Here is a 72,089-nt window from a genome sequence, read left to right as displayed (position 1 = left end):
AGTTAATTATAGACCTAGATGGTCCTGGTGGCATCAGAAACTGAAGATTAATTAAACTGGACCTGACATTTTTGCTGCCCTATCTAGTTTTGTGACTGATTCTGTGTTTCATTGAAAATAATGTGGACATGATTCTGTGTTTCTCAAGTCCATAACCCTATCACTAGGAATCCCCCAAATTCCCCCAAGAACCATGCAATCTGCTATCTAGTTCTGGCTTACCTGATCCAGAAAAGTCAGGAGACGATAATCTTGTAGTGGATCTTGGAGATGACGTCCTTGATGTCAGCACGATCTACAAGTGCTAGGAATGAGGAGATATGAATAGAAATCCTAGGCAAGATAGGAGAGGAGGTGCAGCCGTGCAGAGCTCACATGTGCCGAGGTGCAGAACTCACATGTGCCGAGGAGGATGACGAGGTAGCGGCAGGATTTTTTTACCGACCTTTTGATGGAACCGCCGCCCTCCGATTCCGGTAAACCGGACTGGTTTGACCGATTACCGGTAAAAATCGGACAAATTCAAATTAAAAAAAACGCCAGTTCAATCGGTTCCAACTGGGTAACTGGCGGGTTTGACTGGTAAACCGGACTGGTTTGAGGTGTAACCGGTCCGGTTTGAGTGGGAATCGGAGAGTTGGAAAAAAAACCAACGAAAAACCAGCTTTAGTTCAAAATTTGAATGTTTGTATAACATGTTTTAGCCTAAATGAACCCTTCAACCCTTTTTTTACTACATTTACATTAATACAATGTATAACATGTTTTACATTGTATTTGTATACTTTTGTATGCACGCTTTTTTTTATTTAACTTCAAATGTTCGCAAAGTATACTAAATGAACGAATATTTGAAAAAATTTGACACCATTAGATTCGTCGCAACTTGAAGTATTTTTAGGATTTTTTTGGGATTTTTTCATTTTTTTGAATTCAAATTTAAATTTTGAATTTGGGCCGGTTTGAAACCGGCCGGAACTGGAACCGGTCCGGACCGGTTTGACCAATTACCGCGGTAACCGAACCGGTTCCAGTCGGGAAAAAAATCCCTGGGTAGTGGCCGCAGATCGAGATCTCCGAGGGGGTGATGATGTTGCAGCCGTCGGGGAGGTGGAGCAACGCGAAGGAGGAGCAAGCGACGAGGATGGAGCGGCAGCGGAGGAGGGGCAGCGGCGCTTGGACGCGGAGGTGGAGCGAGCGGCGGCGCGGGGCTTCTCCTCTCGCACGCGATGCCGCTCGGGGATGCGGCGCCCGGACCCGAGAGGTGGGAGAGGGCTCGCCCCGAGGAAATCTGGTGGGTCGGGTTAGTCGCCCCATGCTGCGGGCTTCCAAATGACGGGAGAATTTAGCCCGTGGTAAATTTCCAATGGGGGCTTCCGCCCCCGGGAAAAGGCCGGGATCCCGGCGGGATTCTGGGCTTCCAAACTAGCCCTCAGTGTGCGTGGAAATCTAAACTCAGGTAGGGGAGATGCTTTGGTGGTGTGATGCAGGTGGGTCCCATGCCTGGTTGCATATACACTATTCCATTTCACGTATTTGTTCATCTTGATCCTGCTACCGCTAGCCACTAGGGGATGACTGATTAATTTGGCTGTCGTCTCAATGACGACGAGCGGTGACCTAGGTTAGTACTCCATCCGTTTTGTTGTTTTTATAAATCAAATAGTTTAAATTTTAACTAAAGTTATATAAAAATGATAATATTTATAATACAAAATAAGTAGCATTAGATTAGTTAGAATATATTTTCATAATAAATTTATTTAAAGATATAAACGCTAATATTATTTAGTATAAATTTTGTCAAACTTAAGCTAGTTTGACTAGCACAGATTTGGTAATTGCATTTTTTTTGTTGGAAGGAGAGAGTAGGTTACTGTTGGCGCGAGGCATATGCCTCGCTCTCTCCTCTGGGTTTGGATAAAGAAGTTCATGATGATGGTTCTGACCTCTGAGATGTCAGCACCGTTATACTGGACACCAGCAATGGTAGGATAAGAGTAGGAGCTTAGGCGGTGTTTAGTTTGCGAAAAAGTATGAATTTTTAGTACTGTAGCATATTTTATTATTATTTAATAATTAATGTCCAATCATAAATTAATTATGCTCAAAAGATTCATCTTGTATGAAACAGTTATACTGTATAATTAGTTATTTTTTCAACAAATTTAATGCTCTATCCATATGTCTAAAGATTCAATGTGATCAATACTATAGAATTTTTTTGAAAACTAAACATGACCTCTATCGGCAAGATACAAAGATACAAGTAAAGCAGATAGTAGTTGTTGCCGGTAGTAGCACTACTACCGGGTAAGAGGCAATATAAAAATTTCACTGTCCCTCTCGTATTGTCCTTGCTTTGCTATTGTCTGACGAAGCATCTTATTATTATATACATTGCTCTTACTTTTTCTCTATGCGGGACTCAGTTTATTGCCAGCGCATTGTGACTTCACTACTAGAAAACAGGTTAGAGGTCCGGGTCAGCAGCTGGTACCTTTGGCCTGGATTGGGCGCAAGGGAGAGAATTTGGTACCGGATCATGGCACGACCCGGTGCCAATAGTGGAGCACAGGCACCAGTGGTGCCTCCAACCGGTACCAAATGACCACGGCAGCAAAGGCACCGGTTTGTGGCATCACCCGGTGCCTATTGTGCAGGTAAAGGCACCGGGTGATGCCACGACCCGGTGCCAGCCGGTGCTCGGTCTTACGGCACCGGTTGGTAATATAACCCGGTGCCGATGCGTTAGATTTTGCACCGGGTCATTGGCATCAACCGGTGTCTTTGGTCCGTGTTTATAAATAGCCCCCCTCCCCCTCCAAGCTGTTGTGAACTCACTGTTCATGGCAGCCAAGCGAGGGGAGGGGAGGAAAATTTTTGCAATTTTTTTTGAAAGGTTAGTATTTTTTCTCCATGATTTAGTAATTAATTTTTAAGATGTAGTTAACACTTTATTTTGTTTATACATGTGATCAATATTGTTAGATGTAGTTATTTAGTTTATAATTGTTATATTAATTATCCTTTCAATTAGTTTATAGTTATATTTAGATGTAGTTATTTAGATTATAGTTGTTGTATTAATTATTCTTTCATTTAGTTTGTAGCTATTATTTTATAGATGTGTTATTTTTTATATGTAGTTAGCAAGAGATTTAATTAATTAGATTACTATAATGAAATGTACAATTATAATAAGTTAGTGATTTATTAAAGGAAAAAATATGATGTTTCCTCGTTTTGATTATAAGAAGAAATCGGCAATATTTCCATTCTTTCTCTCTCTCATTCGTGAGAGACAAATACATAAACACATATATAGAGAGACACACAGCGAAAGTGATAATATGAACATTGCCGATTCTTTTTTAGAACAAAGTTGAAGGATACGACAGGAAATGTAAATAAGTAAAAAATTTGAAGAGAGTGACAAGAATAATTGTGAGATAGCGTATTTAATTTTAGGTAAAATTGTGTATTATGAATGAATTATTGTGACAATCAATGATGTATATAAATGAATTTGAACCCAGATGAGTCGGTAATGGATGTACATGGCCGACCGGCGTTCAAAGGAGTTCATGGATGGCGTGCATGAATTCATAGAAGCGGCCGAGAAACACAAGTACATCGGTTTTGTTTGTTGTCCATGCAAATTCTGTAAGAATGAGAGGGATTACTCATCGTTAAGAACCATCCCACTTGTTCAATTATGGTTTCATGCCGAACCACTATGTTTGGACCAAGCATGGAGAAAGAGGAATTATGTTGGATAATAATGAAGAAGAAGAGGACGGGATTCCTGACTTTGCAGCCAAATACGGTGCCTTTTTTGATGACACTACAATGGGTGAGCTTGAAGAAGATACTGAAGGACACGTTGTAGAAGATGATCTGGGTCAGATGCTGCGTGAAGCTGAGGAAGTTTGCGAAACAGAAATGGAATCGAGAGATCTGAAGCGTATGATGGAGTACTACAGAATATTATTGTACCCAGATTGCAAACAAGGCCACAAAAAGTTGGGTACCACACTAGAATTGTTGTAATGGAAGGCATCAAATGGTTTGTCTGACAAGGGATTTGAGGAGTTGCTGAAATTTATAAAGAGCTTACTCCCTGAGGGTAACACCTTGCCTAAAACAACATACGAGGCAAAAAAAGTTGTTTGTCCTTTAGGATTAGAAGCACAGAAGATACATGCTTGTCCTAATGACTGCATCCTATATCGTGGTGAATATGAAAATTTGGATTCGTGCCCTATATGCAATGCGTGTCGGTATAAGATCCCTCATGATGATCCAGGCGACGTTGAGAGGATACGTATCAAGAAGAGGGTGCCTGCCAAGGTGATGTGGTATTTCCCTCTAATACCACATCTGAAACATTTGTTCATGAACAAAATAAATGCTAAATTGATGCGATGGCACAAAGAAGAACGTAAGCAAGAAAATATGTTGAGACACTCCGCTGATGGGTCGCAGTGGAGAAAGGTGGACAAAATATTCCCAACATTTGTAAATGATGCGAGGAATATAAGATTTGGCTTAAGTACGGATGGCATGAATCCTTTCGGTGAGCAGAGCAGTGGCCATAGCACCTAGTCTGTGACACTCTGTATATACAACCTTCTTCCTTGGTTGTGTATGAAGTGGAAGTTCATTATGATGCCGGTGCTTAACCCCGGCCCGAAGCAACCTGGTAACGATATTGATGTGTATATGAAACCACTGACTGATGATCTTCTATTGTTGTGGAAAGAGGAGGGTGTTGCTATGTGGGATGCGCACGCAGAGGAACATTTTAACCTACGTGCATTGCTTTTCATAACAACCAACAATTGGCCCGCACTAAGCCATATGTCCGGACAGTCCAATAAGGGTTATAGGACATGCACCCATTGTTTAGAAGAAACCGACAACATGTATCTGAAGCACTATAGAAAGATAATGTATATGTGTCATCGTCAATTTCTTCCGATCAAGCACCCATTAAGGAGGAGGTATGATCACTACGGTGGAAAGACAGATCATCGTACTAAACCTAGGCACCATTGTCGGAAAATGGTGTTTGAAATGGTGAAAGATGTAAAAGTAGTATTCGAAAAAGGACATGGCAGCAGATCAGTGCAGAGTGATGACGGACGCGCACCTATGTGGAAAAAGAAGAGTATTTTTGGGATTTACCTTATTATGAAGTCTTAGAGGTGCACCACGCAATTGATGTGATGCACTTAATAAAGAATCTTTGTGTGAACCTTTTAGGCTTTCTTGGTGTCTACGGTAAGCCTAAGGATACACTCGAAATGGGGCAAGATCTTCAATGTATGAAACAACGGGCCGCCTTTCATCCAGAAAAAAGGGATAAATAGCGTCATTACCTAGGTCCTGCGTGCTACACTCTTAGCAAGTAAGAGAAGCAAAGTATGTTCGATTGTTTGAACAGTATCAAAGTTCCATCAGGCTACTCTTCGAACATAAAGAGGCTACTAAACCTGAAAGAGAAGAAATTCACACATGTAAACTCCCATGACTGTTACGTGTTGATGACGCAATTAATTCCAGTTGCACTAAGAGATATTCTACTAGCTAATGTTCGAGCAACAATCATAAAGCTATGCGCATTTCTCAATGCAATTTCTCAGAAGGCAATCGATCCATCGAGTCTAATCAGGCTACAAGAGGATATTGTCCAAAGTTTAATTAGTCTTGAGATGATATTTCCTCCATCATTCTTCAATATTATGACACATCTTCTAGTTCACCTAGTCAAGGAGATTGGTATTCTCGGTCCTGTTTTCCATCATAAGGGTTATGTCACAGAGGAGGCCATTGAGTTTTGTGTTGACTATGTGGATGAACTCTGCCCAATTGGGGTTCCAGTATCACAGCATGAGGGGCGACTGATTGGAAAGGGCACACTTGGAAGAAAATCAGTAAATGCCACCGATCATGCCACGTTGAGCAAAGCACATCTCACAGTTCTGCAACAATCAGCCTTGGTGGTTCCGTACATGGAGGAGCACTTGCAAATGGTCCCAAGCATGTACCTTTCGAAGTCTGAGACATGAATTACAAACCATCATAACGATACGTTCGCCACCTGGTTGCAGAAGGAAGTCATGGCCAACAATGAAATTCATGAGCAGCTAGTTTGGCTGGCCAGGGGTCCGGCACATTCAATCTTGATGTACCAAGGATATGAAATTAATGGATACACATTTTACACAAGAGCCCAAGATAACAAGAGCACCAATCAAAATAGTGGTGTCCGTATAGATGCCACAGACTCTAGTGGCCAAACAAACTCATATTTTGGTTACATTGAGGAGATCTGGGAACTCGACTATGGGCCGCTGAATATCCCTCTATTTCGTTGCCAATGGGTTAAGCTGACAGGAAAAGATGTTGATATCGATGAGTACGGAATGACAACAGTTGATCTAAAAGCGCTTGGCTATCGAGACGAACCATTCGTCCTAGCTAAGGATGTCACCCAAGTTTTCTATGTGCAGGACATGTCTAGCAAACCAAAAAAGGATAAGTCTAGAAATAAATATAGTTTTATAGGTGTGGGAGATGAGCCAAAGCACCACATAGTTCTGGCAGGAAAAAGAAAATTATGGGAGTCAACGATGTCACAGATGAAGAGAAAATACAACAAGGTCGAATACATGACTCCGTTTTCTGTGGAGGTTGACACAAGTATTCTTTTAGCCCAGGTGGAGGCTCCCTACGCACATCATGATCACAATGAAGGGACGATTATAAAACGAACCATCGTTAATATTCCATTAGTTGAATGATTATCTATTGTAATATTCTCCGTGAACATATTCAGATTTATTAGGCAACTAAATGATTTACTAGGCATGTTCCAGATTTATTATTCAATTAACTAATATATTAGACGATTAAATGATTTACTAGGCAATTAACAGATTTATTATTCAATTAACTAATTTATTAGACGATTAAATGATTTATTAGGCAATTAATATATTTATTGGACAAATAAATGATTTACTAGGCATGTTTCAGATTTATTATACAATTAACTAATTTATTAGATGATTAAATGATTTACTAGGCAATTATCAGATTTATTATTCAATTAACTAATTTATTAGACAATTAAATGATTTACTACATAATTATCAGATTTATTACTCAATTAACTAATTTATTAGACGATTAAATGATTTACTACATAATTATCAGATTTATTATACAATTAACTAATTTATTAGATGATTAAATGATTTATTACGCAATTAATATATTTATTGGGCAACTAAATGATTTTCTAGGCATTTAACTAATTTATTAGTGAACTATTAAGAAAAAGGAGAATAAAAAAGGAGGCATATGGTACCGGTTGAAATCTTCACCCGGTACCAAAGGTACCTTTTTGCAAAAAAAGGTTGCGCGGCAGGACTCCTGGCCGCGGCTTGCAAAGTGTGTAGTTTTACCATTAAGCTACTCTGTGAATTCGAAGCAATAGGCGGCAAAATGTCTAAAGAAAACAGAATTGACAGCCTTAGGTACCGGTTGGTAGTCCTCAACGGGTACCTTAGGCCATTTTAGTTTCCCACCCATTGGGGACCTAAGGTACTGGGTGTAAACCCAACCGGTACCTTTGCGGTGCCTAAGGTACCGGTTGGGTTTACAACCAGTGCCTTAGGCAGTCTTAGGTACCGGGTGATGTTTTCACCCGGTACCAAAGAAGTAGGGTATATATCCCTGTTTCTTCCTCCTCCCACTCTTCTTCCTCTCCAGTGGCCCGATCGTCGTCCTCCGCCGCCCCCTCCGCGCCCGATCTTCCGCCGCCCCCTCTGTGCCCGGTCGTCCACTGCCGCACCACCTCGACGCCGCTGCCCTCGACAACGGCCGCCCTCGACGCCCTCGCCCTCGACGCCGGGCCCGCCTCGACGCCCCCGCGCCCGCGGCATCAGCCTCCACGCCGCGCCGACCTCGAGCACGCCCCCGGTGTGCCGCCGCCCTTCCCCCGCGCCACCACCTGCCTCGACGCCGCCGCCTCCTCCCCTGCGCGCCGCCGCGCCACGCCACCTCCTCCTCGACATACATGCGCCGTCTCTCCTTCTCCGCGCGCCGCCGGGCCACCGCCTCCGCCTCAACGCCGCCGCCCCGTGGTGCGTTGCCGCCGCCCGCCCACTGCTCGGCCACCGGCGTACCCCGGCCCTTTTCGTTTTGTTTTGTTACAATTCTTTTTTAAATAGTGAATAGTGAATTTACTTAGTCAATTCTTTTTAGTTAGTTTTTGATATATTATCTAGAATTTAGTTTATTTACTTTTTTAGATTTTTAGATATATTATGTAGAATTTAGTTTATTTACTTTTTAAGTTTTTTAAATATATTACAATTCTTTAGGGTTTAGTAAATTTAATATAATTTTTAGTTAAACTAGAATATAAATTACCATTTTTAGATATTTAAACTAGATATTTAGTTTGTTTTTTCTGGTTGAGTTAATTATTCCTAAGCACATTATCATTTTGTAAGTGTATTTTAATTGTCCTCAAGAATTACATGTACAAATACTTTGTACTATTAAATTTCATATAATTTTAAATTTTCAATTGAGTTGGTAACACACACGCGCGCGCACACTAACACACACACACACACACACTAACACACACTAACACACACACACACAAACACTAACACACACACACACACTAACACTAACACTAACATTAACTGTATCACTAATGGTTTCAATTAAGAATGGATCCCTATGATGAGGAGGCCGCCGCAAGGTACATGATGGATGCTATAAACGAAGATACTATGGTCAACGCCGTTGAACAATTCGGTCTCGAAGAGGCCCGCACAGCCGATTCGTTCCTTAATATTTCTGGAGATAGCAGTGACGGGGATGATGACTTTACCCCGACGCCCGCTCAGCAGCCCGTTCCAGTACGTATCTTAATTATGCATGTTGACTTAACTATATTAGATTTGCGATTAATATATTTTTTTGTTACATTTAGTCGTGCTCTGCAACGAGGTCGAGCTAGTCGAAAGGGAGACGCCGTCCGACCAAAAAATTTGAGGGAAGACAGGTCGTCACAGAAGTGGACGCAGAGGGCTGTCGATGTGCTCCAGAGGCTGCTAGCACCAAGTTTGTCGCACAATGTGGGGTTGTTGTTCGGGCAAGAATTCCGATCACCACAAGACTCTGGAAATCGAGCAATCCAGAAGAACAACAACACGTTGTGCCTCCACACCAGAAGGAAATGCTATGGACAGAACTGAAGGATATGTTCACATTTTCGGAAGGAGTAAATGAAGAACTTGTGAAGCAATGTGCCTCGAAGAAGATGGCCCTTGCATTTGCAACATTAAAAAAAAGTTGTTCTCCAATTACATCAAGAAGGATAAGGAACCGGACTGGAATGATCTTCCTCAAGTTAAACCTTACTGGGTAGAGTTCAAACAGTACAAACTATCTAAGGAAGCACAAGTAAAATCTGAACAGGCCAAAAGGAATGCGGGAAACAAAAAGTACAGCCACCACCTTGGGGCAGGTGGGTATAAGAAGGTAGTAAAGAAATGGCAGAAGACAGAGTAAGACCATATGGATAGAGGCATCCAGCCGGCGACTTGGGATGGCTGGATAGATCGAAGTGGTGGTTATTTGCTAACGGTGTGACACTCAACCAAACGGATGGAACTTTGGTCATGTCTGGGAATATGGAAGAAGTGGCCTGCGATCTAGACACAGCAATAGATGAGGCAAAACAAGGAAAATTCCAGCCTCAAAGGGAGAACGATGAGCTGACCAGGGCGGTAAAGAATCCCGAACACCCTGGACGAGCCCGCGGCATCGGTGTGGTCCCATGGAAAGTTGCTTGGGCCGGAGATGGCTCATATAAGACTCATCGAAGGAGCAAGGCCGAACAGGATGAGAAAATCTGTGCTATACAAGAAGAGATGAATAAAAAAGTTGTGTCGCTGAAATCTCATATGGACGCAAGGGTCAATGAGGCAGTGCAGCATGCTCTGAGCCAAAGGACCGTTGCTGTCCCGCAGGCGCAGGATGTTGTGATAAGCCCGGCCGATCAGCGACGCAGCAGTTGTGCATCCACGACGGCGCCCGATGTACAAGCTGAGCAACCCCAGATTGAGGCACCAACAGTGGAGCAGCAGAGGTACCCAGTGGATGATATCACCATTCCAACAACATGCGAGCTCCATGTGCGAGTAAAAAATATATCCGTTCATGTAGCAAACGGGTCTGCCCTCCCGTTGAATCCTGCTAGTACAGTTCATGGAATGCCGATACCCCCTGGCTACGCCTCCATCACAGTCGAGCAGATAGTTGAACCGACCCATATTAATGAGAATCTCGAGCTCGATGTTGTTGGAGGTGATGGAGAGAAGACGTTGGGAGACGCACTACACGGGATTGTTCTATGGCGCAAGGCCGACATCAAACTGATTATGAACAACGAGGCTCCCGTGGATCCCCCTCGCTCAGCACCATCTCCGCTCGACTATGGTAATGCTGATCGCGATCCAACTCCCTCAGCACTGTCTCCGCCTGAGCAGAGGCCCGGTAGTACTCGAACTCTTCTGGCACCGGAAGAAAAAGGAAAGAAAAAGACATCATCCCTCCCACTGCCTGGACCCACAAACAAGAAGCAGAAAAGAGTCGAAAAGAAGATAGGCCCTAAGAAGAAATTAGCTTATGAGCTGACCCAAGAGGAACTTGATGAGGAAGTGGATCGCGAGGTGAAAGAATATTTCAAACCTAAAGTCCCAGAGAAGAGGGTACCGGTAGATCGACAAATAGCAGTCAAGGTCTACTCATGCTTGAACAACACACCAGGACCACAAAACTACCCTCGAACTTTGATCGCACGCTGATAAAGGCACAGCAGCAGAGAAAAAAATAAGAAATGTGGAAAGACTGTTCCTCAGCTAGTCTTACTACAGAAGCAACTCGAGCCCCTCGTGGTGGAGAGGCAACCAAATGAACAAGTGGCGGAATTTCTTCGCGAAACAGGATTCACGCTTGATCAGGCAGCGGGGACGATAGATATCCCAATTGCTACAGTTGTTGCTCATCCATTCAAGCTTGGAAAACCTCTTGTCACTGAGGAGGAGGAGATCAAACTAGGCACACAGATGTTCAATTTACATAGATGGTACATGCCCATGTTGAACGAAGAAATGGATATGTTTGGAGTTAAGTATCGCGACCACGATTTCTATCGTGGGGAGGATGACTTCTGGGTCTACTTCGAACTTCTACCTGACATATATCATCGACAAGCCCTAGAAGTCTCTATCATCACCATTTGGGTTCTGTAAGTATAAAAAAATTTAGATTGTCATCAACATAAATAACTCTGTGCACTTCATAATTTGTATTTTATCATTCAGTATGGAGCTTCAAAGATGCCGGAAAGGAGGATGGCATCATCAGGTGGGCTTCATGATGCCGTTGTTAATCAACGAGAAAACTCTTAACGATAACTACAAGGAGACGTGTCAAAACATGTACCATGCCCTGATGCGCCAACATTACAAATCTTATATAATGATACCCTACAACTTTGGATAAGTCTTGGTCGAGTAAAACCTCTTTTATATTCCTAAATAAATGCTAAATCTAATATGGTTGTGTATATATCTACAGTTATCATTGGGTTTTGCTCATAATTTGCATGGAGAGCGGCAATCTTACATTGTTCGACTCCATGAGGCGACCACAGGCTGCAATCCAACACTTCATAGACCCATTGAACAGGTAAGTACAATGTGCACATATCGAATCCTTTTCAATTTTACATCAATTATTCAACATACAAGTAAATTTTCTGCACGGGGTGTGGAAACAATTTGTAAAGAAGAACAAATGAGTCGGTGGAGGGAAGTCACAATTGGATGTTAGAATGGATTTTTTGGTATGTTGGGTCGCGACCAATTCTCTAAGTAATATCAATTGTTCTGCATAGGCGTACACAAATATAGAATAACTAATTTATTTTTTTACAGTGTGCAAGACAACAAAAATGAACTGATTGGTGTGGGTACTATGTATGCGACTGCATATATGGTCTAGTAGAATGCGGGAAAGAAACTTCGGAGGAAGCCAGAGTATGTCCATACCGTTCTCAATTACGTTCAATTAATTATACTAACGTGGTGAATTAATATATATCCATCTTTTCAACAATGATAGATGTCGCAAATCTACATGGCTTCTTTCGATGTTGATCGGATTAACGCCGTGTGCGAGCAGCTCGCAGGATTCATTGTGAAGGAGATCCTGGATCCTAGAGTCGAGTTCTACCATGACGGACACATCAATAGAGTGTCCTCTTCAAACTCTTGAGCGATTAGTAACTGCAGTACAAACATGACTTGTATATTTGTAAATATTTTTAAACGTGATGTCGTGTTGTTTGTATATTTGTATATATAATGTAATTGCTAGCTAACTTAATTAAATGTTTGACTTTGACTTTTAGTTAATTTCGAATATTCTTTGAACTCTAACACGATCGATGGACGTATATGTATAGTATATGTATAGTACTGTATAGCTCGATCGGGTGCGCATAGCAATTCTCAAAGAATAAACAAAACAAATAAAAAAGAAATTTGGGATAAACGGGCAAACTCTTTGCACGCTTGCGTCAGCGTGACAGCCTCAAAGGCACCGGTTGATTTTTCCAACCGATACATATGACTGCCAAAGGCACCAGCTGGATTACCCGGTATTCTAGACCCGAGCCAATGTCTCAGTTTGCGGGTGCCGGTTGGTATGGGTTTCTTCAACCGGTGTGTCTCATTCTCGTTTTCCAATAGTGCTTGTATGAGATGATTACTGCTAGTGACGTCTGGTGTTTACCGAGTGAGGCAAGATACATTGCTAGCACATTGCTGGTGCTCCATAAAGACGACTTGTTGTGTCAGTCAGTCAAGGGCTCCTCTTCCTATGGGTCCGTTGTTTGCATGTTGGTCCGTTTGGGTCAAGACAGGAAGCTGAGAGCAGATGAATTTGTCTAACACAAGCATTACACACCTATATATATCACAGATATACTTCATTATTTTGCTGAAATTGTTGGGTATTCCCATGCATACTCATGCACCAATGTAGCTACGCCCCTAACCGTCTGTTATTTGATAAGTCCTTTGGGAGCTTTCTTCAGACTGGATCGCTGTAATTCGCTACCTCCAATGAATCTTGTGTTCATACGGAAAAAAAAAAGGTGGCACGCTAGAAACGGGAATCTTTGCTCTCACGCCGACAGGAGAGGCATCGTTTTTGTATAAAAACTTTTATGTGAATGCATATACTCCACTTTACTCAATGTTCACGCGTCGTTTGGATGGCAAGGCGACCACTTTATGCCGCCGTTCGTTGCACTGCCATTGTGTTCTCTATCTAATATAACGGCAACTTGGTACAAACCAGTCAAGAAACGATCATTGTGTTCCTCTTTCCCCTCTCTTCTGCTACAGTACAGAGCACGGCGGAAAGGCGAAATCTTGGTCCGCCATCGATTTTTGCCGGTTCCTCGCCTCCGACGGCCGCTCCGGCGCCGGTGGAGGTGGGGATCCGGCGAATCGACGCGTGGATCCACTTGTATAGTTAGTATCTAGGTCTAGGTGCTTAGTTTTCTGATCCACGGCGTCTCCATGGCGCCGGGTGGTGCTTTTGGCCCTTGGCTTCGGTTCCGGCGAGCTCGCCGTTGTCGGCGTGTTGGACGGGGCTGCGAAGCTGAGGAGTCAGGTTGTGCTTCCCTTCCTTTACTCTGGTGAAGGAGCAGTGGCTGTCTTCTCCGGCGTTGGATGGGTGAGCTTCTTTTCCCCCCAAATAATTTCCGGCGTGTGTGGGTTCGTCGGAGTTGGATCGGTGGGGTCTTTCTGCTTTGTCTCTGCGAAGGGATGTGAGCTTCCAGTTTGGGGCTTCCGAGGGTTCGGTTCGCCTCTCCTGTCTTCATCTTCTCCGATCTGGATGCTTTGGTGCTGGATCTCCTTGACGGCGATGCTGGTGATGCGTTTCGAGGCGTTTGGGTGCCGTTCGGCGAGTGGATGGACCAAAGCGATGATTCCGATAGCTGTGTTCTCTTCCCGAGAGGAGCTTCGTCTCCATGTCCGGAGGTGGAAGATGACCTCTAGGGTTCTGGTTGTAATTCTTTACTTTCTCAGGGTCCTTTATGTAAAAGATGGATGTACTCTACTGACTTTGTCTTAATATAAGCTACATCCCTTCTCGCAAAAAAATAATAATAATGGCAAATTGTTGAAGGTCCCGGCCTTGTTCATTCGGCTAACTTTTCTATTGTCCCTGCCTCGGAACTATATATCACCGTACCTTTCTTTCTTTCTTTTTTTGTTTCTTCCATTGACTTGACTAGCCTGTAGATAGAGTCGTTCTCGATCCGTAGGTGGCGGTGAGACATGTTACTTCGTTTGGTACTTTAATTTGATTTCTTGCGCAAAAGCCTCTGCATGCCAGCAATAATATAACATTTGAACATTATTGTATTTTTTTAAATTGAAGCCAGGAGCAATGACATGTCATATAAGAAGAAGGTGCCTCATATTAAGGGAAACGAGGCCAAATCATACAATGATCGGTTAATTAGGGAAAACCGAGCGAAAACCAACACGACCCCACACCACCACACCCTAGGAGAGGAACCTACAAGAAACCACTGAAGCAAGCGCCGTCATTCAACGCTGTTCCACGCCAAAGCTGGCGCAGCCCGCTGCAAGCCTGGATAGAAACCACAGCTCCTCCATCATGGCACTGTCCTCCTCATGCCGCACATACATAGTCGTCGATCTCCCAGCCGCCACCGCGAAGAAAAGCCAAATCTTGACCCTCGATGACACCACAACCACGTGGGGGCCTCGCCACACCCACCGCCTCACAACAAAGAAGCAAAACCACCTTAAAGCGACACTCCGCCGCTGGACACTGCTTCGCCAAGACTTGCTAAGCCGCCATGGTTTAAAGATTAACCTTGCCACCACCGGGATCACCACCGCACCACAGACGTCAACCCAAAGCTAACAGCAACCATGATCCCTCAGCAGCTCCAAACACAGCCACGAACGAGCGACCACCACCCAACGGGCCACTCCCACCCGAGGCCGCCTTCCCCCACCATTGGCAACACAACACCGCCGCAAGCCAAACCCGATCTCAAGAAGCGACGCCTCCAAGGAGGACGCGACGCCAATGGCGCCGCCGACGCTCATCCACGAGTGGACAGAGTTTTCACCCAGAGACCTCTCATGCAATAGGTTGAGCGACTCCACAATGGCGCCCCCAACGGGGAGAACGACGCCCGAGGGTGCCGTCGCCAAAGCTTTCGCCCGGAGCAACCCCCAACCTGTTGCACAAACACAGCCCACCCCGCGCCGACGAGCAGCGGCAGCGAGCCAGCGGGCGACACTTGCGACAGATAGACCTTCTCCAAAGCCACCACGAAAGCTACGCCGGAGTGGTGGCCCGGCACGCCCCGCAGCACCTCCTTGATGCCCCGCAGCGTAGTCCAGACCACCCCTGGCCCCACCACCATAGTGAAACCACAAGCTCCAGCCGAAGATAGGAAGAGGAAAGTGGGAAGCATCACCGGCCTCCCCCACCACCACCTCCGCATTCACCGCCGTCCGCCGCACCGCCGCCGCGCACAGGGAGCCGCTAGCCACCGTCGCAGCCACGAAGCCCGGCGGCACCACCAAGCATCAGATCCCATCGTCGCCGCCGCCGGGGGAAGGCCGCCGCCGAACTCCTGCCCCCACCACCTCCTCGGCTCCCCGTCCACAGCCCCGCCGTGCCTCGCCGCGCCACACCGCGACGACACCGCCATGGCCGGCCGAGCTCCCTTCCCGTGCGAATACCGGGAGCCCGCGACCCTCCTAGCGAAAGGCCTCGCCGCCGCTAACCTTGGGGGCGCACGACGCGCTGCTCGCCTCGTATGCCGCCACCCACCGGCCACCGGGCCCCCGGCCATGCCCGCAGCCGCCATCCTCCCGCCGAGACACCCAGATCCGGTGGCCTCGGAGGAAGCCGCACATGCAGCGCCTCGTGGGACGCCACCACGCCTCCCTGCCGGCCCGCCCCGACCCGCGGCAAGGCACAGGCGGCGCTGGCCGCCACCCGCGGAGCCCCGCCAGATCCGCGCGCGGGCGACCCCAGAAGCCGGAGAGCGCCCCGCCGCCACCATCCCAGGGCCCGCACGGGCTTCCGGCGGCGGCGAGGAGAGGTAGAGGGAAGGGGGGAGGTGGCGGCGGCTAGGGTTTGGGCCGCCGCCCGAGTCGCCCGAGCGGGAGGGCGACGCGGGGGCGACGCGGTGTTTCTTGACCAGCCACATTATTGTAGTATAGTGGCGTATGCAGTAGGTAGGAGCCCGAGAGTACAGCTCGCGATTTCGTCTCGTTTTATGAGCAAAAGCCTGCATGCCAGAAACAATGTAATTGAGGAATACATAAATACACTAGTGCATCATTCTATTATTTTCCCCATTCACTCTCGCGAAGAAAGTTAACTACCTACTCGCCCTCCATGCTCGAAAGAAAGTTATTTTAGACAGTGACACAATCTCCAAAATTTAACTTTGACTTTTTATTATTACTCAGTACCAATATTCAGTACCCCGAGCCCACCACCAGCGCCGCCCGTCCCCAGGCGCTCGCCGCTCGGCAATGCGGTTTTTTTTTTCCACGTGCCTGCCTGGTTTTGCACGGATGCCGGTTTTCTGGTGATTTTCTATTCTTTTATGGGTTTAGTGGTTTTTCTGGGGAGTGAGGAATCTGGTGAAGCTCGGTCAAACAAAGTCATGTTCAGAACGGACAGTGCTGCAATCCCATCAAAGCAATCATACTGCACGGGTCCCTTAAAAATATGATTTTGTAAATTTTGTGATCTCAATGGCTTTCTTACGTGACGTAAGCCACGTCTTCTTTATTTCATACTTTAATCTGACACATTGGTATTTTGACTAATTGCAATCGAAATTTTTACAGTAACACACATCTGCCTAATGGCAAAAAAAGACTAGATTTTTGCCGTTTGAAGACAATGATGGCACAGAAGAAAAAATGTGCTGAATACATTCCCGCCTAGATGCTCTTGACTGGACTTGGCAAATCAATTTCCCAAAACTCAGCCACCGGAATTCTTATCGGCAAAAGAGAAAGACTCTTTGCCAAAAAAAATCTTATAATTCATGATTTGACTCAATGTCCTTGTGTTGCCTCAATGCCACAAAGCAGAAGCACCTATGTTAGACGTAGAATTTGATATGCTATTGGGTGTGTCCATTTCTTGAGCAAGCCTTCACTCCTAGATAGTCACCTGCGAGATATCCAATATCAATCAGCAAAAGAAAAAAGGTCTTTATAAAGAAATCGACCAAAAGAATATAGTTAGGCCAAAAGTAGTATTACGAACCACACTTTTTTCAAGTCCAGCTTCAGAACATTTATAATGATTAGCAAATTATATTGATCCAAATATATTAATACGCATCAGGCAATCAAACCAAACCATATCTGCACCTAGCCACCTAATACCAAATTTGGATAGGCAAATCTAAGCAGCATCCCTCGGGTGAACAAATACCAAAGTGGGAAGAAGCAATGGAACTAGCTCTGATTAGGATACCATGGTAATATAATATTTCAGCAGGTTTATTGTCAGCAGAATTCATCAGTAGTAATGCAGTGTGCATTGCCTACAACTAGTTTCATGTTTATTGTCAACCAATTTGATCGGTAGTATCCGACAACTTAATTTTTATTTCTTATCATCTGATTTGATCAATGACAGTTCTGTGTGCAAATCATAGAACATAAAGTAATGTCCTATTTATGTATGCAGTGCGTAAAACTAAATTTCCTTTACAGAGTTTATGAGCACTGTTTGGGCATACGCTGGAACCCTTCATATACAAGAGAGCATGGCATAGTGGCTCTGAAATTCTTCAGTATGTGATTCAATAGATCCATAGATTTCAAAAAAAGGAAATAAGAATGAGATTTTGAGCTAACGTAATTAGAGAGATGGTTGAGGTACTGAGTACTGACCGAGGTTGAATTCAAAGTAAGCGCCGGCGGCTTGCTAACCCAGTCATTCGAAGGACAAAAACAGTTTAACACCAACAAATGATAGCAAATAATTCAGAGCATGTAGATGATTCGGAGCACATAGAAGAATTACTAGAATATAGTTACAGTCCTAGCTGGAGAAATCCTCCTTCACTAGCCAACGCATGCCAAAAATACTTCATAGTGCTCACGTAACCAAATTTGGGGAACAAAGCTGAATTGATTGCTATTTCACCCAGTCGTCACTAAATTTGGGGCTGCTAGTAGACTGAAAGAAGGTCCACCCACTACTGAATTTAATTATTCAATCAACCTCCGAACATTATCACAAATTGTGGCCACCTACGCCCGGCAATCAAAAGCAGACAAGGGGAATCGAATACTGATTAGCCGAAAACACCAGCAGGTGCGCCTCCTACTCGATTTAATTATTCAACCTATCCTCTATCACAAATCGTCGCCACAGACGTCGGCATTCAAGCAACAGCATGGGGATAGAATGAAGGTGAGAACAGAGGAGCACCTGACTCGCTGCGCTGGAGGACATCAGTGATGACGAGTCATCCGAGAAATCTGCCTTTCCCGTTCTAGAGAAGGATGGTTTCAGTTAGCATGGCAATGTGATCGACAAACTAACCCAATATTAACTGCCTGACTTGAAGTAGTATTCAATCAAAAAAATTAAAGGTGGAGACAATCTAATCCAACCTTAACTACAGGAAGCAGTTGGAGTAGAAGGTGTAGAGAATCAGTGCCTTGCTGCAGCAGGTCCAACACCGATCAACCGGAGATGGATCGGGAGTGGGAGCTGGATGCCACGATCCGCCGCTTCCTGGGGAGCGGAAGGCAGGGGGAGTTCCGGCGGGTCAGGTCCGCCACATCCTGCCGAGTAGAAGGCAGGCGAGGGGTTCCGGCGCGTCAGGTCGCAGGATTCTGGCGGGCGACGGCAAGGACTGACCTGAGCGACGGCGATGGGAGGGCCTCGTGGAGCAACGGCGACGGGGCCTCGCGGAGCAACGGCGACGGGAGAACCGATAAGCATCTCCAACAGAGTCTCTAAAATGACTAGCCAAATTCTGATTTAACTATTCATTTAATTAACATTCGCTCTCTATATTGTGGTAGAGTCCAACAGACTAGCTATCTATTTATTCAACTCTCCCCTTCCACACTCACTGACACATAGGTCCCGCAATATCTTTTCTTCCCCACCGTGCCTGCTCTGCTATGTGCTCCCTCCTCAACTCTTCTGCGCCTCCCGCCGCCGGTGAGGCCCACGCCTACGACGCCGCCGGTGAGGCCCACGCCTACGACGTGCAGTCCTCCGCTCGTCGCGCCCGCCTCGCCCTCAGCGCCCGACTGGGCTCGCCACGCCCGCCCCGCCCTCGGCGCCGGACTGGGCTCGCCGCGCCCGCCCCGTCCTCCTCTGTGCCGGCCTCGGCTCACCGTGCCCGCCCCGCCCTCGGCTTGCCGCGCCCGCCTCGACTTGCCCCACAGGACCATGGGAGGACGCCGGCGTCGTGAGACGGGCTCAGTCTCGAGGGCAGCACGGCGGGGGTGGCATGGCCGGAGCGCAAGGGCGGGAGGCCGTAGGAGGATGGGGCCCGCACGCTTCGAGGGAGATGGCGAGCGGAGTCCGTCGGATTTTTTGTCGAGCGAGCAGCCCGGGATATCGAGCGTGATTGCGAGCGGAGGTAGATGCCGAGACTGTTGGAACGGGATTTTATCGCTCTTTTGCTCTTTTTAGCGATCTCATCTGGGATAGCGTGGCTGTTGGAGATGCCCTAATCCTGATCCTGAGCTGGGCGGCGACTTCAGTGTGGTGGGGTGTGGGAGTGGGTGGTGCGGTTTGGGAACCGTCGCGGGGAAAAACCGCAGGAAGAAAACCGGGTCGCGGTCGGGTGGCCGGAGGGGAAAGGTCGGGTACTCAATAATTATTCAGTAGCAAGGATACCATATAGTACTACTATATTTTTATAAAAATATTTTTCAAGACAAATCTATTCATATAATTTTTATATTTTGAAATTTAAGGACTTAAAAATTATTCATGATAATGTTTGATTCAAAGTTTGTCTAAAACAACTCTCATATACTATATGTATCAAGGAGAGCGGTCGACAATACTACCGGGCCACCACTAATAAAGTTTCGATATTTTGCCTTCCTTTCTTTATTCTAGCATATTCTAGGAGTGTATGATAAGAGTAGGTATTACGGTCGACTGTAAGAAGACTGGATCTCACGTGAAGGAGAGAAGAGAGGAGAGAGAAGAAACCCGACGCTCCACTCACCGCCGGCTCAATCCGGCGTTCTCTTCTCTGCTCGTGGGCCTGTAGGCACTAAACGCCAGCAAGCAGCTTGCAGCGGAGGCGGAAGCCGGCGCATGCCTGCGCACGCAGCCAGCCGGCGGGCTGAGTTATAAAACATGCTCTAAGAGTCGCACTGGCTGGCTGTAACTAGTACTAATAATAATTGCTGTGGTGCTGCTATTGAATTTTTCTACAGTATCCATCACATCGAATGTCCGGACATATGCATGGAGCATTAAATGTAGTTGAAAAAACAACTAATTACATAGTCTAACAGATTATTATGAGACAAATCTTTTAAACCTAATTAATTTATAATTAAACATTAATTACTAAATAATAACGAAAATGGTGCACTATCAAAACCCAAACATTTTCGCGAACTAAACCGGGCAAGCATCGGAACGGAGCTACCAAACCCCCAGAGCACCAGTACTCCAGTAGTCACTAAACCGGGCAAGCATCGGAACGGAGCTACCAAACCCCCAGAGCACCAGTACTCCAGTAGTCACTCTGCCTTCTAGCTGCAGCGCGCACCTCAGATCTGCGGCTGTGCGCCATCACTACGACGATCTTCAAAAGCATTTGGGTACGGAGTCGAAGGAAAGCGGCTAGTCGGAAACTCGAGGTACTTGCTCTTCCTGATCCAAGGCTGCTGAACCGCTTCCTCTCTTTCTGATCCGCCGGTTAACTTTGAGTTTACTTCTGACTCCGTTCAGTGCGCTCGGCGCATACTGATCAAACCCTTCTTCAGCTGGCAATCGTTCTCAAGTTCCAGACCGCGCCGTTAAATTAGCTGCTACTATAATCCACTTCTGAGAGCGAGGTATGCTAGTTAGTCTTCCATTCTTTTAAACCGCGCCATCAATTCAGTACATCTCTTTTGCTGCATCCTGTCAAGTACATGCTCTTTGTGATTCAAAATTGTCTGGTATGGATTGGTGGAGTTTGGTACTTGGTCTACAGACCACAAGAGACAACACCGCAATTTATAGTTCTTTCTTCTTTTCCAGTACGTGTTGGATATCAAGAATGGTTCCCCTGAAAATAGTTATGGATCTACATTTATCTAATAAGATCGATGGAATGTACAAAAGATAGCATCTACTAGACCGCCCATGTTAGTTCACACTTCACAGTTTATATATGGTCATTAATCGTCCACTATTTTAATATGGAGTAGAAATATATGTTGCAACATTATTAGTGTTGCCAGCGAATTAATTTTTACTTGTAAAACTCAATATATATAAATGTCCATTTTGCAATAATTTATCAAAAGACTAGGATTTGGCTCAGTGAATCTTTGAAACATGAGTATAGTGGAGGCTGCTTTAAGTTTTGCATCAGGGTTTGTTGCTTCAGTGACAAAGTCGAACCTTACTCTCTCAGTCTTCTCAGTTAGTGCGGATGCTACTCCGCTTTTTGGTGGCGTAATGTATTGCTACAACAATTATTAATCATGAGTTGGTTCTCCGTAATCACCATCGTACCAGTAGTTCTATTTCCCAGAATATTCTCATATATATATGCTTGCATTGACTTCTAATATATGATATGAAATCTCCAGGCAGCACAAGTTAATTAGTTTCACTTGTTTTTGTTCATAGAATTTTATTCCTGAGTAGATGATGCATCAGCGCTGACAGCATCAGATTAGTATTAACTTTTTAATACTCAGTGTAGTAATTTGCTCCTCTTGTAATTTCATTCACAGGGGCTAGTCCGAAAGAGAACTTTTGAAGTATGGCTGGAATGGAGGCTGCTTTAGCTTCAGGAGTGTTGAAAAGCGCAGGTGGCAAGCTAGTTTCACTGATAGCCAGTGAGTTTGCTTCCATAGCTGGTGTGAAGAAAGATCTCTGTGAGCTCCAGAGTATACATTATGATATTACAGGATTGCTTCGTGACAGAGCAATAGAGGGTGGCACACCGGGGCCATGGGTGAACAAATTGAGAAACAATGCGTATGATATTGATGATTTACTCTATGAAGTCCAGCTACAAGATGAGAAGCACAAGATGGAAAGCGATGTTAAAAAGCAACCAATACCTGGCTGCGGCTTCCTTGTGAAACCCAAATCATTTGATTTCCGATGCAAGGTGGCCCATAAGATGAAGGCAATCAAGGTGGAATTTGCTGCAATTGTGAAGCAAAGAAGTGATGCCAATACTATAAGAAATCATTTACTAGCGGATCATCCTATTGGGAGCAGAAACAGCACAACTGGCGAGCTCTCCATGTTGGGTAACGTTGAAGACTCAAAAATACCAAAAAGAGATGAGGAGAAGGGTAAAATTATATGCAAGATTTTAGAAGCTAATAATGAAGGAGTGGATGGCCCAGCGATAGTTTCTATCGTTGGACTTGGCGGGTCTGGAAAAACTACTTTGGCCAAACATGTCTGCCATGACAGCAAAATAAAGGAGCACTTCAACGATAAGGTATTCTGGGTCCATGTGTCTGAAGAATTCGATGTGAAGAAGCTTATCGGCAAGCTATTTCAAGCTATCACTAAGCAAAATTCGGATCTTCATGCCTCAGAACACATGCTCCATGAAATTTCAAACAAGTTAGGTGGCAAGAAGTTTCTTCTTGTCCTAGATGATGCATGGCATCAGGACAAGCTTGACTGGGAACAATTCATGGTGCACCTAAAGAATGGTGCACCAGGAAGCAAAATGTTGCTAACTACTCGTGATAAGAAGGTTGCAGAACTTGTGAATTCAAGGCATATCCTTGAGTTGGAGTTATTGTCGGAATCTGAGAGCTGGGGATTGTTCCTTAAGTGTTCTGGGTGGAAGGAAGAAGATTTAGGCTCGGAGTACATAAAGGTTGGAAAAGAGACCCTGAACAGATGTAGTGGCGTGCCTCTAGCAATCAGGACTGTTGGAGGTATCCTCTGTGAAAAGAAGGAAATAAGTTTTTGGAAAGCCATTAGAGATAGTGATTTATGGAAAGAGGAGAGCATAAAAGGCAGAGTGTTTGCTTCCTTGAAATTGAGCTTCATTCACTTGTCAGATGTATTGAAGCAGTGTTTTTTGTTTTGCTCCATATTCCCGAAGGGCTATAAAATCTACAAAGATGGCTTGATTGCACAATGGGTAGCCCATGGATTCATCAATTCAATGGATGGAGTGCAACCAGAAGATACCGGACGTGACTACTTTGATTCTCTTGTAAAAATAGGCTTTCTTCAGGATCCTTCTAGTCACTGGTATACTAAGCAACTAGTATGCAAGATGCATGATTTGATACATGATCTCACTCGACAAATACTGTCGAATGAAGTGAGGAATAGCCTGCCGAAAAATACTGAGAGGTGCAGATACCTATCATTGACTTCATGCGCAGAGAAAACTGACAAGGGCTCATTTTACAAGGTCCATGCTCTGTTTGTATCTGAGGATAATCCAAGATTTGATAAAGCAGTTAAGAAGAGTTCCTATATGCGCAGTGTTGTTCTGGACTACACAAACAACACTAACTTTCCTCAATTCATCTTGAAGTTTAAGTATCTTGCATATCTTGAAATTCATAATCTTAGTTGCCAAAGAATTCCAGAAGCTATCTCATGCTGTTGGAACTTGAAGTCACTTCATTTTATCAGATGCAAAGATCTTGTTATGTTACCAGAGTCCATTGGCAATCTTAAGAAGCTACGAACTCTAGAGCTGAATTACGCTACGGAGCTTGAGAGTTTACCTCTGTCAATTGGTGATTGTCGAGACCTTCAATCCTTGAATCTGCACTATTGTGTAAAAGTTAAGATACCAAGCACCACCTGCAAAATTAGAAACCTAAGGGCCCTTCATGTATCTGGGTGTTCATTTCTGAAACAGTTGCCGTCAGAACTCACCGGGGAGTTCAACAACTTACAAAGAATCAACTTAGCTCATTGTAGACAGTTAGAGGACCTGGCAAGCACACTGTCCTGTCCTATGCTTCGTACTCTTGATCTTTCTGGAACCAAAGTTACTGTGCTACCTCCATGGGTTACTAGGGCTAGTACTTTGGAATGTATAAACATTGAACATTGCACGGAGCTAGTGGAGTTGCCTCAAGATATAGGAGAGCTAAAATGTCTTGAAGTTTTGAACATAGCGGGCTGCACCAAACTGCTCTGCTTGCCATCAGGTATTGGGCAGCTGACCCGTTTAAGACGGGCTTGTTTGTTGTCGGGTGTGGTGGAGATGATGCGAGAATATCTGAGCTTGAAAATCTTGATATGCTAAGTGGTAAAATGGTCATTACAAACCTTAAGTATGTGAAGGATCCATGTGACGCTGAGAAGGCTTGCTTGAAGCGTAAGAAGAACATGCAGAATCTGAAGTTGGACTGGTCTCTGAGTGATACAGATGAAGAGTTAGCACCAAATGTGGAACAAGAGCAGGGTGTGCTAAGCGCACTTGAACCACCAACGCGAATTAAGGAGTTGGAAATCAAAGGTTACAGAGGTACTTGTTTGCCATGGTGGATGATGAAGCACAATGATTCTTCTTATTGTGAGGACACACCATCCAAGCAAACCAGTCCCAGTCAGTTCGTGTCTCTAATTCGACTGAATCTAAGTTATTTACCTAACTTGAAGCACGTGCGAGGACTTTCAGAGTTTCCTTCGCTGAAGTTCCTCACGCTGTGGAGTATGCCCAACCTAGAGGAGCTGGGGACTACAACAGGTGGTTTGGAAACTGGGGAGGATGCATTAAAAGCACAGTGTTGTTTCCCTGCCCTGTGCGCACTATATATATTATGGTGTCCAAAGTTATTGAGTGTGAAGCCATAATTTCCACCATCTCTGGAGCAGCTGACTTTAAGTGGGTACGACAGCTTGCAGCTGTTAGCCCCAGGTAACGTCTTCCATCCGCATCCGCTTCGTTCAACAGATGTATCCTCGTCGTCCTGTGGCATGCGCTCGGCGGTCAAGCACCTCCGAGAGTTGAACCTAACAGGAATGAGGGCAGCAGCATCTGGCTGGGAATTCCTGCAGCACCACACAGAACTGGAGACCCTGATGATTCAACACAGCGATGGCCTGACACAATTGCCCGAGAGCATCCGAAGCCTCACCTCTCTCTGGCGGCTGCGGGTCCTTTTCTGCCCAGACCTTGCCGCCCTGCCCGAGTGGTTGGGAGAATTGCGGTCTTTAAAAGAACTGCATGTCTGCTTGGAAACAAGGATTGCTGGCCTCCCTCAATCAACGAAGCACCTTACGTCCCTGGTGGAGCTTGCCATTGGTTGTGGTAACAATCTGGACCAGCTGCCTGATGTGATTCAGCACCTGACCGCCCTTGAAGTGCTCACCTTGGAAGATTGTACTGCAACGACCGTGCTGCCGGAGTGGATTGGACAACTCTCCAAACTCCGTTGTCTTGCTATCTATGGCTGCCCTGGCCTTCAATGCCTGCCCCAATCCATACGAGGCCTTACTGCTCTCAAAGAACTGTGCATTACCGGCTGTGGTCCTGATTTTGCAAGGCGTTACGAGGAAGGAACGGGGACAGACTGGCACCCTGTATCTGGCATTATTTCTGTTGATATAAGTAATTAGGGGGCCCAGAACATGCAGATGTGACATCATCCAACCCTTGGTACGTATCTCTCTGATACTCAATTACTCCCTCCCTTCTACATTATAGTTCTTTTTTTTTGGGCAATTCTAAATTATAGTTCATTATAGTTTTCCCCTAAATTCATTGCTTTTGTATGCACTTAGATATATAAATATTTCTAGATACATAGCAAAAGCTATGCATCTAGAGAAGTTAAAACAAACTACAATTTAGAACATAGGGAGTACTATTTACTATACATGTAATTTACTAAAATAAATTCATTCTTTGGTAGCTGTGTGCGCCAGTGTGAGTGCTCACTGATTTGTTTTCTATTTTCAAAACCTATCCCTACTTATAATTTCCTTCCCTCCGATAATTATTCCCTCGCACAAATAAAGTTCAGCCATGCACGTAGGCTCAATAACATTTGGACCAAGTCCTCGTACAGTATATGTGTACCGGCATTAGTGGCACTGGCACCTGACTAACCACTCTTCATATTGTTACAGAGGCTTCAGTAACCCTACTTCCACAATAGTGAGGATGGATCGGGCCGGGCTGCGGGCTGAACACATTTTTATGTATTTTCAGAGCTCATTTGCTTTGCATTCAAGGAATGCGTGGTTCTTTCGTACCATATATCCCTTGGTCATCTTAACTTGTAATTGCACCACTCATCAGACTCCTGTGGTGTACTTCATTCATGTTTGGTTTACTTGATCACTTGGACAGTTGAACTAATTGGACGACAAAGCCCTGCATGCAATTTTACCCATGTGTTTCATGTTTGGCTTACATTGCTGCTTCAAGCTAGCCACAGTATGCTTGCATTCTGGGCCTATTTGTTTTTATGACCTGGTCTTAGAATCTTGGAGCTAGCTCCCTAATTTTCAAATGATGAGAACTAATATTATTTAAGAACTATCATCGAATTCGGGTGAGCGTATTACTGGTCAGCTAACTTTTTTGTGCAGAAATGGCAAAGTCCTGTAATGCTGCCTATCGAAGTCGATGGTAGTTTTCTGTTCCCAGCATCAGCGGCCAACGGTGAATGGAACGCTGCGGTGTTCCTAGCTAGTTCCTCCCCACCTCACGCGACCTCCGGAACGAAGGCCCAACTCCGTCCTTGAAATTCTCATTACCAACGTCGACGGATGAAAAAATTGCCGAATTCTCAACATCACTAACGAGCACGGACATCAGCATTCCACAGGGGCTTCTCACTGTAACAGTTTGCTTCACCGAGTAATAGTTTGCGTTCATGCCAATTGTACCGGCAAAATCATTTCGCGGTTGAACATCAGTAGATGATACTACCTCCGTATCAAAATATTTGTCACTGTTGACTTTTGGTCACGATATTTGACCATTTGTCATATTCAAAAATTATGTTAGTATCATTTGTTTTGTTCGCCACTTTCTTTATCACCAAAATTATTTTAAGCGTGACTTATCTTTTCATATATTTTCAATAAATTATTGAATAAGACGAATTGTCAAATATTACATGAAAAAATCAACAGCGAGAAATATTTTGATACAGAGGGAGTATCACAAATGGGAGCCATCGCATGTCGTTTGTCGGCCCAGCTCAGTAGGTTGGCTGCTTCGCTCTCTTCTAATTTAGAATCTAGGTTCAAACTCTAGGTCCCTGACTTCTGCTGCCCTCGCACCACCCTCGGGGAGATCGATCTCCGCCGGGGACAGCGCCTCGTAGGATGTGCGGTGGATCCCTCTAATCCACCCTCTAATCCACCGCGCCGTAGTGGTCCACAAGCAGCACAGGGGATTACCTCTCCCCGTCGCCGATTGGATCCATGGCTGCACCACCCGTCATCCTCATCAGGCACCGCGTCGCCACGGGCTCGCTGCCGGGCCGCAGTTCCAAGGGTTATCCGCCCCTCCCACCCTCCCTCACCAGCTCTCTCCTCTGCATCATCGGGTCGGATGGCCCCTTCCTCCCCCGATGCCGCCTCTGCTGCTGCCTTGAGTGCGCGGATGCGGCTGCGGGGGCGGCTCTTGGGGCTGCTGGCTGCGACAACACTGAAGAGGAGGCGCTACTCGAGACGCACTCTGCCTCGCCAAGCTCCCCTGCTGGGTAGGACTTGCTCCTTCACTTCCTCTATGTTCTTTCCCGATGTGAAGATATGAGGATATAGGTGGGGGGCATCTAGCTAGGTGCACCCGTTGTACCAGCGGGCCTATTGCTGTTGTGTTTTTTTCCCTGATCAGAGATCGGGTTTGTGTCGCCCTGCCGTTTGTTGCTGATCCATCGTCGACACTCCCAAGGGTGAGGCTGTCACTGCGCCTTCCGAGGCTGTAGCGCGGACACTCGTGGTCAAGCCATCATCTTCGCTCAGGCGGCTGTGCCATCCGTTGCCAGTCCTCGTTAAGCTGGCACTCGATCCGAGTCTATGCCTACTATCGTTTTTGCGCAGATACCACCACCGATGTTGCTGAAAGAAGATGCCTGAGCACTTTTCAGCTGCCTTGTCTACCATCGTCATCTGCCGCTCACTGTCCTGCTGCTGTCATCGGCAAGAAGGTGCTGATTTTGTGTATTCGGGCACCTTCACTGACGTTTTGGACCCGCACCATCCTCCACGGCTTCTACCACATCCATCTCAACCTCGTCTACTTTAGCACTAAGGGGCTACCATCTGCTTGACAAGCCTCTTCGGCTCCCATTCCATCCACAATACCTGTGGCGCATTGACGATTGCGACTGCCGGGGGGATGTCGTCTGCTTGGCTTATTCTACAGTCTTATCATCTGGGCGCTCCCGTTGTGATTGTGGGGAGGGATGTTAGAGTATATTAGGGAAAGTATATTGCTACACGTCAGCGGTCTCATGTTTGTCTCATGCAATGCCACGAAGGATTTTTGGTGATGTGGATGAGAGAGAGCAAGGTGAGAGAAAGATGTCGTTATTTCGCGAGACAACCGCCTCATAGGCTAAATTTTAGGATTACGAGACAACTAGACTATCATTGTATGAGTTTTAATTGTCATGCAACATACAACATTTTTTTATTTACACAAATTAAGAAGTTAAAGAGTTTCTATGAGACAACCTATAAGACAACCTCTTGTATAAGTTGTCTAATAAGTCGTCTCAAAATTACGTGTCATGTATGAGACTACCTATTAGACGACACCAATGTACTTGCCCTTAGGCAACCCCAGATATAGTTAGTTTATGATTGATTGTAAATTTGTAATTCCAGGATAACCTTCGTTATCTCTAGGAGAGGCTACTTGCCCTCCAAGCCATGTACTCTTATAAATCAGCCCAAGAGGCTCAAACAATACAATCCATGCAATTATACATAATCTTACACTTGAAGTAGAACAAACGAATATAATTGCAACTGACTCATGTTATCTTACTTAATTAAGACTTGTGCTATTGTAGGACAATCTATTGTAAGAGTACAATAGTTCGGGCATCTGACCATCTATTAGACAGCACTAAGGCCAGTCTCAGTGGAAATTTCATGAGCACAGTTAAAACTAGACTGAGAACTAAGTAACCATGCCAGATGAGTTTCATGGTAATGAAACTCTTCTCACATTCTATGAAACTTCATCTTAGTTATAGGCCAACTAGCCTAATGTAATTGCACTTAGGCTAGTTATAGGCTGACTAGCCGAGGTTACCTAGTTTTCATTCTCTTTGATTATTATGACAAAAAAAAGCGCATGGCATGTAAGGGTTTGTCATGACAAAAGCTTCCGAATCAAGTAGCTGAAAATTTACATGGCAACAAACGGGCAGTATCAAATGGACAAGCTAGCAGCATTCCATATCCCTACGCGAGAATCACTCAAAATGCTTTGCAAATGATAAAGGTAGCCTTGTTAAATTCGGAGCACAAATTCTTCATCATTGCAGACAAAGCATATTTCTCATGCTTCATATACCGTGGGCCAATGGTCCTTGTGGTTCTCTTGTTAGCTTAAGTCGCACGAAACCCAGCTTACCGGCGCACACCCATACATGTACATTGCTCTGATATATTCTCCCGCCCAACCACTTCTCCAAGTACTTCTCCCAGCTAGTAGCTACTTCACTACAATCGCTCTAGGGTCCGGACCAACACCAGCTAGTTGAGCAACCTTCAGCAGCCCAATCGCTACATCGGCGTCGGCGATGTGTTTGCCGTTCAGCTGCGGTGGCGGTGGCCGCGGGGATCACGGGTCACCCGCCCATCCTAGCTGCGCCCAGCAACCTCCTGGGCCACTGCCGTCGCCGCCTCCACCTCCCCCTCCACAGCGGGTTTATGTTCCATCAGATCAAGAGGACTACGGCCAAGCTTACAAGTCCCCTTTGAAAGAAGCGCAAGCTCCTCATCAGCGCAAGGGTGTCTCCGCTAGTCCTCCGCTCCATGGGCCGGTGGTGGCACCACCGTCGCATCCGAAGGAGGCCGCTGATGAGATGAGGGCGCCTCCAGTGGCGCAAATGGCCCGCCGTCGTGGCGGTGAAGACGACTACCCTGCTGCAGCTGCTGCCACCACCACCACCACACCGACGCCGGCGGCGAACAACTTCTATGGCGGTCGGGATCACGGCGGCGATCGTCATGCGTATGGCGGCGACAAACATGACCGCAGGCCGCAAGGCAACTCCTGGTGGTGAATTGAAGGTTGGGACGTCCCTAGATCCAAGTAATATAACCAACAACGACGGCGATCTCGCTCTCCATCATCGCATGCGATGCAGTGAGGAGTACAGGAAGCGTTCTTCCTACCGTTCTCCATCGTTGTAAATTGAATTTAGTGATGTCACTTCTGTTCAAATTGGGATGGCGCGGCGTTGAGAAGGCCCTAATGCTTGGATGGTTAGTAAATTGATGAGATGGCTTCATTTGTGTCTCACTAGAATTGACGGATGACCTTATTAGTATCTCATCATATTTATCTGAAACTACTGGTAGCATATTTAATTTAGGGATAAGTCTATTTTACAACCTCGAACTGATCAAGAAGTCTGTTTTTCAACCTCCTACTACGAAACCGGGTAACTTAGGCCCTCGAACTGTCAAAACCGTCCGAATCACCCCTCGAGCACTGTAGCAAGCTGTTTTGAAGGTGGTTTTGCACACGTGGCACGCGGGGCCCACAAGTCAGTCCACGTCAGCACCTCCCTCATTTCTTCCCTCTCAATGACAGTGGGTCCCACTGCCACCTCCTCCCTCCCTCCCTTCCTCAGCCAATGGCGCCACCAGGCCCGCGCCGGCCCCCGCCAATGGCGCCACCAGGCCCGCGCCGCCTTTCAAGAAGCCAGCTCTCGCGCTGCCACCGCAGCCGCAGGTGCTCTCGCTCAAGCCCCCGCTGGCACGCAGTACCTGCACCACCAGCACCTGCCGCCCCCCGCCGGCACGCAGAAGCTGGCGCGGTACCGCCAGCAGCAGCACCGCCGCGGCGGCGGGTGCTCGTGCCGCCGCGCGTGCTGCCTCACCGTGGGGTTCGCCCTCCTCGCGCTCTGCCTGGCCCTCGCCGCGGCGTGCCTCGCGTACCTCTACTACCGCCCGCGCCCGCCGTCGTTCCATCTGCAGCCGCTGGCCCCCGTGCGGCTCCGCCTCGGCAACTCCTCGGCGGCGCCCGCCCTGGACGCCACCGTGGGCACCCGCGCCGTGTCGTGGAACCCCAATGAGCGCGTCGCGTTCCAATACGGCGGCGGCGAGGGCCGCGCCGCGCTGGCCGACGCCGACGGGGACGTCGCGCTCGGGTGGGCGCCCGTCGCCGGGTTCGACCTCGCGCCGCGGGGCGTCGCCGCCGTTTCGTTCGTGGCCACCGCCAGGGGCGTGGTCGTCGACGAGGCCGTCGCGGCGCGCGTGCGCGACCGGTACTGGGGGCGGCAGCAGGCGTTCAGGGTGGTGGTGGACACCCACGTCGGCGTTCGCGTTGGGGCGCTGCGCACTGGCATGGTGCCGGTCCGGTTGGTGGGGCACAAGAGGGAAGGGCGGCGGCGGCGGAGCAAGAGAGGAAGGTGAGGGAGGACCGGAGGAGTGATGGCAGAGCAGGAGAGGGAGGGTGGCAGTGGAGCGGGAGAGGGAGGGGCGGAGGCGGCGGAGCAGGAGAGGGAGGGGCGGCGGCGGCGGAGCAGGAGAGGAAGGAGGTAGGGGCGACGGGGGTGGCAGAGCAAGACAGGGAGGCCGGCGGAAGCGGCGGCACACGTGTGCAAAACCACCCTCAAAACAGTTTGCTACAGTGCTCGAGGGGGTGATTCAGACGGTTTTGCCAGTTCGAGGGCCTAGGTTACCCGGTTTCGTAGTAGGAGGTTGAAAAACGGACTTCTTGGTTGTAAAATAGACTTATCCCTTTAATTTAAGAGTGCTGTACTACTATATTCGAATGGCACTGTTTCTGGGTGCTCTTTTCTATCTTTTTTTGATGGCACTAAAATACAAATCGTCTATCTGAAAACTGATGTCTCCACCTTTATGTTATCTACAATTACTGCAACCGATAAGACCCATATGGACGTTACTTGGCTTCTGTATTTTATTATTAGCAATTAACAATTCATATATACCTTTTTAAAGAAACCCAAAATACTATAAAATATTGAATCTATTATTATCCATAGAGTATGTAGTTCCTTCCTAGGAATGCAAGTGGATATCAATGATATTTTTTTAGATCAGCTGATTAACTACGATAATATGCAAACTTGATTCTCCATGCACAACTGCACATCACTTTGCATTGGTAGGCCATGATGCAAACTTACATTGATTCCTATCCAAGCAACCACCTGCACCACTCCAGCTGGCAGCCAGTGGTGGCGCGAATGTTTCCATCCGCAAGCCGTCTCTTGCCTCTAGCGATGTAAACGGATCGGATACGAACAGATATTGTGGATATTGTATTTGTTTTCACATTTTCTATCGGATTTGGATTCGAACACAGATAGTCTCGGATACAAATATAGATTCGGATTGCTTCGGTTACAAATACGAACAGATGTGTATCGAATACGGAGTGAACCGGATGCGGATCATGTCAGGCACAGATGTTTATTCGGATACCAAGTAAAGGCAACATTTATTCAAAATAGAATGTTGAATTATTATTAAAGTTTGACTTTAGTTCTTAAACTACACTAATAATAAATAAGATTCAATTTCTATAGAGAGGCAATATGTACATTATATTTTCAGTAAAATTTTGGTGCTAATTTTATATTTTTCTGATTTGAAATGAATTAGTTCTAAATATTTTGAGACAAATTAAAGTTTTATTAATGTATATATTTCGTACTGTAAAACTAAAGTAGTGGCGGTAGGTAGATTATATTTTTATAAAATTTTTGGTACTAACTTTGTATTTTTCATATTTCAAATGAATTAGTTATAATTTTTTAGAGTTTAAATTAGATTTTCATTAGTATATATATATTATAAAACTATCCGAATTTAATATCCGGATTATCTGATCGTATTTGACGGGTTTTTGTACATCTACACGATCAGCTCCTCGTGATTAACCCAATAACATGAAGCTAGCATGCAAAGTGTTATGTACAAGCACCTGCTACCGGTGCTATGAAATTTGTACACGTTCAAGCTTCTTTGCATTTTGAATTGCAGAGATGATCAAGTTGCCCGACACGTATATACTTAACCGGATTCATGTGCTCCTACTCCAGGCCGGCGCAGGTGTATACGGCCGCGTATCCGGCACTCCCCATGGGAGCACTGTACCTCCGTGCACCCATCCAAATATGAATACTAGTGGTCATGTGAAAGGGTATAAAATAATGGTGCATGGCTAGCCTGTACGTAGGTGACGAATATGTGCCTAAACCAGCGTACGTGTAATTGCATAAAAATACTTGCCATATGAGTGGCCGAGAAATAGAGAGAAGGGCCCGCATGTCAGCCAGAGCTCTCGTTTGAGCCTGCCACCAACCGCCTCCTAGCAAATGGAAAGTATTTGTAATTTGTATTGGCTTCTTCTTGTATGGAAACAAACAATTCCTGTCCGGCAAAAGATAGAAAGTCCTCACCCCGTGATTGTTGGTCTCCACCTGACAAAGGAAAGCTAGCATGGATACGTTGCAAGGAAAGCCAATCCACGGAGATTTTGCCACCAGCTCACACCGTTAGCCGGGAGCGTCCTTCATCAGCGCTAATCAGAGCCACCAACCGCCTTGTCTTTGTGTAACGAATATGACATCATTTATAATATTTCGAGTGATTTTGGTGATCGCATGACAACACAATCAATATGACTAATCATTTTGTTGAGTGAACTTTTCTAAATCCCAGGGATGAAGTAAAAAGTCCATACAAAGCAAAACACGAAAAAAAATTCAAAGAAATGCTGAATTGGATGAGTTCTACTGAAATCAGTAGCACCGGTTTAACCGATGCCTGAGCATCGGTGCATCCGATGGTTGTCGGAAGATCCGACGCCCTGGCATTTGGTGCAAGTCTGAGCGCCTCTGGAGATCAAGTGAAGAAAGAGTGTAGCACCGGTTGAACCGACGGTGTCAAGTCAAGCATCGGTGCATTCAACATACTATGTTCCAGAGATGATGTCAAGCGTGAAGCAGCCAGGCCTTCAGCACCGGAAGAACCGATGCCCACCGGAGTATAGCATCGGAGCAATGACGCCAGCAAGGGCAACAACTACAAGATGATCAAGAGTCACCGGTTAAACTGACACTAAGGCATCGGTTTAACCGATGAGTGCCAACCCATGAGGGCACGGAGGATGTTGCTAATGTAAGATATCATGTTCTCATTGATAAGCTTAGTAGCTTTAAGCAACTTGATGATGAGAATGTTGAATCTATGTACTCACAATTGAATACTCTTGTGAATGAGATCAATTCTCTAGGTGTGAAGCAAATTGAAGATACGGAGCTCATTCGCAAGATCCTTCACTCACTCCGAAGGCCGGACTATGATTTGGTGACCAAAATTCTATATGAGAAAAATCTCACCACTTTGACACCAAATCAAGTCCTAAACAAGGTGATCGCCCATGAGCTACACAATGACATCAAGACAAATGCGTCATCCTCTTCACTAACGCATAGCGCACTTGCTTGCAAACAACTCAAGAAGTTGAAGAAGATGGCCATCAAAAGTAGCTCAAGTGATGAGGAAGAAGTAGATACAAGAACCTCCTCAAATGATGAAAAAGAACCAATGCACCCCAACCTCTACAAGCAAGTGAAAAAGATGAACAAATGCTTGAAGGAAATCAACTCAATGGTGTATATGGTCTTCCTCAAAGATGGGCATCACCATCAACTCATGAAGGTTGAGAAGAAGTTCAAAAAGAACAAGAAAAAGAAGGAGAAGAAGCCCAGCACGAATCATTTACTATATTTGGTGAATCGGTAAACGGTGGTGAAGAATCAAGTGCAAGTTCAAGTGATGAATCGAACAAGAAATTCACCACCCGCATGGAATCATCATCCAACACTTGCTTCATGGCCAAAGGTATGGATAGCGATGTAAGTGATGATGACTCCGACTCTCCTTCAATTGATAAACTTCTTGACCTTGTTCATGAGGACCAAAAAGTCAATAAGAGGCAATCAAAGGAAATAAAAAATCTTAATGCTCTCAATGATCTAAATGCTTCTCTTGCTACAAATTTTGAAGATTTAATATGCAAATTCAAATTGCTTAGCAAGGAGCATGAAGAGCTCAAATTAAAATTTGAGAGCATTAATGATACTAATGACCTTTTGGAAATAAAGCAAACTATCCCATGTGCAATTTCAATATCTAGGATAGATGCTTCAACTTCTTGCATTGATTTAATTGATGAATCTTGCTCTAACCCTTGCAATGAGAAATGCTATGAGAATATTATTGTAGAATCATGTGATGATCTCGTTGCCAAGGAGAATGGTGAGCTCAAGTAAGAAGTGGAAAGACTCATGAAGGACTTGTATAGATTGAAGGGCAAAGACATAGAGAGCAATGTCCAACCTTTTCAAGATAACCGTGAAGACATGGTGAAGAAGCTTGAGAAGGGGTCCACTGTAACTTGCTCCAAGTGCCACAAAGAAGGCCACAAGTCCAACAAGTGTCCTCAACCAAGGAAGAAGCTTTCGGATGAGAAGAACAAGAAGAAACTAACAATCAAGAGTTCTCTCATCTACACCAAGCTCAACCGGAGGAACAAAAGCAATAGCACCTCCTATGTGATAAAAAAGAAGACCAATGACAAAGTGGTTGCTCACAAGGTTGGGAAGAAGGAAAGGAGTTGGAATCACTCCATTTGGGTACCCAAGGACATCAATATGAAGGGGCCTCAAATGGTGTGGGTTCCAAAGGAGACTTGAAGTCCAAGAATGGTTTTGGGAGATTTGGAGGCTTAGCTTACAAATTGAAGTGAAGGTTCAAGCCAAAGAAGCTAAACTCACGACTTGAACATTTGTTGCCCAAGTCCCTCATAAGGTAATGTTAGCTATATTTCAATTCAAGCATCATGTAGCTCCATTGCTTTTGCTAGGTTGTTTGCATACATTGCATCTCCTAGTGTTATATATGCTAGGTTGCTTGTGTAATGATTCTAACCCATGAGCAACCTACACGGTTTGATAAGTGTGTAGAAAGCTACACAAGGTTACCCTTTATGGTACATAGACTTCATGAGGTATGTGTTTCATTTATGTACCATGAACACAAACTATATGGTAAACTTTCCATTGTTGTCAAAAATATTGTGCATATTTTTGCTTAGTGATTCAAACACTAAATGCATACATTTAGGGGGAGTTCACTCTATAGTTTGTAATTTTGAGACTAACATGCTTGCAAGTTTATCTTTTGTAGTCTCACGATGGAATTAACACTCTAAGAGAATGTTATTCACGATTAATGTGAACAAACAACTCTATAATAGTGTTTAGATAAATTGTGCTTCCATACATATTGAGTCATGCTCTATTGAACTTAAATGCTCATATCTAAGTTCATAGGCTATGTGCTCATACATTTGCTTAACCTTGATGTACCAAGTACTCATCTTTTAAAGACTTCAATTGATGCAAGTCACTTTCAATTGGTACATGCAAGGTAAACAAAGGTCCCCCAGAGGTATGAAAGGTTCTAAATTCATTCAATTGATATCATTGTCAATTTCTTGTTATTTTAGAGCTACCTCCGTGGATGATAAGGTCTAAGCTTCCTTGTTTAAACATCAAGTTGTGCACTTGATTTGCACATTATTATGTTGTGCACACACTTTGCAGGAAGTTTAGCTTATGTCATGTTAGTTTTGTAATTTTGTGATCCACCGTAGTAAAGTTTGAATTGGTATCTTCATTGGTATCATACAAATGGATCATGAATCATGGAACTAACTCTCTAGGCTACTAATCTTCTCTTGAACTATATTATTTTGCAAGAGTCTTTTTAGGTGATTTGATTCCAAAGGGGGAGAGATATGGATCAATGTAAGGTATTATCCTAAGAAGGAGAGATATATTCCAAAAGGGGAGAAATGCCAAGTGGATCATGAGGGAGGAGTATAAAATAGGGGGAGGAACAAAAGGGGAATCATGGTTTTAATGGGAGGCCAAGTCGACATTGGATGATGGTAAGCATCCAAGCAAGTGTAAGTTATTCAATTTATCAATTTTTGCAAAATTTATGGTTGCTTTGATTGTGTTGTCATTAATCACCAAAAAGACGGAGATCGTAACGAACATGGCACCATTTATGCCATTTCGAGTGATTTTGGTGATCATATGACAACGCAATCAATGAGACTAATGGTTTTGTTGAGTGAACCTTTCTAGATCCTAGAGATGAAGTAAAAATGTCATACAAAGCAAAACACGAAAAAAGAACTCAAAGAAACGCTGAATTGGACGAGTTTTATTGAAATCAGTAGCGCCGGTTTAACCGATGCCTGAGCATCGGTGCATCCGATGGTTGTAGGAAGATCCGACGCCCTGGCATTTTGGTGCAAGTCTGAGCACTTTTGGAGATCAAGTGAAGAAAGAGTGTAGCACCGGTTGAACTGATGGTGTCAAGTCAAGCATCGGTGCATTCAACGTACTATGTTCCAGAGACTATGTCAAGCGTGAAGCAGTCAGGCCTTCAGCACCGGAAGAACCGATGCCCACCGGAGTATAGCATCGGAGCAATGATGTCAGTAAGGACAACGGCTACAAGACGATCAAGAGTCACCGGTTAAACCGACACTAAGGCATCGGTTTAACCGATGGGTGCCAACTCAGCTGCTGATGCGTCAGAGAAGCCAACGGCTAGTTTCAGCCTGCGAGTGACCGGTTGAACCGACGCTACCCCATGCAGAGGCATCGGTTCAACCGATGGTTTGCTGATTTCTATTGACTGTTGGAGCAACGGCTCCAAGACTTGGTGGCCTATATATAGGCCTCACCCTAGCCATTTTGAAATGGCTGGAGTTGCTGGACATACCACACACCCAAGAACATCTCCAAGCCATCCGTGAATGTAGGGGCACTTTGTGAGTGCTTCAACAACGTGAATGTAGGGGCACTTTTGTGGCAATCCGAACCACGGGATAAATTCTCGCGTCAAGAGTTTGCTTTCTCTCATCCCTCTCTTTAAACTTCCGTATTTCATATTGCAATTTGTGTGACTTTACTTTCATAAAGTATTATCTTGATAGGATTGGCTATAGGTTGCTAAACTCTTTTGGGATGAGAGTTTCACACTAAGTTGAACCATAGTTGCACAACTAGATAGCTTATTTTAATTTAAGTTTTGTGAAAACTAGTTGGAGTCATAGGTTAAGGTTTTTCAGTTGCCTAATTCACCCCCTCTCTTTTTTTAGGCTAGAGCACCCGATCGTTTTCACTTTGGCCTATAAAAGGAGGGCTGGTCATTCACACGAGACACACACAGACAGAGTGGACAGACCGAGAGGCTGAGAGAGAAAGGCAGGGAGAGGCTCGTCTCGTCGCCGGCACCACCCCTACTGCCAGCAGAAACCATCCGCCAACCCACCACGTACAAGCAAAGAAGAGAGAAGCCGTCAACACCTCGGAGCTGTGCACGGCGACGCCGGGAAGAGTACCGGAGGCAGGCAGTCGCTGCCGCACAGAGGAGTTGATGAGCATGGCCGGCACAGGTGGTTAAAACACTAATCATTTTCTCTCTCTCTCTCAGTTTCATGCTTGCATGGCCAGATAGGAGGAGCTTAAGGGGAAATCGTCTCGTGCAACCTGTGAGCCGGAGATGCCATCATGGAGTACGACCCCCGCCGTGGCCCGAGTCGCCGCCGAGTCGTGTCATCGTCAATTGCACCGGCGTGTGTCTAGGCCGGTTCAAGACCTCGTGGCGTCTGGCTCTGCCTTCTATCCGGCCCCGAGCCCGCGAAGATCGGCCAGCTCGATGACATCGACGCGGACGCCGGTCGGCCGCGGCATAGCTGCCGGAGCTTCGCCATCCTTATTAGCATCTTCGGAGCGGTGCCGGAGCCCATCACGTCCAAGGAGGGTCACGCCTGCACCGACAGCATGGAAGCCGGCAACATCGGCCGTGGCCGAGTCGCCGGAGCTTCTCCATTCCTAGCATCTTCAGAAGGGCCGCGCCGGCAGCGACGGCGCCGAAGCCGGCAACATCGGCCATGGCCGAGTCGCCGGAGCTTCTCCATTCCTAGCATCTTCAGAAGGGCCGCGTCGGCAGCAACGGCGCCGAAGCCGGCACCAACGCGGCGTTCGTCCGCCCTCAGCACAACTCTTGGTTGAAGCCATTGCTCGACGTCCGTGGCGGTCGCCGAGTTCGCTGCGCTCCGTGGAGTCGACGGGAGAGCCAAACACAGCACCTCCGAACTACAACAGTAGGAGTGATCGATCGCTGAAGCTCTAATCGTCCAGAGTTACCTCACGTCATCGCACTACTACAAAACAGGCATTTGTTCCTAGCCATTTGTCCCGGCAGCCTTTGGGCCCGGGACAATAGGTGGCTTTTGTCCCGGGTCCAACGGCTAGCCGGGCCAGCGGGGGGGACGGGGGCCTTTTGTCCCGGTTTGAGACACCAACCGGGACAAAATGGGAGCCTTTTGTCCCGGTTGGTGGTTCCAACCGGGACAAAAGGCCCGTGTAGCCTTTTGTCCCGGTTGGAACCACCAACCGGGACAAAAGTCCCCCCTTTTGTCCCGGTTGGTGCCTCCAACCGGGACAAAAGGCCTTGCGCCCCTTATCCCCTTCCCTCTCCCCCCGCCCGAGCCATTCAGCCCACTTGTTTTCTTGCTGTTCTTGGCTCGGGACAGAGGAGTTCTTGCTCATTTCTTCACCACGTTTGTGAAGATATTTGATTCCCCGTCCATCCATCTGCTCTAAAGGTTTGGGGCTTGTTTTTCTCTTCTTCCTTGGCTTGTATAGCTCATTTCATACTTTAGAAATAGAGAAAATGTGTAGCTAGCGCATTTCTTGGACATTTAGCTAGCTAGATTGCATATGTAGGTGTAATTTTCTTTTAGATTTAGATGAGTATATGGATAGTAGAAATTTTTAGAATGAGTGTAGATACTTTATGTGATGTACTTGTATATATGACCATATTGTGGATAGTTGATTTTTTTATTCATGAATGAATTAATGAAATGAGTATATTATAGAATTTTTTGTATTATGAATGGATTATTTTGACACTCTAGTGATGTATTTAATCAGGCTCACATTGAAACCATCTAGAAGCTAAAAAAAACTTTTTTTCGAAAGAAGTACGTCGTTAATCTCCATCCAACGGTGATGGCACTACCTTTCAGGGATACACGATGCGCTATAAGGACGTCGCAAATCGGTTGGTCGCATCACCAGTACTTCCGATTGATAAGAAGACAGCATTTGACGCAGTCAGCATGCCCGTTGTTGTACTGAGAGCATATCAACGAGCATGCTGCCTGTGCCAAGTGATGTGCCTATTAATCGTAAATGTTGGTGCTGCGACTAGCTGATTGGTGACATCCTTGTACCGCATCGTGTCCCCCCGAAAGGCAGTGTCATCACCGCAGGGTTGAGGTTACTGACATATACATTTTCAGAAATAAATGTTTATTTTTCTTCTAGAGGGTTTCTGGATATTGAAAAGAGTGTACTCCTGGAACTGAAGGGTGTCAAAGTAATTAGAAGTTATAGAGATTTCTTTCAAATAATTTTTGCATTGTAATGGTAAGAATTTATAATTATGTGGAAAATAAAGGTATTTTTCAGTAAAATATGGCTTCAGCAGCTGGAGAGAGTGGCGCCGGTGGGGGTGATCGTTGTCCTTCTGGAGAGAAGGGCACAACTCGAGTAGGTCGTCGGTCCAAAAAACCTAGTGCTTTTCATAGGGCAGCGCTCCGTTATTTGGAAAAAGAATATAGAGAATGCATGGCAAGGGGCGAGGAACCTCCGTTTGATCTTGAGGATTTATTGCGGCGTTACGGTTCGTCACCACCAAACTCGGAGGTTTCAGCTCCGCCATCTTCTTCTGCGCCAGCAAGAAATCCGTTAGAACATTCTGCGTTCCAACGCAAGGACGGTTGAAAACCTATGTGTTGTTGACCGAATTTTTAAATTTCATGTATAGTACTCCTTTGTTAAGTTCTGTAATGGATTAAGTACTCCTTTTAATTAATCAAGATGTATGATGGATTTTGCATATCTTTTAATTATTCATGTTATGTTACATTTAGTTTAATTTAGGTTTGATATATTTTATTTATTCGATACGTGTAAAGAATTCAAATCGATTTATTTAAAATGCAGATGGACCGGCAATGGATGTACAATGCTGACCGACGTTCGAAAGAATTCATTGATGGCCTGCATTATTTTTTGTCTGTGGCTGAGGCAAACAAGCAGAATGGTTTTATGTGCTGCCCGTGTGTTCATTGCAACAATAACAAGGATTACTCATCTTCAAGAACCATACACAGCCACATTTTCGCAAATGGTTTCATGAAAAAGTATGTTTGTTGGACGAAGCACGGAGAACAGGGGGTTACCATGGAAGACAATGAAGAAGAAGATTTTGACGACCACTTTCCCGGGAATGCTGGAATCGGTGCATTCGATGACGATATTCCCATGGAAGAGCCCGAAGTAGATGTAGCAGAAAATGATCCCAGCGACGATCTGGGGCAAGCATTGCACAATGTGCAGGCAGACTGTGAGAGTGAAACGGAGAGGTTGAAGTTCCAGAAGTTGTTAGAGGACCACCATAAGTTGTTGTACCCAGATTGTCAAAATGGATTTAAGAAACTTGGCACCACCTTGGAGTTGCTGCAATGGAAGGCGACAAATGGTGTATCCGACAAGGGATTTGGTGAATTACTCAAACTTGTTAAAAAAATGCTTCCTAAGGACAATGAATTGCCTGCCACAACGTATGAAGCCAAACAACTTGTTTGCCCTTTGGGACTGGAAGTGCAAAAGATACATGCATGCCCCAACGACTGCATCCTCTACCGAGGCGAGTACGAGAATTTGGATGCATGTCCCGTATGCAGTGCATTGCGTTACAAGATTAGAAAAGATGATCCTGGAGATGTCGAGGGGGAGCCTCCCCGGAAGAGAGTTCCTGCGAAGGTCATGTGGTATTTGCCTATAATACCACGTTTGAAGCGTCTGTTTAGAAATAAAGATAATGCTAAGTTGATGCGATGGCACAAAGAGGAACGTAAGAAAGACTCGATGTTGAGACACCCCGCTGATGGGTCGCAGTGGAGAAAAATAGATAGAACGTACCCTAAATTTGATTTGGATGCGAGAAACATAAGGTTCGGTTTGAGTACGGATGGCATGAATCCTTTTGGTGAGATGAGCAGTGGTCATAGCACTTGGCCTGTGACTCTTTGTCTGTACAATCTTCCACCATGGCTCTGCATGAAACGAAAGTTCATCATGATGCCAGTGCTTATCCCGGGTCCAAAGCAGCCCGGAAATGACATTGATGTGTACCTAAGACCATTGGTCGAAGAACTCTTATTGCTCTGGGGCGATAAAGGTGTACGGATGTGGGACGAATACAAACAGGAAAACTTCAACCTACGAGCATTGCTGTTCGTAACGATCAATGACTGGCCTGCTCTTAGTAACTTGTCAGGACATTCGAACAAGGGATACAAAGCATGCACACACTGTTTAGATGATACCGATAATATATGGTTGACTCACTGTAAGAAGGTTGTATACATGGGTCATCGTCGGTTTCTTCCCATCAGGCATGCGGTACGAAAGAAGGGCAAGCATTTCAAAGGCCAAGCGGACCACCGAACAAAACCGATGCACCGTAGTGGTAAAGACGTCTTCAACATGGTAAAAGATCTAGAAGTTGTTTTTGGAAAGGGATCTGGTAGCCAACCTGTTCCGAACGAAAACGGAATGGCGCCCATGTGGAAGAAGAAATCTATATTTTGGGAGCTACCATATTGGGAAGTCTTAGATGTTCGTCATGCAATTGATGTGATGCACCTCACGAAGAATTTTTGCGTCAACCTGATAGCATTCTTGGGAGTGTATGGAAAGACAAAAGATACAGTAGAAGCACGTCAAGAATTGCAACGTATGGAAGAACGAGATGCCTTACATCCACAACAGCGAGATAATGGACGACAATACTTAAGTCCTGCCAGCTATACTCTTAGCAAGGAAGAGAAAGAAACCATGTTTGACTGCTTGAGCAGTATAAAGGTTCCATCTGGATACTCATCCAATATAAAAGGAATCTTAAATTTGGCAGAGAAGAAATTTACAAATCTCAAGTCCCATGACTGCCATGTGCTTATGACCGAACTTCTTCCGGTTGTGCTGCGGGGGATTCTGCCTGATAACGTCCGGTTAACCATCGTGAAGATATGTGCCTTCCTCAACGCAGTTTCTCAGAAGATAATTGACCCGGAGAATTTGATAAAGCTGCAAAACGATGTGGTGCAATGTCTTGTTGGCTTTGAGCTGATATTTCCACCATCTTTCTTCAACATCATGACACATCTTCTAGTGCACCTTGTCAAAGAAATTGATATTCTCGGACCAGTATTTCTACACAACATGTTCCCATTCGAAAGGTTCATGGGGGTACTCAAGAAATGTGTTCGTAATAGAGCTCGTCCAGAAGGAAGCATCGCCAGTGCCTACGGAACTGAGGAGGTCATTGACTTTTGTGTTGACTTTATTGATGACCTTAAACCGATTGGAGTCCCTGAATCGCGATATGAGGGGAGACTAACTGGAAAGGGTACATTAGGAAAGAAATCTTATGTCTGCACAGATGATTTCTCATTCAAGAAAGCGCATTATACGGTTCTTCAACAATCATCCATGGTTGACCCATATATCGAAGAACACAAAAAAATTCTGCTCTCCAATTTCCCGGAAAAGTCTGAGGCATGGATTACACGTGAGCACATGAACACTTTCTGCAGCTGGTTGCGGAAGCATCTAATGCATAACATGGATATAAGTGAACAACTGTTCTTATTGGCTAGGGGACCATCTTGGAATATCTTAACATACCAAGGGTACGAGATAAATGGAAACACATTTTATACGATAGCCCAAGATAAAAAGAGTACCAACCAAAACAGCGGTGTTCGTATGGATGCCACGGACAATAATGGAAAAAAGACACATATTACGGCTACATTGAAGAGATATGGGAGCTGGATTACGGTCCCAATTTCAAGGTGCCTCTATTTCGTTGCCAATGGGTTAAGCTATCTGTAGGAGGGGTAACAAAAGATGCGTATGGGATGACAATAGTTGATCTCAACAATCTTGGGTATAGAGACGAGCCATTTGTCCTAGCCCAGGATGTCGCTCAGGTTTTCTACATTAAGGACTTGTCCAGCAAGCCAAAGAAGGGGATCAACAAGCAAAAGGATGAGCCTAAGCGACACATAGTTCTATCAGGAAAGAGAAACATCGTTGGAGTGGAGGACAAGACAGACTTTTCAGAAGAATATAATAATTTTGTTGCCATTCCACCTTTCGAAGTAAATGCTGATCCATGCATCCTGCTAGCCAATGATGATGCTCCATACTTGCGCCGTGATCATAATCAAGGGACATTTGTGAAGAGAAAGTCTGTTACCGCTAATTCTTCATGTACTTGAATCATTTTATATTATTGTATAAAAACATAATCGCAATTCGAATACTTTTATTATATATGTACTGTACAATTATACTTTATGTGTTATTTATATTATTTTATATATTTTTCACTTAATTACTAGACTCAATTATAATTTTCATTCAATAATGGATTACTCAACTAATTTTATTTATTTCATGAAATTACATTCACATTAACACACTATACTCTCTCACTAACACACACAATCTCATTAACACACACTATCTCTCAAACTCACACACTACTCATTAATATCATGAAATTGCTTAATTTTATCTAAAATTCACTTTTTAAATGTTAATATCGTGATAGAATCCACTTTCTATCGAAAAGCAACAGTTTGAAAAAAAATTTCACCTAATATATTTTTGCATGGTCAAAATAACAAATATGATTTCAAAAAAGTTAGATATTTCATTGACCCAATCACTTGAATGAAAATTAATTATTTTTGTTGCGTGTATCAAGTTTATATAGAGATAAGAAATTTTGTTCCATAATTTTTGGAATCATAATTTTATTAACTGAATTAACAAATGAAAGCCAATTTTAAAAGAGAAGTAAAAAGAAACAAAAACAAACATAACATTAGGCGGGAACGAGGGAAAACGGGCCCCTTTTGTCCCGGGTGGTAGATCCACCCGGGACTAAAGGTGGGCCGCGGGCTGGGAATTTTCCCGGCCCGCCCAAAAACCCCTTTTGTCCCGGGTGAAGCCACGACCCGGGACAAAAGGTCCTTTTGTCCCGGGTGGTGGCTTCACCCGGGACAAAAGGGGGGGCCTTTTGTCCCGGGTGAAGCCACCACCCGGGACAAAAGGACCTTTTGTCCCGGGTCGTGGCTTCACCCGGGACAAAAGGCCCCCCCATATATTTCCTTCCTCCTTCGCCCTTCTCCTAACACTTGGTTTCTCATCTGCGCCCGTCCTGCTCCCCCCACCGCGCGAGCCGAGCACCGCCGCCATCGACGTCGCCGCCGCCCAGAGCCCCGACCTCACGCCGCCGCCCAGAGCCACCGCCGCCGCCGTCCTGCTCCCCCCACCGCGCGAGCCGAGCACCGCCGCCATCGACGTCTCGCCGCCGCCCAGAGCCGGCCCCGACCTCACGCGCCGCCGCCCAGAGCCACCGCCGCCGCCGTAACGCCCTCGCCACCATCCCCTGCTCGCCGTCGACCCGCCGCTACAGGCCATCCCAGCCCACGCCGTGTACCCAAAGGTAGAGCTCGATCTCGTCCCCTCCAACACAGAGCACTAATAACAGAATCACCATGCTTGCATTGTCTGCTGCTCTCAAATGTAGGTGCATTGATGCTTGGTCATCAAATAGGAAATGAGGCTTCACAAAACTATTATAGTGTTCACCCTGAATCTGACTTACACAGTACCACAACAATGACTAACATAACTTTCTAATTATGATCTGCATGAGAGAAAAATTATTGATAAGTAATTGACATGAATCTATGAATTTACTATAATAACATTCAGGGTCCAACTTAATTGATGTAAATTGCTGACTTCGATTTACTAGAAAGAAAACTCTTGGCAAGTAAGTAACATGGATCCATAAATTTTCTATAACATTTACTAATAAAAAAACTTTTAGTTTCGTGCTACTTAGACCTAAGTCTATAAAATCAACCACAACAAAAGAACCTGATGAAATCGGCACAATTCAAAGAAAGTAGCAAATTATATGGTTAATTTAGCATTGTACAGGATCAATGAAGGTCTAGAAAATTACGAGAATTGTGTACTAAGAAGCATGGTAAACTAGTATAAGAGCAATCAATCATGTAACTTTGGGACATGCTCATAATTTGAAATCATAATTTAGAGTTCATGTTATTTAGAGTGAAATCATAATTTGTTGTTAAGAGTGAAATCATAATTTGTTGTGTAAATAAAGGTATATTTACAAATTTTTAAATGTATGAATGTATGTGTGTATGTATGTGTAAAGTGAGTTTAAATTTCTTTTAAATATTTCATGTATATTTCTTGAATTACATAGTGAAATATTTCTCGACCTCATCCATCGATCGGTACTTAGTGAAATTATCGATAGAATATTTCAAGTTCATTTCTTGAATTACTTAGAGAATATTACTCGACCTCGACCATCGATCGGTACTTAGTCAAATGCTCGCAAATATGTGGATTATTTAGATAATTTTTTAAGGGTTTTATTTGTATTCATATTTTAGTTACGATGGACCCGCGACACACAGACGCGGAAGACGAATAGTTCTTGTTGAATATGATTGGCGAAGGTCAAGGAGATGTCGCTGAACAAGCTGATGATGGCAGCAATACCGACATATATTTGAATATGTCCGGTGATGGAATTGAGGCACCATCTATTCAGGATGACGCTGCTGCTGAACAAAGCGCTAATGTACATATCACAACTATAATTATTTGTAGTGACAATCATATTTTCATCTGAATCTATATGGATACTATGAATGTTTTTTATAGCCGTCTGGATCATCGTCGCAGCAGAAAAAGACGAAGCGAGGCCCAACAAAAAAACTAGAAGGGCGGTTCATTATAACGGAAGTTGGTCCAGATGGTGAACCGATCGCTCCAGAAGCTGCCGCCAAAAAATTCATAAGACAATCCGGATGTATTGTCAGGGACCACATCCCGATCAGCTTCAAGCTCTGGAAAGCTTCCAATCCAAGCGAGGAACGGGATGCGGTACCCGAAAGAGAAAAAGAATGGTGCTGGCGGGAGCTTAAGAAAAACTTCACGGTTCCAGCTGAATCCGAAGAGATATGCAAGCACTGGACCCTGAGTAAGATGGCCGAACAGCTACGATCATTCAAGAAAATTTTGACGAAGAAATATATCAAGACCGGGACCACACCCGTATTTACCGGCGAGCTCGAAAAGCTCAGGGGTCACTGGGATGCATTTGTGGAATACAAGTCTTCAGAGCTTGGGCTTCAGAAGGTGCAGAAGGCCAAAGACAACGCCTCGAAGAAAGTGTACCATCACACTCTAGGCCAAGGAGGCTACAAGCTTGCAGTACCCAAATGGGAGAAGATGGAGCAGGATCTGCTTGACAGAGGCATCCAACCTGCGACCATGAACTGGCCTGAAAGGTCAAGGACCTGATTTTATGGTCACGGGGGAAGCTTGGACCCATTGACTGGTGACTGCGTCTATGGGCCAAACATCCAGCGAGCAGCCCAGAGACTACAGGAGGCCATACAAGCAGCGGCCGAGGGAACATTCAAGCCGGATAGAGAGAGGGACGAGCTGACTTACGCCCTTGGGAATCCAGAGCATCCGGGCCGCACAAGAGGTAAATGCGTGGTTCTGTGGAAGTATGGGTTCAGGGATTACATTGAGTTATATAGAAGCCGGCAAAGAAGAAAGAATGATGAGCGGGAGCACTTGCGAAGGCTAGAGGAACGGCTCATGTCACACGATCAAAGACTGGAGGAAGAGGTTCAACGCCAAGTGGCCGTAGCAATGAGCCAGCAACAGCAAGCGCAAACGTTGCCTCCAGAGCCTAGTGTCGCAGCCGATCACCTGTCTCAGCGGAAAAGCAGCTGCGCTTCCACAGACATCGCCGCCGCCGAGCCCACGGGGATCCAGGCCGCAGTTGAAGCGTCGGCCCCGCAGCGATTTCCAGTGGATGAGATCACCCACCGGACACCTTGTGACCTGCAGACTGCCGTTAAGAACTTAATGTTCACTGTTGCGTACGGTACCGCCATGCCAACCGAACCAGGCGACGTGTACCACGGGCAGCAAATTCCGCCTAGATACACAAGAGTTGGCGTGGAGCAGGTGTGCCAGGGTTGGGAGACGCTCGAGCTTGATATTCCTGGAGGCGATGGGGAGAGGACACTAGCAGAAGCCATTCATGGCTACATCCTATGGGATAAGCGCTACATTGTCCTAAAGTCGGATGATCAAACACCAAGACCGGCATCTTAGCATGCCTCTCCAAGACCGGCATCTCCGCAAAACTCCCCAAGGGCAGCACTGTCTCGGCAAGGTTCACCGGCACATTCTCCATCACCATCATCTCATGCGCCGATGAACACTCAAGCGTCACCGTCGCCTCCATGGTCACCCCCTCCGCCGCCGGCAAAGAAGCAGAAACGGCCGCCAGCAAAGAAGGTAGCTGCACCGGCTAAGGAGCCTCCAAAGAAGAAGGAAAAGAAGAAGAAAACCAAGGAGGCTCCTATTAAACCCTGGGACATGAGCCTTGAAGAATGTGATCGGATAACTCAAGAAAGAGTTAAAGAGCACTTCAAGCCGAAGCCGAAGCCGGAGCCCGAGAAAGTGATAAATCCGATAGATTTGAAATTTTTTAAGAGAATGTGCGAAGCAAATAAGAGAAAATTCATTCCGAGAGACCCCCCTTCAGACTACGAACGCACAATTATCAAAACTACTGAGAAAAAGAAGAGACAATCAAAGTCGTCGTCGTCCGACGTTCCACAGCTCGGAGCCCAAAAGAAACAATCAATAGAGCCTCTCGTAGTGGGACAGACGACGCAAGAACAAGACTTTGTTACATTTTTGAAAGAATCAAACCTGACGGCCGCTCAGATTGCAGGGGGAGAAGATATTCCAAAGGCCGATGTGGTCGTCAAATGGACGTTTGAGATCGGCAAAACTCTTGTACCCCCCGAAGTAGTGTCTGTGCTTCCAACGCAAATGTATAAGCTGCACCAGCACTACATGCGTGCGATGGCCGATTGCATCTTCATGCAGGGCGCAAAGATTAAAGATGACGATTTCTTACGGGGGGAGGCCATTCTATGGATAAACTGGGAAGAAATTTACCAACTATTCCATCAGGAGGCCCTCGACATCTCTATGGTCGCCTTGTGGGTTCTGTAAGTATTTTACTCTCCTTATGTATTGTTTTGCATGATCTCAACATACTGATCTCTTGATTTATTCGGTATCATGTAGAATGGAGATACATACTTGCAGAAGAAAGGGATACTCTCACCTCGGCTTCATCGACCCAATTACTTGTAATTGGAGGCTTCTACGCGACAATACCGATGAGATATTCCAAATGTTGTTCAAGTACATAAGCATTTATCACAACAAGCAAATGATATTGTTTCCTTACAACTTTGCGTGAGTGATTCCTTCCGTCTAACTCTTTCTATTCTGTAATCAAATTGTATAAACCTTAACTACCAAGAACTGCCTCCGTATAATCTTGCAGTGAACACTGGGTCCTAATTGTCATAATTCCCGAGAAGAGCCTACTCGTGGTTATGGACTCATTGAGGAGACCTCCAGAACAATACGAAAATCTTCTTAACATGATGAAAAAGTAATTCTACCACTACTCCGTCGGTGACCGATAATTTGAATCACTTTGTTACTTGACTATAATTGTTCTAATCATGCACAGGGTTTGGAAAGAATTCGCTAAAAATCATCCAGGCAAATTTGACAAGGAATTGAAGATCAAGACAGATTTTCCGGTACGCACTTGGATGATTCATTGCACGATTCATTAGTTTTATTATATATTCATGTAAATACTTGATAATTTCTTCTCTCTTAAAGTGTATGAGGCAGAAACCAGGCACTGTATTGTGCGCATACTATGTATGCGAGAACATCCATGGTCTGGTAGGTCCTCCAAAGGGCTGGACAGATTGGGAGGAGGAAGTAAGTAAAAAATTTGTTAATATTTGAACTCGTATTTTAATTAGTCGAAATTAATTATCCCCTTTTTCCATAGGTCGGGGAGATGCGCGATAAACTCATACCGGAGGAAAAGATTATGGCGATTCAAGAATAATTCTCCGGATTTATTGTTGAGCAAGTCCTCGATCCAAAAGGCGAATTCTACTACGATGGAATATCTAATATTGACAATCACAGCAAATATGAAAATATACGCGTATATATGTAATTAAGAACGAATATAACTATGTAAATATATATGTGTGTCTATGTATTAAATTTCTATTTATGAGTATGTATGTATGTATTAAATTTCCAAAAGGCGAATTCTACTATGTAATTAAGAACGAATATACCTATGCAAATATGATGGAGTATGTATGTATTATATATATAAGCACTCCAATAATATATATGTGTATATATATATTTATATAATATTGGTCCTAGACATTTTCATATGTAAAGGAATTCACATGTATAGATATGTGTATACATATATATATATATAAGTGAATTAATTTATATATGAAAACTATCTAGGAAAAATATTATATAAGTAACTATATATATATGTATATATTAGTGGAGATCATACACACTGAATTCCAATACATAAGTTTAATTGAAATGCAAAAGTATAATTGAAATAGAAAAAGAATTGAGAAAAGAAAAACATGAAAAAAAGAGACATTTTGTCCCGGTTGGTAACACCAACCGGGACAAAAGGGTGCGCCAGCCTCCTCTTCTGTCCCGGTTGCCAGACCCGGGACAAAAGGGCACCCCCTTTTGTCCCGGACTGACGTTCCCGGTTGGGAAACCGGGACAACAGCGGTTTCCCAACCGGGACAAATCAACGTTTTTGTAGTAGTGTCGGTTGCAAGGAGAGGCAAACAAGTACACGTGCACGGGCCATGCACGTACGAAGACAAGCAAGCCAAAATACCCCTGTTTAGTACCGGTTGGGAACCCCTGTTTAGTACCGGGCTCCCGACCGGTACCGGTTGGCCGGTACTAAATGAGACATCATTTAGTACCAGTCAAAATACTCGGTACTAAATGGTCCATTTAGTACCGGTCGGTAACACGGTCCGGTACTAAATGATTTTGAGCACAAAAATAATGAAAAAAATTGACGAACCCTCGGGAGATCCGCACACACGAATTAGTCACAAGTCACGCGAATTTTTCACGCGTAAATGTGCGTGCGCGGTCGCGAGGATTCGAATCCATGACCTCTGGCCTCGCGCGTTGCTTCTTTACCATCTCACCTATGCATCACATGTGACTGTGTGAGAGATGCTTTTCTTTTGAACCAACTCGTGGAGGACCATTTAGTACCGGGCCAAACCACCGGCCGGTAATAAATGACGCATTTTAGTACCGGTCGGTGTTACCGACCGGTACTAAATGGACGCGCCTTTTTAGTACCGGCCGGTAACACCGACCGGTACTAAAATGCGACATTTAGTACCGGCCGGTGGTTTGGTCCGGTACTAAATTGGTTCTGAGGGCTTTTAAATTTGGACCCGGTACTAAAATGGCATCGGGACAAATTTAGTACCGGTCCAAATTACAACCGGTACAAACAGTTAGGGACGAATGAGACATTTTCTGGTAGTGAAGACATGCATCCATGCCCAAGTTTGCATGCTTGTGCTGCCTAAAATGACGAGATTACTATATCAAGCTGTTAGCATCAACCACCTGCGACGGAGTTGGCCGCCGGCGCGCCGGCGTGGTCTCGACCATCTCGCCACGTATTCGCGGCCATTTGCTTGCTTACTGGAGCCGTCCACTGGGCCGCCTAGCTGCACTAAAATGATTCTGAGTCCTCCACGCTGCAAATTATTTTGAGCGTGAGGCCACCAAGTCTAAGTTCACAACTGGTTCACACACCACAACGCTGCCTTACGACGTCGCCGACGCCGAGCTCCTTTTCTCCATGCATATGCTAATCACCAACCACGTTTTCCACGTCACCCGTGACCGACGAGGCCGGACGACGAGGCGGGCGCAGCTTGAGCAAGCCGCGCTACTGATGGCACCACGGACCGACGAGGCCGTGGATCACGCCAACGCCTACACCTACATACCAGCATCATCATCCATTCACATGTTATGCATGGAAGAAGTGAAGCCAAGACGAAGACGACGACCACGCGCAGCTTAATCGGAGGTGTCCTGTGGATTTAATTCGCGGGAGTAATTAACTGGGAGCTTTCCGAAGCCCCAGGAACCATGATACCACATCGCTTGAGTCGAATGGCCCTCACGGCTATGGTGCACATTACAAGAAGAGAACTTGTAATTTTGTTGATCAATGAATTAATGAAATACTTGTTCTCTATCTTTGTCTCTTATTTATTTGTGTACTTTAGTATACCGGCACGCCCACAATACTTTACTCCACACGTCTCCCCCACGCGTTATATATATTATTATTTTTCGTGTCAAACAGGATATCGGACGGATATTATCCATATTGTATCCGTATCCGATATCCGAATAAAGTATTCGAATTCGTATCCGGATATCCGAAAAATAGCCGGATATCCAGAAATAATACCCGAATCACTATCCAATCCCTCTCGGTCGGTCGATTTATCCGTACCATTTACACCCCTACTTGCCTCTTTGTCCCTTCATTATATTTTTTCACCTCTATATATGATTATCCATGCACATCACTTTGGGAGCTGAGATAATTAAACTCCATTCAGATCTGCGGGGATAAGAAATCGTGCTGGTGCCTAGGCAACATATTACGTCCCTATATATTTTCATTTTAAGCTGGATGCGTCCGGTGGGCATAGCTCCATCGTCATAAAGGGAATATTCTTTAGACTATTTTAAGTTAGCAATTTTTTTAAAGGAATATCAATAATTTTAACACAAAATAGATGTAATATGCCAATATGTCTTATGATGAATCAAATGATACTTATTCAGTACTATAAGTATTGATAGTTTTTGTATAAACTTGATCAAAATTAAAATAGTTTGACTTATATGACAAAATCAAACTAAAATAATTATTTGGTACAATGGGAGTACTTGTGAACAAGGGAGACTATAACATCTCGGCTCTTCATGTTATGCATTTGCATCTCATGTGTTCTTGCCCCTTGGGTGTTTATGTCGTCGTTCACTACAAGAGAAATGACCTTTCATCCCTGTATATTAGTACCGGTTGTAATTTGGTCTGGTGTTAAAGTTGCCTCGACGTTATTTTAGTATAGGGTCCAAATTTGAAAGTCCCCGGAGCCATTTTAGTACCGGGCCAAGACACTGGCTGGTGCTAAATGTCGCATTTTAGTCCCGGCTGGTGTTTTGGCCTGGTACTAAAATGACACAGTCTTTTAGTACATGTCAATGACACCGGCCGATACTAAAATGGGGATATTTAGTATCGGCCGTTGTCATTGACTGGTATTAAATGGTCCTCCACGAGTTATTTCAAAAGAAACGCGTCTCCGACCCAGTCGCATATAATGCATAGGTGGGATGGTAAGAAAGGGTCGCGCGAGGCGCATATTACACGTGAAATTTGCGTGACTTGTGACTTTGCATGTGCGGGGCCTCCCAGCTGTTCCTCTTTTTTTTTGTGTGTGTGCAAAACTGTTTAGAACCGGTTGATCTTACCAGTACTTAATTTCCCCTTATTTATTACCTGGCGTTCAATCGGTACCGGGTGGGTGACTGGTACTGACCGGGTTTCCCGTTCGATACTAATGTCAAGTTTTCTAGTAGCGGTTGTTCGGTATATTGTTCATGTGGCTGTAGCAATATTTGGCTTTCTACTCTTAAATAAATGATGAAAAATCAGTTGGGGGATACTGAACCTAATATGTAACCATAAAAGCAGGTCTTTCCATATTATTGAATTTAGTTTCCTGGATTGTCATATCATTATCGTTTAAAGAAAATGCCTTAATGATAGACAGAGACACAATATCCATTATCCAACCTGAATCTTCGTACAAGGCTACTCACACCTCGTATAGGTGGGTAATATTTCACTGACTCAACTGTCACTACTAAGAAAACGATTCGTAGGGGCAGGTAAAAATGCATTTTTAAGGGCGGAGGATGCGGTACCCATCCCCATTTTTCGTAGCTACAAATGCTGTTTATAGGGACGAGTATCCGCCCCTAAAAATAAATTTTTAAGCACCAGTTCCCTACAAACTGATTTAAAAAAAGAGCCACGAGGGTGGACGCACCACGTGGCAGCCGCGCGCTGCCACGCGCGCTGCCACGAGACGATGTGCCCCACCGGACGCCATAGGTTGTGCGGGTGGCCGCGCCCTGCCATGGCTGCGCGCTGCCGTGGGGGGCAGCACCCCTCCGGACGCTATGTGCAGCCGCGAAAGCCACGCCCCCCAGACATCACGTGCAACCGCGGGAGCCTGCACCTCGCCGGCCGTCGCATGCTGCCGGCGGGGGCCGGGCCTGCCGGCCACCATGTGCTACCGAGGCCAGCTCCGGCACGCCTGTGCTGGGTCTGCGCACTTGCACCTACCGCCGCGTCGGGCCCGGCCGCGCCCACCGCTCCCGCCGCACCGGAAGCCGCCACCATGCCCGCTCAGCTACACCCGCACCCGAAGAAGAGAGAGATGAGGGAGAAGCAGAGAGAGAAATAGAGATGAGAGTGAGAACCCAGAAGATAATGTGGGTGGGAATCTTTTAAGGCCCTCCACTGCCGCAGCACTCATCTTTAACGCCCGCTCACTATATGTTTAAAATTTAAGGGCAGGTGTCACCAACTCTTGAAAATGGCGCTATTTTCGGGAGCAGGTGAATACTATAGTAACCTCGCTCCCTTTGTAGGAATGGGTTAGTTTTAGACCCACTCCTGAAAAAAGAACAAACTGTTCCTACAAATCATTTTTTAGTAATGTGTAAGTCGTGTATTAATAAACTTGTAAGTCGAAATTTAGCAGACTAGATAATTTTGATGAAAGCATTACGCATGGCACAACTTTTTAGTATATACTATACACTACTACACCCTCCATCTCCGCCGGATGAAAACCGTCATCACCGCCAGTTTAACTTGTAAGGCGGCGTTGGCTTTAACTCCCCGCGCCGCCGCGACCGTGCGGGCTGCTACTCACCACTCGTCGTGCCACCGTGACAGCGCCGGCCGCTACCACACGCCACACCAGCCGTAGCCCCACATGCACCGCGCCAACCGCCGTGCCGGCCGCTACTCCCCACTCGTCGTGCCACCGTGACAGCGCCGGCCGCTACCACACGCCACGCCAGCCGTAGCCCCACATGCGCCGCGCCAGCATCGGCTGGCGCGGCCGCACCCATGAATTGCTCAGCCACAGCTACCTTGCTCGCTGGCCGCTGCTCCAGTGTGCGAGTAGAGGGGGTAGCGGGGGAAGGCCCCACGTGCTCGCCATCGCCGCAACGGCTATGTGCTGCTACTCTCATGCTCTAGGAAGAAGGAAGGGGCAGGGGTGGCGGAGGAGGAAGGTGCGCGGAGGTGCCAGAGGTGCCAGCAGTGGAAGAAGGGAGGGGAGGGGGCGGTGGTATGTAGATCCGGGTGAGGGAGAGAGGAGGAGATGGTGGGAGGGGAAGAGAGAAGGAATTGGCTGGATAAGGGTGAAAGGAAAAGGGAAGGACAAGACAAGAAAAAAAATGGAGGCATGTCTAGCACCGTCGGATTGTTAAAATGATATCTACGCATCATCCCAGATCTTCATAGAACTGTTGGTGGTAGTCTATCACCGCCGGTTTGATTTGAACCGATGCTGATGAGGCGTGTGGGATGAGTCATTTTGTAGTAGTGAACCGACGGTAATGAATTTTATTCTTCATTAATTCCGTCAGCAAAGTGCCAAACATGTTTGCCACAGTATGATGCCGTGAAATACAACAAGCCACATAAAACATCAGCCCATACAGTACGAGCAAACAAGCACTCAGAAAATAGATGTGTAATCGTTTAATCCTTGCGATAAAAGCAGCATTGCTTACTGCCCTGCCAGTTTCATTTAGCTAAGCTGTTCTTTGTTAAATTTACTCCTCTATGAAGGTAGCACAAGAAAATTTTATTTTTATAGGCACTTATAGTTTCCATATGCTAAACAGTATCAGAAATACGTGTAAGGAGATTATTCCACGTGCCGAAAGTGTAGAGCAGAAATTGGAACAAATAAATAAGAAAGCGCCACATAGCAGGAACAGACATGGGACCAGCCGACCAGGAGAGCTCCCTGTCCCTGACAAAAGATTCCGAGTTGAGGTCGAGAACATTTTACAAGGGCACCACATTTGGCAATCAACAAGCAGATCAGTTTACATCAAAGGACAAAGCAAAGCTAGCAGCACTCCGTCTCTCCCCTGGCCCTCTCTCTTCTGAAACATCATCAATCACACACTTTCTATTCTTCTTTAGTTCAGAGAACCGAACCAAGGACCCAGCAATGTCTTGCGAAGACGAGGGCAGGGCTTGATAAAGCCTTGGGCATAAATTCTCCATCATTGAGGGACAAGCATCTTCCTGTTGCTTCATACGTTGACGTGGACGTATCTTCATTGAGGTTAACGTTAGCTTAAGTCCTACGAACTCAGCTGATGACTGGCGCCCCATATCTGCTGCGATATATTCTCTCTCGCCTAACCACACGTCTAAGCACCCTTCCTACCTACCTTCTTCAGCCTAGCTAATCGCTCATCACTGAATAATTCCATAGCCTGCGACTAGCTATTCTATTCCTCGGCATCAGCTCCACCGCTATGTGTCTCCCCTTCTGCTGCGGCAAGGATGATCACGGGCCACCGTCTCAGGGTGCGGGCACCGGCATGAGGACGACCCCTGATCATCCAGGTGACGGCCTGACTGAGCCCGTCATCCCGTCGTCCGTTGGGACTGGAAAGGAATCACAGAAGGGCAATGGTGCGAGTGAGAACAAGAACGGAGGAGATTCCAATGGTGGCAATATGGGCTCGCCGCCGCGGCCTCCTCGGCCACTGCCGCCGCCTCCGCCACCGCAGTTTAATGAAGATTGGGCGGCTGAGCAGACGGACACGTCTACCACTCCGTCAGGGCAAGCTCCTCATCCTAGGTCACCTCCCGCCGCGCATGCTTCTAAACATGGGGATCAGAAGATGGTGGAGGAGTCCCCTGAGCATAGGGATCGGATTCTCACGAAGTCTACTCCGGCCACCAAAGGTCCCAAGCAATTGGAGCATGTCATAGCTGCCGGTCCTCACCACCAAGGCACAGTGGCATCACCGCAGCCAAATGATGTGACCACGGGTACCCTGAGGACACCACCCTCGCCGCAGCTCGCTCGTCGCGGCCGTGAAGACGACGGCTCCTACCCTTCTGCTGCTCCCACCGTGCCGGCGCCGGCCCCCAACGACGGCCTCGGCGATCGTGGCCACGACGATGACCACGCATATGGTGGCAAGGATGATCGCAGGCCGCCGGGCAAATCACGGCGCTGATGAGGTGAGCAACAAGGGTGATTGCACTGGGATTGTTTGGCTCTTGTTCATCTTCGGTGCATCTTTTCTACCTATTACATGCTCCGAAGTTCGAAACAAAATAGCAAGACACTATTGTTGATTTGTTGTGGTTGTGTGCTGTGAATCTAGGATTCTAGGCTACCTGTCAATTATGTTGTTGGGGTGTGATCAACTATATAACATTGTGTGATTGTTTTAGAACCATAGTTGAATCCGCATATATGATTCCGGTTGTACATATATAACATCTTCAAAATAGTTCGTTAGCTTTGCTTGTATTTTCAAAGTTTTTTTAAATGAACCAGGCAGCAGGGCTGCCGATGATATTAAAAAAAAGAAAAACAACGTCCAGACTGGGCATCACTACAACCAACAATGACACCATCACTGGTCAAACGATCGCACGACTCCTCTCTAACTCGACTCAAATCACAACCGGTTGGATTGAGACAACAACATGATTGTACAAGTCAACTCGACTCCGCACCCCACTGCCTATGTCAGATTAGAACCTCGGCCCGGACCTATCCGTTGGATTGGGTCATCGACTAGAGCCTCTACATATCCTACTTGGTCGGATTGGGTCCTTGACGTGAGCCGCGCCAACACAAAAAGGCTAAACTATCAACACGAAACCTCAAAAACCACCAACATGAAGCAACACCAAAACGCACAACAAAATAAATCTTAACGAAGAGCCAAAGATGTCCCCGCCACAACATCCCAGAAGTCACGGCCTTTCAAATGCATTATTGACTTGAGTAGGTTTGGTGGCACCAATTGCTTCAAACAGTCAGCACAGTCTTGAATTGCGTCCTCATCGAGCTTCCCGCCATCTCTAATTATGCCCAAGTCTTTAAGCACCTAATGTTGGGCAAGACGGGCGCTTCGACGAAGCGATGATCTGTCAAGAGACTTACGCACACATCCTGCTGTCATTATCGTTGATGGTGAGTGATCTACAGGAGGACATCTAACATCGTCAGCCTTCGTCCCCAACAGGGTTGTAGACAAAAGTGACCACGCATTCACAATTGAGCAGTGAACAAATGCAGTCAAACATCGTTTTATGCAATCACAAATACATTATAGTTTGAACATAAAAGTTGTCTCTCTAACATTATTGTATAATTTGAAACATATATTAAAATTATAATCAAGCAGTTCACAAAAGCGTTGATGCAGTTTCATTGAACATGAATTTCCTAATTCGACATGCCTGCTAGAACCCGATTCTATTTTAACAAACAAGTGCCTATCCAGTGGTGGAGCTCCCGGGCCAAACTGTAGGCATCAGGTTCAGTTAGATGTTCCGCGTACACCAGGAAAGTGACCTGTTTATCGCTCTGATGGAAGCCAGCTCACAAAGCACAATGTGAAAACGGGTGCAAATGTCCTTTTTGTCGAAGGATGAGATAAATTCTTTTCAACTAGTTTTATAAGCGTATATTCTCCCATTCCGTAGTGGAAAAGAAGAGGGTTTGGTAAGAAATTTTAGGATTTTACTCGTTGGACTTTTAGGGCGGGTGATGGTATGGCCCGCCCTACAAATGGACATATGCAAAAAAAATTATAACTTTTTCATATGATCTCAGATGAAATCAAACTTAAAGTCAATTCAAGGTTTTAAAAATTATTATAAGTTCTCTAATAGCTGTAACTCATACATTGAGATTTCCGCAAACTTAACTCAAAATTATATATATATATACTGAAAATACTTAAAATATTTTTTATATAGTTTACAATAATCATAGAGTAGAAATTTCACTTTTTTATTTGTTTTGCTATTTGTAAAAATCTAAATGATATTTCAGATAAAATAGAAAAAAAATTAGTGGCAGGTGATGGCTGTCATCCACCTCTAGAAAAAGATTGATTTGTAGGAACAGTTGATGGTGCCACCCTACAAATTAATTTCAGATTTAATATAAAAAGATAGTATATACCATGGAGTCAAAAGTAGTGGCTACAAATTAATTTCAGATTTAATATAAAAAGATAGTATATACCATGGAGTCAAAAGTAGTGGTAAGAAAGGAACGCGCGATGCAATTGTGCATTATTATGCATATTTTGTTATAAAATTGTAGCTCCACGCTAGAGGGTTGGTTGGCCGGAATTTTTTATTTTTCCTTTTCTATTTTCTACTTTTTTAAAATTTATTATTTTACTGTTTTTTATTTTACTAGTGGTAACTTCTACCTATTTCGAGGATACGCGGGCTCGAAGATAGTCATAGAGATTTGGGTTGCATGCGTACATTCATAAAAAGTGAGTGTTGCATTTGTACTGTGTTTCGGAAAAGAAGTCGACATGGTGATTGAAAGACCAGTAAGACGGTAACTACATTTGTCCTAAATTAACCTTTCCAACTTTAATCAAATTTATATAAAAAATATATGAACACCTGACGAATCAATAAATATACTACTGTACCAATTAAATTAAACATACTATCATGATATACTCGTGATGAATATAAGAAAAATAACAACGATAGATGTTTGTTTTTTTAATAAACTCAAATCAACATTACATACATAGCTCGTATGTCTACGGCGCACCGGTCGAATGGTGCTCCGTGCTCGTTCCACTTGCGGCAGCGCCGACGTGCTGCGCTGCAGTCGTAGCTCGCGTACGGCCTACCCTTCCACCGTGTGCTTTTTCTCGGAGCCATGGCCGGCCTTCTCGACCCTCTCGTCGGATTCGATCTCCAGCTTCCGGTCCTCCTTCCGCTCCTCGGCCGCCCGCTTCTTCATCGGGTCTCTCATCGTCGCCTTCTCCGCCTTCTCACCGGCGGCGGCCATGGCCTTCTCCGTGCCGGCCTTGGCGGACGAAGCGGCGTCCTCGACCTTGGCTTTGATCGCAGACATGCTCGTGATGACTTCCTGGGTGGATTTTGGTCCGTGGAATTCGATCTCGCTCTGCGGTGAAACGCTGCAGCTTAAACGGGACGACCTGTCTATATATAAATATAAAAGCTCAGTGGTCAGTGCTGCTGCTGGCCGGTTTCCAAGCGGGGACACGCACGGCAGTTCGGCACCGTTTAAGTTGCGCATGTGGCACCGCTAGGAAACTACGTGTGCAGTTGACACAACAGCCATGTGACGCGTGTGGGGGGAGGGGGCGGTACGTGTAAAGTATATGAATGATGCTTTGTTTTTTAAACTAGAATAATATTTTTAGCATAGTATAGCCTACGTATGAGAAGCTGCCTTACTGCAGCTGGCTAGTGTTCTTAGAAAAGAACTACATAGTCTAGGTTAGTATTTTGTTGGACATGACACCCCAAAAAATTAGAGCATTATCATCTCTTATTTCTTTTTTTTTTGAAATTACACAGTACAACTCGAACACTTACAACACACGCACACTCACACCCCTATGAACACATATACGCAAATTCTATTCCTATGAGTATTTTTGAAGATTGAGCCAGCAAATTCTCAAGATTAACGAAGTCACCACAGGCGCCTCGCTGTCGACGGGAACGTTGTCTATCACTGAATGCACAACGCCATTAAATTTCAGAATATTCGCTTCTATGGGGAGTCGACCCAGAACCTTAGATGCTATCGAGGCTCTTGTAACTACTAGACTATATAGGATGACGATATACGATCCCCTGTATTACGCGCACCCTACGTCCTGGCCTATGATTTGTCACCGTGGGATCACTTTTTTTTTCAACTCGATCACCCTGTCTTACCGGTTGAAGGATGAGAGGTGAGAGAGAGGTCGCGGCGACTCCGTTGCCAAATTAAACTCGAAGACACGCCTTGAGTAAACCAACAGAGGACCGTGGCGGGAAGGTTAGAAAGTCTAGAGATCTCACAGCCCATTAAAAGCCCAGCAGATAATAGCTTACGGCCCAAACAGCAGCACACGTGCAAAGACTCAGGCAAGAAGCAGGCTGGTTCTGGTACCTAATGGTGCCGTCAGTGGAGGTTCATCCCTAGCCTTGCGTGGTATTTTTCGATTGAGGTTCGGTGACATTGCACGGTGATATTTCCCGTGACATTGAGTCGCTGATATGTGGGACTCACGTGAGCCCGAAAGATGTGGATCCCACACGTCAGTGACAATATCACAGAGAATGTCACCATATAATGTCACCGAATCTGCGTCGAGTATTTTTATTGTTGTTCATATTTCATTATATTTCCTCTACTGTAATCTTTGTAATAGTATATTCAACATTTTCATCTAACTACTTTAACCATTTTTTCAAAAATAATTCAACACTTTAGAAAAACTAATTCAATATGTCATTAAAAATGTTGAAAAAGCATATTACAAATGTTTAAATGATACATTGAAAATGTTGAAAAAGTATTTTGAAATGTTTAAATAAACAATTAAAACATCATATTGGATCCGGCATTAATTCCAACGAATATTACGGTTTAAGTGGATTTTAAATTAGATGATTGGTTTAAGAATCAAGAGAAAAGATCAATTGAAATTCAAATTTGATTTAGGTCCCATCCTCTGTCTCCATTCTAGTTGCAACACGTGTCCGTCCTATGGGATGGTTTCCTGCCCCACATGCAGCTAACTCGCTGTTGTCGTACATTGCTCGGATGCTATCATTATCGTCAAGGATTGCAAAAATCTCAAACCGGAGAAGGTAAATAGCTTAAAATTTAGTGGAAGATGTATAAAATTTCCAGATGTGGCGGTGCCAGGAACGGCAGGCCGGCTCTACGCCCATGCGGCGGAGGCGAACACCAGGGGCCAAGGAGGAGGGGGGGGGGGGGGGGGGGGGGCATCTATAGGTTTGCTAATCCAATCGCATGAGCAGTAAGTGGAAGATGAGGCGTGGTCCCTGCTAATCTAATCAGTTGCCGAGTTGTCGCCCATGCGCCCACGGCGGCACCATGCATCTTGTGTGGTATCCCAAACAACTAAGGACGCAATGCCTGTTCTTAGTTCTTGCCGCAATAAATACTATTTGTAGAGACGGATAACGCGTCTGTCTCTACAAATCCATTTCTATACTATGTCCATTACCTTTATCACGTTATTGATGACTACTCAAAAATGACGGACTGAAGACCATCACCTATGCCACCACAAAGGTGACGGGCATAAGTGTTAGCCCGTCACCTATGTGTTGACATAGGTGACGGGCATTATTCTTTTGCGTGTTAAAATAAATATTTCTAGGGTGACAGTGACGGCATGACCCTCTCTTGAAAATAGATTTTCATGGGCGGGTCGAGCGACCCGCATAAAAAAACAAAAAAAGGCCGGTGGCTGCTGCTGCTCCCAGACGACGTGCTCGCACCACGCCGCGCCACCGCTGGGCTCGCGAAGCATGCGGCGCCGCCGGACTCGCTTTGTGCTACCGCCATGCTCGAGCCATTGCTACTCCCCTATGCTGCCGTTGTGCTCGCACCGCGCCGCCGCGGTCATATAGCCAAGGCCCCACGCAACTGACGCCTGGCGCCGCCTGGCGCTGCTCCCCTACTGCCGCCGTGCTTGCGCCGTGACCCAAGTCCTCCCGCAGTTGCTAATGGAAGAAATAAGGAGAGAGAGGGGGAGGGGGGCTGCTGGCCACCCACGCGACCCGAGCAAAAAGATAATGAGAAAAAGTGAGGGAAGAGATAAGGAGAGAGAGGGGCCCGCCGCTGGTTTTTGACTTTTCTAGGACCACCTTTAAAATGAGTACCATTTTCATGGTCGGGTAATTATGTCACACACCCCTAAAAATAGTGGTCATTTCCACAAATGGGTTACGCCATCATCCGCTCCTTAAAAATACATTTTTAGGGTTATTTTTTTGTAGCATCGGGTTACATTGCTCCGTCCCTGAAGTAAAAGGGCGTTGCTACAAATTATTTTTTAAGTATTATTTGTTGGATGACCTGGGGGCAAAATAGTAGCTTTGGATGCGTGGAAGGGTTCGCTGTGGGAACGAGAGAAGCTGCTGAAGTTTTCATTTAATTTTGTCCTTATTTCCGTCTCTGTTAGTTTGTCTTTTCCTTTTAGCTAGACTTTGAACTTGTTTAGTTGGTCGTTAATGCGAGCTGGTATATAGGTGGTGTGGATGGGTGTGGCTCTCAGGGAGTCTGTATTACAAACTACATGCTTTCCTATGAGTAGGGAAGATCCTTTTTAAAAATTCCTAATTATATCTCCAATAATACTTCCTTTTAGTTTTTAATGAATTCAAAACTGGGCTCTTACGTAAGGCAGCGTAGAAGAACAAGACACAGCAACCGCTCCTGTCACAACCCAAGCATCCATCGCATGATTTTTTGAGCGAATATGAATGCGTGCGATTTTTTCTACCGTTACCATGATTCGAATCCACAACCTCAGCCTCGCGCGTACCATTCCCTACCACTGGGCTACACTATCACATATGACCAACAATGAGATATTTTTCTTTTATCATCACTTTGAAATGTCTTATATAACCCATTTTACAGCTATAATGATGTCAAATAAAAATATTTTCAACTATAAAGTTGTAGATCTAGTCGCGACCTACAACATTCAAATATACTTTTTTTTCCATATGAGGTCATTTAAAATTTTTGAAATTTTGAAATTCAAAATTTAATCCATGTATTTTTGGTGCCAAAACAATCTCAACTGAAAAAAATTTTAACTACAAAGTTATAGACATGTTTGAGACCTACAACTTTACTATAGATCATTTTTTAAACTGAGACAATTTGAAGTTTTCAAAAATCACGTGTTCAAGTATTATAAAAATCACAAAGGTAACGTGCCTTGATGTTGCACGTCATCTATGTTATCACGAGGTGACACGCTTTGATGATGCCCGTCACTAGACTTGTCAAAACCCGTCATCTATACTAATCTTGTAGGTGATGTGCTATAATGTTGCCCATCGCCTATATGAAACTTATAGGCGACAGACCATAAATGTGGTCCGTCACCTATAACAAATGTGATGTGCTTTGAGGTTGCACGTCACCTATGTTATAAGAAAGGTGACGGTCAATGTTTTAGAGATGCCCCTAGGGAGGCAACGGTGACGTGCATCATCTTTGCGCGTCACCCATATCGCAAAGGTGACGCGCAACAACAACGCGTCACCCTTGTGAGTGTCATTGTAGGTCGTTTCTTACACAGTGCTAGTTGCGACACATGCCCTCTAGGGCACAGGTGAGGTTGAGGGCACAATCTGCCCTTAGAAATGGACTTTCATGGGCGGGTCAGGCGACCCGCATAAAAAATCAATAAAAGACCGGGGGCTGCTGCTCCCAAACGCCGTGCTCGCACCCCGCCGCGCTGCCGCCGGGCTCGCGACTCGCGCGGTGCTGCCAGCCTTGCTTCATGCTACCACCATGCTCGTGCCACTGCCGCTCCCCTATGCCGCCATCACAATCGCACCATGCCGCTACGGTCATCGAGCCCGTGCCAGCCGCCGTTGCTCCCCTACTACCGCCGTGCTCGCGCCGTGACCCAAGCCTTCCTCCCAGAGCTGCTAATGGAAGAGATAATGAGAGAGAGAGAGACAAGGGGGTTGTTGGCCACCCACGTGACTCGAGGGAAAAGATAATGAGAAAGAGAGAGGGAAGTGATAAGGAAAGAGAGGGGCCTACCCATGTGAAGCGCTTCGAGGGAAAAGCTCGCCGCTGGTTTTTGAAGTTTTTTGGACCACCCTTTAAAATGAGTACCATTTTTATGGTCGGGTGATTGCGTCGCACAACCCTAAAAATGGTGGTCATTTCCATGGATGGGTGACACCATTATTTGCTCCTTAAAAATGCATTTTCAGGGGCGGGCCGTTTGCTATAGTAACCCCTCTTCTTTTTTTTTTGTAGCAATGAGTTATATTTTATCTGGTCCCTAAAGTAAAAGGATGCTGCTACAAGTAGGGGTGGTAATGGGCCATGGCCCTAGTGGTCTCTTCACAGTCCAATAAAGCCCTTAAAATTTTTAGTTCAAAAATACATATGTTTAGAGCCCGGTCCTTTTAAGGCCCGATCCTTAGATTTTCTAGTTCAAAATGTTGGACCCTTTACCACCCCTAGCTACAAGTCATTTTTGTAGTAGTATTTGTTGGACGACTAGGGGCAAAATTGTAGCTTTGGTGCATGGAAGGGTTCGCTGTGAGGAGGAGAGAAGCTGCTAAAGTTTTCATTTAGTTTTGTCCGTAGTTCCGTCTGTGTTAGTTTGTCTTTCCCTTTTAGCTGGTCTTTGAACTTGTTTAGCTGGTCGTTAACACGAGCTGGTATATAGGTGGTGTGGATGGGTCTGGCTCTCAGGGAGTTTGTATCACAAACTACATGCTTTCCTATAAGCAGGGGTAATTCTTTTTTTTTAAAAAAAAAATCTCTAATTATAACTCCAATAATACTTCCTTTCCGTTCTTAATGAATTCAACACTGGGCTCTTACGGAAGGTAGCGTAGAAGAACAAGACACAACAACCGCCTGTCGCAACCCAAGTACCCATCGCACCATTTTTTTTTTGAAGAATATACACGTGTGCGATTTTTTCTACCATTACCTGAATTCGAACCCACAACTGTACGCTCGCGCGTACCCTTCCCAGCCACTGGGCTATACCATCACATATGACTAACAATGGGATACTTTTCTTTTATCATCACTTTCAAATGTCTTATATAACCCATTTCATAGCTATAATGATCTCAAATGAAAATCTTTTCAACTACAAAGTTGTAGATCTAGTCACGACCTACAACTTTTATATATACTTTTTTCCCAACTAAGGTCATTTGAAAATTTGAAATTCAAAATTTAAACTATGTATTTAGGTGCCAAAACAACCACAACTAAAAAAATTTTAACTACAAAGTTGTAGATCTGGTTTGGACCTACAACTTTTGTATAGACCATCTTTTAATGTGAGACAATTTGAATTTTTCAAAAATCACGTGTTGAAATATTATAAAAAGTCACAAAGGTGACGCACCTTGATGTTGCACGTCACCTATGTCATCACAAAGGTGACGCGCTTTGATGATGCCCGTCACCTATACTAACCTTATAGGTGACGTACTTTAATGTTACCCTTCACCTATATGAAACTTATAGCCTATAGTTGACGGATCATAAATGTGGCCTGTCACCTATAACAACGGTGACATGCTTTGATGTTGCACATTACCTATGTCACAATAATGGTGACGGGCAATGTTTTAGGAAGGCCCCAAGGTGTCAGCATCATCTTCGCGTGTTACCCATATCGCAAGGTGACGCGCAACAACAACGCGTCACCTTTGCGCCCGTCACCTTAAGGCGTTTCTTTAATAGTGCTAGTTGCGGCTCATGCCCTCTAGGGTGCGGGTGAGAGTGAGGGCATGATCCGCCCTTAGAAATCGATTTTTATGGGCGGACCAGGCGACCCGCATAAAAAACGGCGGCTTGTGCTCTGAGACATCGTGCTCGCACCACGCCGCACCTTCGTCGGGCTCGCGACGTGCGCGGCGACACCTGCCTCGCTTTGTGTTGCCGCCATGCTCGCACCGCTGCTGCTCTCCAGTGCCGCCGTCGTGCTCAGACTGCGCCGCCTCGGTCATCGAGCCAAGGCCCTGCGCTGCACAGTGTGCCGCGCCGCTGAGGCCCCGCGCCGGCCGCCTCCGCTCTTCTACTGCATGCTCGCACTGTGACTCAAGTCCTCCTTCTGCAGGTGCTAATGGAAGAGATAAGGAGAGAGAGAGGGTGCTGGCCACCCACGCGACCCGAGGGAAAAGATAATGAGAAAGAGAGAGGGAAGAGATAAGGGGAGAGAGAGGGCCCTGCCCATGTGAAACGTTTTGAATTTTTTAGGACCATCCTTAAAAATGAGTACCATTTTCATGGTCAGGTGATTGCGTCACACACCTCCTAAAAATGGTGGTCATTTCTAGGGATGGGTGACACCATCATCTGCTCTCTAAAAATAAATTTTTAGGGGTGGATCGTTTGCTACAGTACCCTCTCTCCCTTTTTTATATCATACATTTTGCCATGTCCCTGAATTAAAAAGCATGCTGCTACAAATTGTTTTCGTAGTAGTATTTGGTCGATGACCAGAGGCGAAATTGTAGCTTTTGATGCATGGAAGAGTTCGCTGTGAGGACGAGAGAAGCTGCTGAAGTTTTCATTTCATTTTGTTCGTAGTTCCGTCTCTGTTAGTTTGTGTTTCCCTTTTAGCTGGTCTTTGAACTTGTTTAGCTGGTCGTTAACGTGAGCCGGCATATAGGTGGTGTGGATGGATGTGGCTCTCAGGGAGTTTTTATCACAAACTAGATGCTTTTCAATAAGCAGGGTTAATCCTTTTTAAAAATCCCTAATTATATCTTCAATAATACTTCCTTTCAATTTTTAATAAATTTGACACTGGGCTCTAACGGTAGCGTAAAAGAACAAGACACAGCAACCGCCTCGCAACCCAAGTACCCAACGCACAATTTTTTGAGCGAACATAAACGCGTGCGATTTTTTCTATCGTTACCAGGATTCGAATCCACAACCTCAGCCTCGCGTGTACCATTCACTACCACTGGGCTACACCATCACATATGATCAACAATGAGATATTTTTCTTTTATCATCACTTTGAAATGTCTTATATAACTCATTTTACAGCTATAATGATGTCAAATGAAAATCTTTTCAACTTCAAAGTTGTAGATCGAGTCGCAACCTAAACTTTCATATATACTTCTTTTTCCATCTGAGATCATTTGAGAGATTTTGAAAATTTTCAAATTCAAAATTTAAACCATATATTTGGGTGCAAAACAACCTCAACTGAAAAAAAAATTCAACTACAAAATTGTAGATCCGGAACAGACCTACAACTTTTGTATATACTATTTTTTAATCTGAGACAATTTGAATTTTTAAAAAATTGCGTGTTCAAATATTATAACAAGTCATAAAGGTGATGTGCCTTGACGTTGCATGTCACCTATGTCATCACAAAGGTGATGCGCTTTAATGATGTCCATTACCTTTGACTTGTCAAAACCCGTCATGCATACTAACCTTATAGGTGACGTGCTTTAATTTTGCATGTCACCTATATGAAATTTATAGGTGACAGACCATAAATGTGGCCCGTCACCTATGACAAAAGTGACGTGCTTTGATGTTGCACATCACCTATGTCATAAGAAAGGTGACGGATAATGTTTTAGGAAGAACCCCAAGATGTCAAATGTGACGTGCATCGTCTTCGCAGATAGTGCTAGTTGCGGCTAATGCTCTCTAGGGCGCGGGTGAGGGTAAGGACATGATCCGTCCTTAGAAATGAATTTTCATGAGCGGGTCAGCCGACCCACAACTGCCTCACTTTGTGCTGCCCACCTGCTCGCGCAGCTGCTGCTCACCTGCGCCGCCGTCGTGCTCGTACCGCGCCGCTGCGGTCATCGAGCCAAGGCCCTGCACCGCACTGTGTTCCGTGCCGCTGAGGCCCCGTGCCGGCCGCCACTTCTTTCCTATAAGCAAAGTACATGCTTTCCTATAAGCATGGCTAATTATATCTCTAGTAATACTTCCTTTCAGTTTTGAATGAATTCGATAATAGGCTCTTTAGAAGAACAAAACACAGCCACCGTCAGTCGCAACCCAAGTACCCAGCCCAACAGTTAGGGTTGAAAACGGTAGGGAACGATCGGGAAAATACCTAAACCGTTCCTGCTCCTGTTTTTTTTTTGTCGGGAACAGAAACGGGAATGGGAAAGGCGGACGGAAAAACGAAACCGATATTACGGGATATCGAGAACGGAACATATCGGTCGGGAACACATCGATTACGATCGGGAAATGGTAATTTAAGACGGGAACACGATACATGTAACCACTCAAAGAAATATTGTCCTGACTGCGAACAAGGAACGAATCCTTGAGCCACCTTGGAGCCGATTGCTCCTACGCACAGCACTATATATCAGCAGTCAGCACATGCACATGCATACCGAGAATCAGAAATTCAGAACAGCAAAACCAAGACACACACATTGACACAGCAGTACATCACACAGGCACAGGTCCAATCGCGCAAGTGCATCCTTCTCCCTACTCGCCTTTCCAAGTTGTAGAGATGCCTCCATGGCGGAGTGGACGGAGCAGCATGCGATGGAATTGGACGGAGCAGCTTGTGGCGGAGTGCCGGAGTCTGGGGTCAATGGGGCCTGGCGGCCTGTGGGTGGTGGCGGTGGGAAGCAGGTGGGCGGCGGAGTGCAGGGTCGATGGGCGCGGGCCTGGCCACTTGGAGCGACGCGGCGGCGGCGGCGGCGTCTGAATGGAGAGGAGGCGAACTAGGGTTAGGAGAGGAGGCGAACTAGGGTTAGGAGAGGAAACGGGTGGGTTGGGGACTGATTTTGCTGGAGACGGCTGCCAGCAGGTGTGTGACGGGCTGCCAGCGGGCCAGGCCATCAGGCGCACGGGGGGACGCCGGGCGTGTGCTTGGACGGAATGTAGATGTAGGCTGAATATGAGGTTTAGGTGCCGAAAAACAAGAATACCGACGGGAATTTTCCCGTCAAATACGGTAACCACAGATACGGTCAGGAATCGCCCCTAACCGCTTCCGCTCCTGTTCCTGCCGTATTTTCCCGGGTTTTTTCCTGTTTCCTGTTTTTTTATCAATACGGTATCCGATCGGTTTATACGGGATTCGGTGCCGGTCGGGACGGGATTTTCCCGTCCCGTTTTCAACCCTACCAACAGTATCCGCATTCGACACAACAGCCTCCTCCTCGCACGCTAGCCAAGAAATTAAACAATGCACCCATATATATAGATAGATTCCATCCACCCCATGCATCTAACCAAACCATCCATCGATCCAACAAAACTTTCATGTCAAGATGTCGTGCATCCACGCCATGTCCCTCCTCCTCCTGTCATCGTCATGCTTCGCCCACGCCAAGCAGATCAAGGCCAAGTTGACGCCCTGGAGCATCCATGTCTCCAAGCCTGGCGGCGGCACCAGGAGCCTCGCCTTCGAGCACATCTGGCTACCCCACGCAGTGGCGGAGCTGGGATTCAAATTGAGGGGGGCTCATTTTTCTTTCTTCTTCCTCCCTCCTTTCTTTTTCTTCTTCTTCCTCCTCCTTTCTTCTTCCTCTTCTTCACTCATGCTTGAAAAATGTTGGGGGGCTTTGGGGGGCTCCATAGGTTCTATGGGAGTAGGGGGGCTAGAGCACCCCCAACTCCCCCTGGCTCCGCCACTGGCCCCACGGCGTCATCGGCACGTAGAGTCTATCCTTCGACCGCCGGGGCCAGGGCCCCTACGCTGGTGTCTCTGACGGCCGCGTCCTCAAGTGGGATCCTACCAGCCCCTAAGGCTGAACGACATTCGCGTACAGCCCTAGCAACAAGAACACCCCTGTGTGCACGGCGTCCGCGGATCAGCCGGACGGCGCGGAAAGCGTCTGTGGGCACCCACTCGGCCGGCAATTCCACCCCAAGACCGGTGACCTTTACATCGCCGACGCGTACCTAGGCCTGATGAAGGTTGGGCTAGGCAGCAGCGAGGCCGAGGTGCTGGCGACGGAGGCCGGCGGCGTGCCTTTCAACTTCGTCAACGGCGTCGACGTCGACCGGGGCACGGGCAACGTCTGCTTCACCAAATCCAGCACCGTGTACACGTGCGCGCATAACACGGAGATCATGATCCACCGTGACGCCATCGGGCGGCTGCTCAGGTATGACGCGCAATCCCGACGCGCCATCGTGCTCAAGACCGGCCAGCCGTACCCCAATGGCGTCGCCCTGAGCGCCAGCCGGACGCACGTCATGGTGGCGCACATGGGGCCGTGCCAGGCATTCAGGTACTGGCTCAGGGGGCCCAAGGCCGGCCATTACGAGCTGCTCGCCGACCTGCCGGGCTACCGGACAACGTCAGGAG

The 72,089-nt window shown here is 45.6% G+C and overlaps 3 protein-coding genes, 1 long non-coding RNA gene and 2 pseudogenes across 4 annotated transcripts in view; 4 read left to right on the top strand and 2 right to left on the bottom strand.

The window, feature by feature from the left end:
- Positions 1 to 16,921: 16,921 nt before the first annotated feature.
- On the bottom strand, positions 16,922 to 19,168 carry LOC120703257. Its single transcript, XR_005686854.1, has 3 exons — positions 18,822 to 19,168; positions 18,637 to 18,700; positions 16,922 to 17,361 (listed from the first exon to the last, which is right to left on the bottom strand). It is a non-coding gene; the product is annotated as an uncharacterized LOC120703257 (long non-coding RNA).
- A 1,724-nt stretch (positions 19,169 to 20,892) lies between these two features.
- Positions 20,893 to 26,773, top strand: LOC120703256 (annotated as a pseudogene).
- A 3,758-nt stretch (positions 26,774 to 30,531) lies between these two features.
- Positions 30,532 to 31,974, top strand: LOC120701932 (annotated as a pseudogene).
- Positions 31,975 to 41,699: 9,725 nt separating this feature from the next.
- Positions 41,700 to 43,526, top strand: LOC120705082 (the record flags this gene model as incomplete). The annotated part of the gene is made up of 2 exons (XM_039989613.1): positions 41,700 to 42,707; positions 43,110 to 43,526. Coding segments are annotated over exons 1-2 (1,425 nt in total), but the record flags the coding sequence as incomplete, so codon positions are not given.
- Positions 43,527 to 60,665: 17,139 nt separating this feature from the next.
- Positions 60,666 to 61,173, bottom strand: LOC120705081 (protein LE25-like). Its single transcript, XM_039989612.1, has one exon. The coding sequence runs from the start codon at positions 61,109 to 61,111 to the stop codon at positions 60,881 to 60,883; it is 231 nt and encodes a 76-aa protein (XP_039845546.1). The 5' UTR covers positions 61,112 to 61,173; the 3' UTR covers positions 60,666 to 60,880.
- A 9,873-nt stretch (positions 61,174 to 71,046) lies between these two features.
- Positions 71,047 to 72,089, top strand: part of LOC120701931 (protein STRICTOSIDINE SYNTHASE-LIKE 10-like) — a 1,252-nt gene continuing 209 nt past the window's right edge. Inside the window, exons 1-2 of the mRNA XM_039985727.1 lie at positions 71,047 to 71,195; positions 71,548 to 72,089. The exon at positions 71,548 to 72,089 is cut by the window's right edge and continues 209 nt beyond it. Of these exons, the coding sequence (XP_039841661.1) occupies positions 71,047 to 71,195; positions 71,548 to 72,089 (691 nt within the window). The remainder of the gene's footprint in view (positions 71,196 to 71,547) is intronic.

This window comes from Panicum virgatum, chromosome 4K (genome assembly GCF_016808335.1).
Source record: "Panicum virgatum strain AP13 chromosome 4K, P.virgatum_v5, whole genome shotgun sequence".
NCBI classification, from domain to species: Eukaryota; Viridiplantae; Streptophyta; class Magnoliopsida; order Poales; family Poaceae; genus Panicum; species Panicum virgatum.
The sequence above is the reverse complement of the archived record's forward strand: the minus strand, read 5'-3'. Positions and strand labels throughout refer to the sequence as shown.

Coding starts and splice junctions, on each gene's coding strand:
- LOC120705081 (XM_039989612.1), bottom strand. CDS start 61,111: ATGTCTGCGATCAAAGCCAAGGTCGAGGACGCCGCTTCGTCCGCCAAG.